Source organism: Bos javanicus, unplaced genomic scaffold (assembly GCF_032452875.1).
Source record: "Bos javanicus breed banteng unplaced genomic scaffold, ARS-OSU_banteng_1.0 tig00002723_1, whole genome shotgun sequence".
In the NCBI taxonomy this organism is placed as follows: domain Eukaryota; kingdom Metazoa; phylum Chordata; class Mammalia; order Artiodactyla; family Bovidae; genus Bos; species Bos javanicus.
In genome coordinates this window covers 2194370-2266458 of record NW_026893594.1, presented here as the reverse complement: position 1 = coordinate 2266458, position 72089 = coordinate 2194370, and the positions used below count along the sequence as shown (strand labels likewise).

The following is a 72089-nucleotide window of genomic DNA, read 5'->3' as shown; positions in this document are numbered from 1 at the left end:
AGAGTACTTTTCACAGTCTGTAATCTACCATAAACTTTGGAGATTTTATTATGCAAATATATTCATTCTAGTTTTTTCTAAAGTATATTGAAGTAACCAAATTGGAAGATTATTTAGTAGTTGTTAATAATTATGAAATATGCATATTTATGTCAGTAATCTCTGGGACACATTTTGATGAAATTATTAAAATAACCAAAAGTTGTATAAGAAGAGTTTATTCAAAAGTTGTTCATTAGGATGAAAATTTGTAAACAACTTTAGTCAAGATATGTGATAGAATTTATATTATGAGATTTTGATACATTAATTTATGGTTGCTAAATTAATAATTACAGTATGGATACTCTTTAAAAAATGTGAAAGGCTTTTAGTAATCAAAAATGAAAATTAGAAAGTATAAAAATATTATAAGATGATTGAAAATTTATATATGTGTATGCTTATAACCGAGAAGGCAATGGCACCTCACTCCAGTACTCTATCCTGGAAAATCCCATGGATGGAGGAGCCTGGTAGGCTGCAGTCCATGGGGTCGCTAAGAGTTGGGCACGACTGAGCGACTTCACTTTCACTTTTCACTTTCATGCATTGGAGAAGGAAATGGCAGCCCACTCCAGTGTTCTTGCCTGGAGAATCCCAGAGACGGCGGAGCCTGGTGGGTTGCCGCCTAGGGGGGTCGCACAGAGTCGGACACGACTGAAGCGACTTAGCAGCAGCAGCATGCTTATAAAAAGAATAAAGTAGAACAATGGGAGATATTTATAGGTTTAAATCCTGAAATACATTTAAAAATTATGTCTTAGATAAAAATTGGAAGAGTACAAACCTCTGGAAAACAGTAGTAGGAGAATCAGATATGGGACAGGGCATTATATGAGTTTTAGAAATATAAGAAATGGCACTTCAGATTGGATCCATAGGGTGTGAAGATTAATTTGATACATTTCTTAATAGCATGGGTAATGGATTATTTCAAACATATAGTAAATTTTTCTCAAAATGTCAGTTTCAATGATTTACTCAAATATCTCATGTGCCCTAATAGTATAATTGCAACTAGCCTAAAAGTTGAAAAAACAGTTTTTTCGTAAAGCTTAATGCAAACATGATTTTGAAGAGATCAGAAATAATGGGTGCAACCTGGTTTCCAAATCAAGAAATGTGTTTCTTCAAGAAAGAACCCCCAAAAGTGTTATTATAAAATTATATAGAATATAAAATTATATACATATATATAATTATTATATATATATTTAATATATAAATTCAGTAGTTGATATGTATATATATTATATGAGCATATATATCATATACACTATATCTATTGGAACTTCTAATTGTCATTTGAAGAAAAGACATCAAGACATTAAAGTGACCTTATCAATATCATACAACAAAGTCATTAACTCTCAGACTTTGGCAAAAAGCACGGTCATTGAGGGTTCTCTTGCACAAATCTTATTCCCTATAGAAAGAACTGGTTAAAGCATGAAAACCAGTGTAAAAAACATTATTTCATAATTTATTTCAATGCATGAAAACTTTGAGAAATAGTGAGTTATATGTTTTGATGGAATTATAACTCTAAAAGTTATAATTTCAAGTCCAAATACATTTCTTTTGCCAAGTCACCATTTCCCCCACTTCCTTTGCGGATGAACCGCTTCTCAGCTATGCCTGTTTTACATTCACCATAACTATGGAGGTGAACAACAGTGTGAACAAGTTCATTCTGCTTGGGTTAGCACAGAATCTACTAAAGGACAAAGTAGTATTTGTGATCTTCTTGCTTCTATACCTTGCAACTCTGTTGGCAAACTTCCTAATTGTGATGACCATACGAAATAGGCAGACACTTGGGAGCCCAATGTGCTTCTTCCTTTTCTACTTATCCTTTGCTGATGCCTATTTTGTGACAACCACTGCCCCTAGGTTGATTGCAGATTCTGTGTCTTAGAAGAAAGTCATCTCCTACAATGAGTACATGACCCAGATCTTTGCATTTCACTTCGTTGGGTGCATGGAGATCTGGGTGCTTGTCCTCATGTCCATTAATCGCTATGTGGCCATTTGCAAGCCCCTGCAGTACACAGCCATCATGAGCCAGTGTGTCTGTGGCACACTGGTAAAACTGGACTGGGTGGAGGCCTTCATTCTTCAGCACAGATTCTCTTGGTTTTGACATTACCCTTCTGTGGCCCCAATGCTATTGATCACTATTTCTGTGATATGAAACCATTGTTGAAACTTGCCTGCATTGATACTTATGTCATCAGTCTACTCATAGTGTTTAACAGTGGGGCTATATGCATGGTGAGTTTCATACTGCTGCCAGTCTCCTATGTTTTCATCTTATGTTCTCTGAGTAATCATAGTGCAGAAGGAAGAAAGAAAGCCCTATCTACTTGCACCTCTCAAATTATTGTTATTGTGTTATTCTTTGTACCATGTATATACACATACACTCAGCCTGTAACTGCATTTCCAGTGGACAAGATGGTGGCTGTGTTTTACACTATTGGGGCACCTTTGCTCAACCTCCTGATTTACACTCTGAGGAATGCAGAAGTCAAACAGGCCATGAGAAGGCTATGGTGCAACAAACTCTGACTCAAGATGGCAAAGTGCAGAAGATGCCAATTGCTAATTCTGCCACAGTATAAATAAAACTGAATTGATAGGAAAGGCAAAATGTTCTCATCCCAGTGTAGACAACATAGTTCTCTTCCAGTGGGACCTGTGCAAGAATAAGCAGAATCTATAGAGCATAGATCTGTATTATTATAACCAATGTCTCATGGAGAGACAACATGAAGTGCAATCACAATTGTGGGAGCATAAGAGCATTCCTCACTTCTGCCATCTGCTTTGATATTCTTTTGAGGCTCGAGAACCAGATTCTGTTTTTTCTGTAGCTTTATTTTCTTATTTTGAACACTATTTTTTGTTTGTTTTTATTTTTCATGTTTCTTCTTCAAATTTTATACTCTGTCCTTGATTTCTGTCATCTATTTTGTTGTTAAACCAGTGCTGGCACTACTTTGTATCATATCTTTTTTGGCTCAAGAGTCAGTCCATCAAGTCATTCCCAGAAACTTATTCTCTCCAAGGAGCATAAATAGCAAGTAGTTAAGTTCCTATTTTATGCTTGTCTCCCTCTTGAAACACCCTTAAAAATGGGCCTTTCCTTTGCTTGCAGTGTACAAGGAAATAACTAACTTTACATTCAAACTAGACTATTCTATTTATAACAAAAATACTTTCTGTATTGATCCATAATTTTTCTATATTTTTATAATTTATATAATTTTAATATTTTTGTTCATCATGTTAACCATTATTTTATATTATTTAATTTTACATACTTATTAATGTTTTTGTAATTTAAATCTTTAGACAGTTCCCAAATATTTGATAAATCAGTGATAATTTTATAAAATTGTAAGAATTATATTTTAAAACCCAGCATGTCATTGATGAGACCATACATACAAAAGAGGAAACAACTGGCATACGAAACAGAGCTAAAAAGAGAAGAGGTCCACAGAAGTGAGACTCCCAACTTGGAAACACAGAATAAAATATGTCAAGAATGAAAACTTTTTCCAACATATTTTTGCTATGAAGGGGAAGAAATTACTGGAATAAGTTTCTGGCAACAAATTGGTGTTCAAAAAGTGGTATTTTAGGATGAAGGAAACAACAGCATATTTCATGATGATGGGAATGATTCTGAAGAGAGCAAAAGGGGGTAAGGGAGCAATTATCAGATCATTGCTCTTATGTAGAAGGAGGAAATTGGATTTGTCTGGTACACGTGGACATGTTGGCTTGGAACAGTGGTTACTGTTGTTTAGCTGCTAAGTCATGTCTGACTTTTTTGTGACACTATGGACTTTAGTCCGTCAGGCTCCTTCTGTCCTTGGGATTTCCAAGGCAAGAATACTGGAGTGGGTTGCCATTTTCTTTTCCAGGGGCTCTTCCCAATCCAGGGATGAAATCCCTGTCTCCTGCATAGGCAGGCAGATTCTTTACCATTAAGCCACCAGGGAAGCCCTGGGATGGTAGAGCTGATAATTTACAGCAGATAGAATTCTATAATGGACAGGGAGGCTGATTAAGTGGGCATGGATGTTGAGGGTGGGAAGAATCGGTGATGTGAGTTTGTAGAAATACTTTTCTAATTGTTTCAGGTATTCTCTTAAGTAGAAAGTCAAGTCATTGGTTGGGACTGAAGAAAGAAAAGAAGGTATTGGGATTTTAAAGATAAAGGGAAAGGTGAAAATATAACTCTAGCTCTTCATCACTACTTGCCCTAAGAGACTTTTATCCACTTTAGAACATTGAGAGGATAGATGGATGCTGGAATTGCAGCATAGAAGGCTCACTTGAGATCCACTTCAGGTTTTTAAACTGAGACTAGCTAGGGACTTCCCTGGCACTCCAGTGGTTAAGACTCCATGCTTCCACTGCAAGGGGCATGTTTCAATGCTTCACAGTATGTGGGGAAAAAAAAAAAAAAGTGAGACCGCTTAGTGTAGTCCTAAACCACACTCATGGGATAAAGCACAACTTAGTTAAAAATCCACACAACAATTAACATTTCCTGAAGACAGGTCAATCTACGAATTCCTTTATATTTATTTTTCCTCAAAAGAGAAATTTTTTTTTTTCTCCTCTTGAATGTGATGGATGTCTTTATTACCTTGATTCACATAATATGTCCCAATTAATCAAATTGTAAATATTAATTAAGTGTAGTTTTTGTGTACCAGTTATATGTAAATAAAGCTGAGTTGCAAATTCCTTTTTGCCTTTTCATACTGTCCGTGGTACAAGCCATGGGGTCGCAAAGAGTCGGACACAACTTAAGGACTGAACAACAACATATTCCTAGGTGAAATTTGAAAGTTGGTTTTAAAATACTATTCAACTTGAGCACCACCCTGTGGGAAGACGGCGTAAGGGCCGAATTAATGGCAGAGAAGAGGAACTAAAAAGCCTCTTGATGAAAGTGAAAGAGGAAAGTGAAAAAGTTGGCTTAAAGCTCAACATTCAGAAAACAAAGATCATGGCATCTGGTCCCATCACTTCATGGGAAATAGATGGGGAAACAGTGTCAGACTTTATTTTTTGGGGCTCCAAAATCACAACAGATGGTGATTGCAGCCATGAAATTAAAAGACACTTACTCCTTGGAAGCAAAGTTATGACCAACCTAGATAGCATATTCAAAAGCAGAGACATTACTTTGCCAACAAAGGTCCATCTAGTCAAGGCTATGGTTTTTCCAGTGGTCATGAATGGATGTGAGAGTTGGACTGTGAAGAAAGCTAAGCGCCAAAGAATTGAGGCTTTTGAACTGTGGTGTTTGAGAAGACTCTTGAGAGTCCCTTGGACTGCAAGGAGATCCAACCAGTTCATTCTAAAAGAGATTAAGCCCTGGGTGTTCTTTGGAAGGAATGATGCTAAAGCTGAAACTGCAGTACTTTGGCCACCTCATGCAAAGAGTTGACTCATTGGAAAAGACTCTGATGCTGGGAGAGATTGGGGGCAGGAGGAGAAGGGGATGACAGAGGATGAGATGGCTGGATGGCATCATGGACTCGATGGACATGAGTCTAAGTGAACTCTGGGAATTGGTGATAGACAGGGAGGCCTGATGTGCTGCAATTCATGGGGTCGCAAAGAGTCGGACACAACTGAGCGACTGAACTGAACTGAATTGACAGCTAAAGAAATAATCGCTAGCCAGGTTGCCCTAATCTGTGCAGGGAAATGCTTATGTAGCTTGTTCCCTTATCTGCTTAAAATGTTGTCCTTGGAATTGGTGGTCTTTAAGCATCTATCATAGCATTGGCTTAGCTTATTTGTTTGCATATGTGACAAATTCCCAGGTTAAAAGAATGTATTGTCAACTCTTTAGTAATAAGCCAATTAAAGATTCTTTACCATCTGAGCCACAAGGGAAGTCCCAGATGAAGGCTCCGGATCTAATCAAAGTCCACTCCAATATGATAGCAAGGTTTTCATTATGGATTTCTATGACCTAAATGGAGGCTGCTGCTGCTGCTAACTTGCTTCAGTCATGTCAGACTCTGTGCAAACCCACAGACGGCAGCCCATCAGGCTCCTCTCTCCCTGAGATTCTCTAGGCAAGAATACTGGAGTGGGTTGCCATTTCCCTCTCCAGTGCATGTTAAGTTGCTTCAGTTCTGTCCAACTCTGTACAACCCCGTGGAAAGCAGCCCACCAGGCTCCTCTGTCCATGGAGTTGTCTAGGCAAGAATACTGGAGTGGGTTGCCATTTACTTCTCCAAGTAAATGGAGGAGGGGACTCTAATCACATGTTCCTAGAAGCCTGAAAGTGAAAGTTGCTCAGTCATGTCTGATTCTTTGGGACCCCATGGACTATAGAATCCATAGAATTCTCCAGGTCAGTTATGGAGTGGGTGACTGTTCCCTTTTCCAGGTGATCTTCCCAACCCAGGGATTGGATCTTCCCAATCAAATCCAGGTGATCTTCCCAACTCAGGTCATTGCAGGCAGATTCTTTACCAGCTGAGCCATTAGGGAAGCCCAAGAATACTGGAGTAGGTAGCCTAGCCCTTCTCCAGAGAATCTTCCCAACCCAGAAATCAAACCAGGGTCTCCTGCATTGCAGGTGGATTCTTAACTAGCTGAGCCACAAGTGAAGCCTAGGTCCCTAAAATGTTTCCACAGAGCTGATTCAGATGATCACCCATGATGAGTTAGCTTTATCAGGCACCACTGATACTACAGTGACCTCCCTACATACTCAGGTGTGTTACTATCCTTCTCTGACACTACTCATCAGGAATAGAAATACTGGCATTTGTTGGTTCTTCAGTCATCTTCCAGTAGCTGGGAACCTTAGGCCAATTTCTGTTGTAGAATGCCCTGGTGTGAAACAATGCAGAGAGATCATTCAGAAAAAAAAAAAACAAAAACAAAAAACAAAAAAACTTGGGTATCAGAGGTAGAACCTAGAACATCCACCATTCTCAATGTGGTTCCATGAAGAGCTTATTTTCCTTCCCTACAAAGACTGTACATTTTTAGCCTGAATCATTGTGCATCTTATTTTTTCTTTCTTCTCTTTCGTCTTCTTGCCCTATTCTGGTAACAATAAAAAAAAGTCTCATTGAAGAAATTCACCAAGACTCCTTCCATTGGCTATCATTTTATAAAAATGTCCAAGTCAAACAAAAAGTAAAAGTATTTCTTAAGGATAAATTTTATATGCTTTAAGGGATTTTATGTGTGTGTGTGTACATATGCCCAGTTAAATATTATGGAACAATGCAAGTCCTATCAGATAATTTTATTAAAGAGTTTTAGGCAAGAAGAGAATAAAATTCCATTCTTTATCACTGAGGTGTTAGGTTGAAAGAAGTGAGGGAAGGAAAATATTGATTGATTTCATTTTGTTTTGTGATCTTATTTGTATTTGTTCTTGAGGTGATTTACTGTCAGTTGTAGCTGTGGCTGTCATGTCTGTTTTCACATTTCAGAAAAGATGTTAATATTATAATTACTGATATTATAAGAATGTCTGTCTCCTTAATGTATCATATCAAAAAGAAAGCCAAAGTGGAAAAAATGAAACCAATAAGGGTGTATTTTTTCCAGTGCCCAGAGCTCAGTGCTCATTTGCTCAGTTGTTTCTGACTCTTTGCAACCCCATGGACTGTAGACTGCCAGGATCCTCTGTCCATGGAATTTTTCAGGCAATAATACTGAAGCAAGTTGCCATTTCCTGCTTCAGGGGATCTTCCCAACCCAGGGATTGAACCCACATCTGTTGTGCCTCCTGCACTGGCTGGCAGATTCTTTACTACTGGGCCACTAGGAAGCCATGTCACACCTAAAATGTTCACCAATATTTGAGAGCAAATATGTATATGTTAAAAGTAAATCTATGTCTTGTGACTGATTTGTTATAGCACCATTATGGAGATTGTATCAATAGATGGCAGTAACCAGTGCAGTCATATTCCTGAAAGACAGAGGATGACAGTGGTGTAGATATTCAACTCGCAAATCCTGAAGTCCAAACTAATAACTGATTTCAGATGAAGACCAAGGCTGAAGCTGAACTTCAGATCATCCTTATTTAAATGTCTTTTGCAAGATACTCAAATTTGGGAAACAATTGGCTGCACGTTAAAAAGGTATTATTAGATGCCATGTATTGATACATAAAAATGAAAACTTGATTTTTTTTTTTGTGGCATCTTTGTCAGGTTTTGGTATTAGGGTGATGGTGGCCTCATAGAATGAGTTTGGAAGTTTACCTTCCTCTGCAATTTTCTGGAAGAGTTTGAGCAGGATAGGTGTTAGCTCTTCTCTAAATTTTTGGTAGAATTCAGCTGTGAAGCCGTCTGGACCAGGGCTTTTCTTTGCTGGAAGATTTTTGATTACAGTTTCAATTTCCATGCTTGTGATGGGTCTGTTAAGATTTTCTATTTCTTCCTGGTCCAGTTTTGGAAAGTTGTACTTTTCTAAGAATTTGTCCATTTCTTCCACGTTGTCCATTTTATTGGCATATAATTGTTGATAGTAGTCTCTTATGATCCTTTGTATTTCTGTGTTGTCTGTTGTGATCTCTCCATTTTCGTTTCTAATTTTGTTGATTTGATTTTTCTCCCTTTGTTTCTTGATGAGTCTGGCTAATGGTTTGTCAATTTTATTTATCCTTTCAAAGAACCAGCTTTTGGTTTTGTTGATTTTTGCTATGGTCTCTTTTGTTTCTTTTGCATTTATTTCTGCTCTAATGTTTAAGATTTCTTTCCTTCTACTAACCCTGGGGTTCTTCATTTCTTCCTTTTCTAGTTGCTTTAGGTGTAGAGTTAGGTTATTTATTTGACTTTTTTCTTGTTTCTTGAGGTGTGCCTGTATTGCTATGAACTTTCCCCTTAGGACTGCTTTTACCGTGTCCCACAGGTTTTGGGTTGTTGTGTTTTCATTTTCATTCGTTTCTATGCAAATTTTGATTTCTTTTTTGATTTCTTCTGTGATTTGTTGGTTATTCAGCAGCGTGTTGTTCAGCCTCCATATGTTGGAATTTTTAATAGTTTTTCTCCTGTAATTGAGATGTAATCTTACTGCATTGTGGTCAGAAAAAATGCTTGGAATGATTTCTATCTTTTTGAATTTACCAAGGCTAGCTTTATGGCCCAGGATGTGATCTATCCTGGAGAAGGTTCCATGTGCGCTTGAGAAAAAGGTGAAATTCATTGTTTTGGGATGAAATGACCTATAGATATCAATTAGGTCTAACTGGTCTATTGTATCGTTTAAAGTTTGTGTTTCCTTGTTAATTTTCTGTTTAGTTGATCTATCCTGCTGGGCATACACACTGAGGAAACCAGAAGGGAAAGAGACACGTGTACCCCAATGTTCATCGCAGCACTGTTTATAATAGCCAAGACATGGAAGCAACCTAGATGTCCATCAGCAGATGAATGGATAAGAAAGCTGTGGTACATATACACAATGGAGTATTACTCAGCCATTAAAAAGAATACATTTGAATCAGTTCTAATGAGGTGGATGAAACTGGAGCCTATTATACAGAGTGAAGTAAGCCAGAAGGAAAAACATAAATACAGTATTCTAACGCATATATATGGAATTTAGAAAGATGGTAACAATAACCCTGTGTACGAGACAGCAAAAGAGACACTGATGTATATAACAGTCTTATGGACTCTGTGGGAGAGGGAGAGGGTGGGAAGATTTGGGAGAATGACATTGTAACATGTAAAATATCATGTAAGAAACGAGTTGCCAGTCCAGCTTCGATGCATGATACTGGATGCTTGGGGCTAGTGCACTGGGACGACCCAGAGGGATGGTATGGGGAGGGAGGAGGGAGGAGGGTTCAGGATGGGGAACACATGTATACCTGTGGTGGATTCATTTTGATGTTTGGCAAAACTAATACAATTATGTAAAGTTTAAAAATAAAATAAAATTTAAAAAAAAAAATGAAAACTTGAAAGGGACACAAAGCCTTGAATGTGAAGATGGTGCTGTGCCCATGCTCTGAGTGACAGGAAGGGGGAGAAGAGTGATCTTAGGAAGACATTCCAGGTAAAAGCAGGGAGTTGGCCTGTGAGGGAAAGGCAAGAGGTCTTAGTTTCTATTAACTGGGCAGGGCCTGGAGACAGACACCATTCACAGTGGCTGACACAGTGTCTTCAGAGAATCTTTTACTATGTTGGGGAAATAGAGGCCTGCTAGTAGGAGCCATTTTCAGTACCTCCATGGTAGGATCCAGCACTGTATGTCCTGCCAAGAAACCACTGGTTGCTCAAAGAAATTTTCACTGGAGAATAAATAAAAGTGCCTGTTAGTGTGGATCTGGCTTTGGCACCAAGTATTCTGAGTAATTAAAACACTGTGTCAGCCATGGAGACCGAGACCAGGTTGGAAGGAGGTAGTGACCAGAGCTCACCATTTACCTCAGGGAATGCACTTTTCCTTCCCTGATTCCTGAGTGAAAGTCAGGGACTAGAGTGCCAAGGCATCTCTAAGTGAGGCTGATCTAAAGAATCAGCCTCAGTATAGTTCATGACCCCAAGAATTATACCCTAGAGAAATACTGGGCATTTGCATGTAGAAGTCTCCACATCAGCTGCTGCTGCCACTGCTAATTCACTTCAGTCATGTCCGATTCTGTGCAACCCCATAGATAGCAGCCCCCCAGGCTCCCCCGTGCCTGGGATTCTCCAGGTGGGGAGTGGGTTGCCAATTCCTTCTCCAGACATGAAAGTGAAAAGTGAAAGTGAAGTCTCATTTTCCATGCAAGAGTACTGGAGTGGGGTGCCATTGCCTTCTCTGCTCTACATCAGCAAATAAATCATATTGGATTATTGGTTATTAAATATTTTATTTTTTAAGATAAGTTCTATGTTCACAGAAGTAGGGTAATAAATACATTTTCCACAAACACCCTGCCAATTCAGGAGTCCTAAAAGACCCAGGTTTGATCCCGGGGTTGGGAAGTTCCCCTGGAGTTGGAAATGGCAACCCACTCCAGTATTCTTGCCTGGAAAATTCCATGGACAGATAAAGTGGGTTATCTTATCTGTCTGTCTTACAGGGCAGGGGCTGCAAAGGGTTTGACACAACTGAGTTGGACACTACTGAGTGACTAAGCAACAAAAACTGTTTATAGTAGTCAAATTTCATTGAATAATGTATAAACACATTTTAAGTACATTGTGACTGTGGGAGTTACAGGCTGCTTCGTGTTGCAGGTGGGGGAACCTTCCTAGGTTAGTGTGAACTAGGACAACAGACCCCCCGGCCCCTTCCACTCACCATATTTCTCCTGCAGTTCCCTCTTAATAGGGTCTCTTATTTTCTTTCAGAAACCAAATGCACAGCTTTGTTCTACTATGGAAATTCTGCAATCTTGGAAATCATTACTAGTATCAACTATTAGTCAATTTTTAAAGCCTCGAAAGTGGAGTGAGGATGGGGGCCAGTGGAAGCCTTGTTTGGTTCTTACTTTACCCAAACTGTGTATAAAGAATAAAGTTAGCAGAATGACAGCACACACACACACACACACACACACACACAAATAAATAAATAAATAAATAAACACATTTTGAAATAGTGATACAATGGAGATGAATCTAGAAACTATAAAACATCAAATACTCAAGAACATTATTCTTATGGATGTTAGAGTCTCATAATTTAACATAGCCATGTGGTACTGTTCAAAGTACAATATCTTTTACTTCAGGTTGTGGAGACAAACCACCTCAGATTTTAAATGCTTAAGCAGAACTTTGAATTGTGTAAACTTGAACTATTGAGTGACAATATCCTATTGTAATTTATATGTAATGTCAGGAAATTTGCATCCTTTAAGAGGCTATTCTGAAATTAAAAAAAAAAAAAAAGAAAAAATAGAAATGGGGATATCTGAAACATTACCAATTATAAAAATACATTCATTTTTCTATGTTAATGTGTGTCAAATAGTAGATACCATGCATGTGTACATGCTCAGTCACTTCAGTCATGTCCAACTCTTTGTGACTCTATGGATGGTAGCCCATCAGACTCTTGAGTCCATGGGATTCTCCAGGCAAGATACTGGTGTGGGTTGCCATGCCCTCCTCCAGGGGAACTTCTCAACCCCGGGACAGAACTTTCATCTCTTAGATCTCCTGCATTGGCAGGAGGGTTCTTTACCTCTAGTGCTGTTGGGAGGCACAGTGCTAAATAGCCTTGAAGGAGAAAGTCCATGGGAAAATGGCGAAGGGCCAGAAGTACCCAGACATTGTACTGATTGCTGAAGAACATTTCCTGCCTTTGCTTATGCGCGGGGCCTAGATTTAACAATTAAACATTAAAGATATTGCTTGAGAAAATGGGTCATGGATAAATACATGGGTTGTTAAGAATGCGCTGTTCCTTGAAGTATCTTTTACTGATTATATCCTAGCCTTGTACATATTCTGCTGGCTGTATGCTCTAAGCTCTTTGTTCCTTGCTCCTATAAAAAGGCTTGACTGCAGAAATAAACTTGTCAGTCCTTGCAGACACTGTCCAAGTGTTGTTCTTTCAGGTTCGCCGTTTCCAAGTCCCGGAGACATATCTCCAACAAGTGGCGCCACAAACAGGGACTTGAAGGAAGACTGAACAAAGCTGAGAGCCCTGCAGAAAGAGGTAAGCAGGATGGGACAACATAGCAGTAAGATTCCTTTTCATAATGCATCACTTTCTGAAACAAAATGGTGTTAATGTTTCAAGAGATCAGTTGAATAACTGCTATCATATTTTACTGGAACAATTCCTGATTCCCAGAAGAGGGGACACTCAATCTAGACATATAAAAAAGGGTTAAAAATAATGTTTTGCAAGCATATCGGCAAGGGTTACATGGTCACTCATATGGGCTATCATAGAACAAATTGAAGGGCATAACATTGATTTGGAAGTAAAAACTATTTGATCTTTACATGAATATGAGCTTAAGGAACAGGATATGCAAGGTGCTTTGAAATATAAGAATGTTATGCTCAATCAGACACAATCCTTAGAAAAACAACTTAGAGACACATATATACAGGATATGTCAAAACTGAAGCCACTTAGAACAGAGGTCATTTCATTCAACAGACAGCCCAAATCTAAGGTTTTTCCTTCTGCTCCTCCTGTAACAGCAATTGCTAACTTTGCTCGTACTAATCATTTCACTCCTCCTCGGGAGATGCCTGCTTGCACTTTCACTTTCCCATTGCAATTTAATCAACCTGCCCAAGACCAAAATACTTGGGCTAATCTAGATTTTAGCATGTTGTCTAGCTTTAGGAAAGCATGAACTCTGTATGGACCTACTTCTCCTTACTGTATAGAATTTCTCGAAGGATGGGCTGGCCATTGGATGCCATATGATTTTTTTCAAGTAGCAAAGATGATTTTAAATCCTCAACAATTACTGCAATGGCAAATGTGGATTAATGATGAGGCCCGACAGCTGATGATAGACCAGCAATCTCATGGTAACTGTAACCCTGCCAATTTAACCTATGATATACTCACCAGAACAAGAGTCATGGCTGATATGATTGCACAATTAGCTAATATTACCCCTCAGATGTTACATTTCATTAAAGAAACTGCCTGCAGGGCATAAGCAAAGGTTGATAGCACTAACTCTGATGGTTCATTTGTTAAGATTATTCAAAGACATGAAAAGGAATATTCTCAATTTATAGGAAAATTAAAGGATGCAATTGAGAAATCTATTAAGGATATGACTTTACAAAATTTTATTTTAAAACAACTTGCTTTTGAAAATGCTAATGAGGAATGTCAATCCATGCTCAGACCAATTCGAGAGACTGGCTCTCTTATGGAATATTTGAAAGCATGTAAGGACATTGGATCTATGTCCCATAGAACAAAATTGGCAACATTAGAAATCTTTAATGTACAAAAAGCTGCTAATACCAAATGTTTTAACTGTGGGAAGCCCGGCCATATGAAAAAACAATGCTGCATGCCAACACAGGCCAGAAAAAATAATACTACTTCTATAAGAAGAAACCCCCAAGAATATGTCCAAGATGTAAAAAGGGGTTCCACTGGCTGAATGAATGTCATTCTAAATTTGATAAGGATGGAAACACCTTGAACCCTGATGCACAACAAAAACAACAGGGAAACTAATAAAGGGGCCATCCTCTAGCCCTGGTACAAAAGGAGGACCTAATGTTATGATGCTACAAGCAGCTACATCTAAGAGTGCTTGCATTGATATATCTAGTCCTTATGATATGGAACTAATAGAATTATACAACCCCCCCAAAAATTCCCACTGGATATTATGACCAAATTCCACCCAGGACAGTGGGACTGATTTTGGGACGTAGTAGCTGCACAATGAGAGGTTTAATGGTATTGACTGGTGTTATGGATGAAAATTATGAAGCAGAAATTATGATAAATGTTGTGAAAATGGGAAATGTATACTTACAAAAAGGGGAACATTTTGCACAATTATTACTTTGGCCATATGTTAAACCAATGAAGGCATCTGATAAAGCTAGGCAGGGAGGCTTTGGCAGTACCAACCTTACTGCTGCACTATCCACCTTATTAAAGGAACATCAGAAACCCATGCTTACTTTACACATACAAGAAAAGAATTTCACAAACATGTTAGATACTGGAACTAACATTTCAATCATTAGAGCTGCAGAATGGCCCCTCGATTGGGGTAAGGTTATGGCTCCTTCTAGACTATTAGGAATAAGTAAAATTGATGCCACACAAACTTTTGTCAATGCATCCTATTTACAAGTGTTTGGCCCTAATCAAATTGTAGCTTATCTTAAACCATATATTACTAATATCCCTATCAATTTATGGGGATGGAATTTTCTTGAACAAACAAAAGCCATAATTTCTTTAAATGAACCTTTTTAATGGGGGCCATTGAGTTAACACTGCTGCCCCTTGATTGGGAATCTGATACCCCAATATGGACACCTCAATGGCCCCTAACTAAAGAAAAATTGGCAACTCTTACACAATTAGTTAATGAACAATTACAAAAAGTTCATATAGAACCTTCATTTTCCCCATGGAATTTTCCCGTTTTTGTAATAAAAAAAGAAATCAGGAAAATGGCGAATGTTGATAGATTTAAGAAATGTTAATAATACTGATTCCTATGGGGCCCTTACAACCTGGATTGCCCTCTCCTTCCACGGTGCCAAAAGGATGGCCTGTAATTATTATTGATTTACAAGACTGCTTTTTTACTATACCTTTGCATCCTAAAGATAGAAAACGTTTTGATTTTTCAGTTCCCTCTATAAATCACATGGCTCCTCTTAAAATATTTCAATGGAAGGTTTTACCTCAGGGGATGATGAACTCTCCTGCCATTTGCCAATATCTCATATATGTTTTATTACAACCCAGTAGAGATAAATATCCTACTGCCTTCATAATTCATTATATGGATGACATACTCCTTTCCATGGAATCTGAACTTTGTTTGCAACAGTTATATGACAAAGTCACCACCACTCTTCAAAATCATGGCCTACTTGTTGTGCCAGATAAAATTCAATTGAAAGCACCCTTTAATTACCTAGGACATGTTATGGAAGACTCTAAGATAAAACCTCAAAAAACTCAAATCTCTGTGCATTCTCTACACACATTAAACGATTTTCAAAAATTGATAAGAGATATTAATTGGCTTCAGTCATCTATTGGCATTCCCACCTATGCATAACAAAATTTATTTAAAATTTTAGAGGGACCTCCTGACCCTAATAGTCCTAGACAACTAACAAAAGAAAAAAAAGAAAGAAGAATTAAAATTTGTTAAAAAACACATTCAACAGATAATGTCTCTCTGGGGCAGGCTCTACTACAATGCCACAGTTATCAAGACAGTATGGTACTGGCACAAAGACAGAAATATAGATCAATGGAACAAAATAGAAAGCCCAGAGATAAATCCACACACATATGGACACCTTATCTTTGACAAAGGAGGCAAGAATATACAATGGATTAAAGACAATCTCTTTAACAAGTGGTGCTGGGAAAACTGGTCAACCACTTGTAAAAGAATGAAACTAGAACACTTTCTAACACCATACACAAAAATAAACTCAAAATGGATTAAAGATCTAAACATAAGACCAGAAACTATAAAACTCCTAGAGGAGAACATAGGCAAAACACTCTCTGACATACATCACAGCAAGATCCTCTATGACCCACCCCCCAGAATATCGGAAATAAAAGCAAAAATAAACAAATGGGACCTAATTAAACTTAAAAGCTTCTGTGGTGGATTCATTTTGATGTTTGGCAAAGCTAATACAATTATGTGGAGTTTGAAAATAAAATAAAATTAATTAAAATTAAAAAAAAAAAGCTTCTGCACAACAAAGGAAACTATAAGCAAGGTGAAAAGACAGCCTTCAGAATGGGAGAAAATAATAGCAAATGAAGCAACTGACAAACAACTAATCTCAAAAATATACAAGCAACTCCTACAGCTCAACTCCAGAAAAATAAATGACCCAATCAAAAAATGGCCAAAGAACTAAATAGACATTTCTCCAAAGAAGACATACAGATGGCTAACAAACACATGAAAAGATGCTCAACATCACTCATTATCAGAGAAATGCAAATCAAAACCACAATGAAGTACCATTTCACGCCAGTCAGAATGGCTGCGATCCAAACGTCTACAAATAATAAATGCTGGAGAGGGTGTGGAGAAAAGGGAACCCTCTTACACTGTTGGTGGGAATGCAAACTAGTACAGCCACTATGGAGAACAGTGTGGAGATTCCTTAAAAAGCTGGAAACAGAACTGCCTTATGATCCAGCAATCCCACTGCTGGGCATACACACTGAGGAAACCAGAAGGGAAAGAGACACGTGTACCCCAATGTTCATCGCAGCACTGTTTATAATAGCCAAGACATGGAAGCAACCTAGATGTCCATCAGCAGGTGAATGGATAAGAAAGCAGTGGTACATATACACAGTGGAGTATTACTCAGCCATTAAAAAGAATTCATTTGAATCAGTTCTAATGAGGTGGATGAAACTGGAGTCTATTATACAGAGTGAAGTAAGCCAGAAGGAAAAACACCAATACAGTATACTAACACATATATATGGAATTTAGAAAGATGATAACAATAACCCTGTGTACGAGACAGCAAAAGAGACACTGATGTATGGAACAGTCTTATGGACTCTGTGGGAGAGGGAGAGGGTGGGAAGATTTGGGAGAATGGCATTGAAACATGTAAAATATCATGTATGAAACGAGATGCCAGTCCAGGTTCAATGCATGATACTGGATGCTTGGGGCTAGTGCACTGGGACGACCCAGAGGGATGGTATGGGGGAGGGAGGAGGGAGGAGGGTTCAGGATGGGCAGCACATGTATACCTGTGATGGATTCATTTTGATATTTGGCAAAACTAATACAATTATGTAAAGTTTAAAAATAAAATAAAATTAAAAAAAAGAACACATAGTAATTATCAAGTAACTATTAAAAAAAAAAAAAAAACACATTCAACAGTCTTTCTCAACTCAGCTGGACCATACCCAACCAATCTATTTATATTTATTCCCCACCAAGCATTCACCTACTGCAATCATAGCTCAAAACAGCCCAATAGAATGGGTATATCCACATACTAAGCAGTAAAAAAAAAAAATCGTATCATACATTGAGAAAATAGGACAGCTAACTGTATCAAGAAGGAGCCATGTACAAAGCTTAACTGGTTTTAATCCATTTGAAATACATGTCCCTTTAACAAAAAAGGAATTACAAATTGCCTTACAATATAACATGACCATGCAAATAGCATTAAATTACTTTCAGAACGTTATCTCATTCCATTTGCTGAAAGGAAAATTATGGGACTTCCTACAATTTACTAAATGTATAGTAACTAATATCATTGCCTCCCAGCCTATTTCAAATGCACCTACCTATTTCATTGATGGCAACAAGAAAGACATAGCTAGTATTGTCAGCCCTGATATCAAAGAGAAATTACCCACTACCTATTCTTCAGTACAAAGAGTTGAATTGTATGCTTAATATGCTCTTTTGTCTCTTCAACCATCATCCTTCAATGTCTATACTGATTCCAAATACCTTGCTTCCCTTTTCCCCGATTTTGTTACCGCATTTTTATACAACCTAGATGAAGAATTATATTTTCTCTTTTCAAAGACTCAAGCCTTAATTTGATCACATACAGAACCTTTCTTCATTGCACATATATGGGCTCATTCAGGTTTACCTGGCCCCCCAGCAACAGGGAATGATGCTGTTGATAAATTCATAGCTCCCAATTTTACATCTACTATAGACGAACACAGTAATCTTCATACCAATGCTAAAAGATTGCACTCTAAACACCATATTCCCCTCACTGAAGCGAGACTTTTCATTAAATCCTGTGATGTCTGCGCTCCTCTGCACTTATGTACCACACTTTCAGGAGTTAATCCTCATGGGCAACAGCCTAACTCCCTTTAGCAATCCGACTTCACTCATTGCTCCTTGGGAAAGTTTTATTTGCTTTTTGTCTCAATGGATACATTTTCAGGTTTTATATGGGCAATGCCTGTCTCTTCAGAATCCAACAAACACGCCATTTCCGCACTTTTACTCACCTTCCCTGTAATGGGAATACCTTCGATCTTAAAAACAGATAATGGGCCTGCATTTACCTCTCACTCATTTCGTTCATTTCTAATGGAATGGAATATTAACACACATCACGGGGATACCCTACAATCCCCAGGGTCAAGCAATTATCAAAAGAACCCATCGTACTCTTAAAACTCATTTGTTAAAACAGAAAGGGGAAATATAGAAGAGGAGATACACTTCTTATCCCATGAACCCTCAATTGTTATTATCTTTAACTCTTTATTCCTTAATTTTTTTTAAATTTTATTTTATTTTTAAACTTTACATAATTGTATTAGTTTTGCCAAATATTGAAATGAATCCACCACAGGTATACCCGCGTTCCCCATCCTGAACCCTCCACCCTCCTCCCTCCCCTCCCCTCCCTCTGGGTCGTCCCAGTGCACCAGCCCCAAGCATCCAGTACCGTGCATCGAACCTGGACTGGCAACTCGTTTCATACATGATATTATACATGTTTCAATGCTATTCTCCCAAATCTCCCCACCCTCTCCCTCTCCCACAGAGTCCATAAGACTGATCTATACATCAGTGTCTCTTTTGCTGTCTCGTACACAGGGTTATTGTTACCATCTTTCTAAATTCCATATATATGCGTTAATATACTGTATTGGTGTTTTTCTTTCTGGCTTACTTCACTCTGTATAATAGGTTCCAGTTTCATCCATCTCATTAGAGCTGATTCAAATGTATTCTTTTTAATGGCTGAGTAATACTCCATTGTGTATATGTACCATAGCTTTCTTATCCATTCATCTGCTGATGGGCATCTAGGTTGCTTCCATGTCCTGGCTATTATAAACAGTGCTGCAATGAACATTGGGGTACACGTGTCTCTTTCCCTTCTGGTTTCCTCAGTGTGTATGCCCAGCAGTGGGATTGCTGGATCATAAGGCAGTTCTATTTCCAGTTTTTATTCCTTAAATTTTTAAAATTTACTAAAAGATAGTTCTGATACTCATGCAGACAGACATTTTGCAGAGGAAAACAGTAAGAAACTGTTAGAAGCCAACACACCAATATGGTATAAGCAGTTTAATCAATGGTTGCCAGGAATCTAATGACTCCTAGGTAGAGGTTACGGTCTTGTCATTGCAGATGGAGGTGAAATCTAAGTTCCACTTCTCCATGTCTGTTACCAGAAGGACCCCATGACCAGACTCCCCCGACAGGTGACACAGCTGGTGCGAAGGGTCTCATCAATGACCATAGAGAAGCCGAAGAGAAAACATCAATGTCTGAACCCCTACCGTAGGACCTGAGGAATGGCATGTGTGGAAGATTCCTGCTGCATTGGAGCACTTTGCCAATGTGTATGGGACTGCAAAAGCCTTAAAAACCTCAAAACTATACCTTTTTATGTGATAGTACAGGTTATATCCAATCTTGTGTGCACCTACTGTACATGTTTATTGTAGGTAACTTCAATATAGATCTTTCTGCTAAGATTGTTTACTGTACAGCATGTGCCTTGTATACGTGTTCAAACCATACTATTTCATATCATTATGTCAACATGGCAATAGTCAAGCAAAGATCTGATTTGTGGCTTCCTGTTAACCTAACAGAACCATGGACTGACTCTGTATTTCTCTCAGTTTTGCTCAAATATGGCTTAAGGAGGTCAAGGCACATAATAGGATGGATTATTGCTGGCATTCTTAGTCTAATATCTATTGTTACAATAGGAACCCTATCTGGTATGGCACTACACAATCCTATACAGATGTCTCTACTCAAGACTCCGTGCCTCCTACGACAGGTCCAACTAACAGCTGCCCTGCTTAAACTAAAAACAAAAGGAGGATATGTTGGGAGGCACAGTGCTAAATAGCCTTGAAGGAGAAAGTCCATGGGAAAATGGCAAAGAGCCAGAGGTACCCAGACATTGTACTGATTGCTGAAGAACATTTCCTGCCTTTGGCTATGCTCGGGGCCTAGATTTAACAATTAAACATTAAAGACGTTGCTTGAGAAAATGGGTCATGGATAAATACATGGGTTGTTAAGAATGCGCTGTTCCTTGAAGTATCTTTTACTGATTATATCCTAGCCTTGTACGTGTTCTGCTGGCTGTATGCTCTAAACTCTTTGTTCCTTGCTCCTATAAAAAGGCTTGACTGCAGAAATAAACTTGTCAGTCCTTGCAGACACTTTGCAAGTGTTGTTCTTTCAGGTTCGCTGTTTCCAAGTCCCAGACACATATCTCCAACAAGTGCCACCTTGGAAGCCAATTAGATATCATAAGGATACTTAAAGGAAATGGTGTTTTATTTAGAGATTATAAATGCATCCTCTTCCTCTTTTCAAACTGTAATATCTGGAAGTGAGTGTGCAGTAAAATGGGACATATTCTATATTTGTAAAAATATACACTTGTAAAAATAAGTATAGCAAATGTATAGTATAAATATATTTATAAAGAAAACATTATTTATAGGGTGTGAGTGGGCTATGATTTTAAATCACCAAAGGCAGTCAAATAAATCCAAAATGGCAACTCATACAACATTCAAGCATAGACCCACAGATTTATTGAAAATATAAAAGTAATGATTTTAATGAAATGGAGCCATATCTCTTAACTGTATATTCATTCAGCAAAATTAATTAGAATCAGCCTAAATCCACAAATAATTGTATTTGAAAAGTGCTTTATTTTTGAGATTAGTTGTTTGTCAGTTGCTTCATTTACTATTATTTTCTCCCATTCTGAAGGCTGTCTTTTCACCTTGCTTATAGTTTCCTTTGTTGTGCAGAAGCTTTTAAGTTTAATTAGGTCCCATTTGTTTATTTTTGCTTTTATTTCCAATATTCTGGGAGGTGGGTCATAAAGGGTCCTGCTGTGATGTATGTCGGAGAGTGTTTTGCCTATGTTCTCCTCTAGGAGTTTTGTAGTTTCTGGTCTTACATTTAGGTCTTCAATCCATTTTGAGTTTATTTTTGTGTATGGTGTTAGAAAGTGGTCTAGTTTCATTCTTTTACAAGTGGTTGACCAGTTTTCCCAGCACCACTTATTAAAGAGATTGTCTTTAATCCATTGTATATTCTTGCCTCCTTTGTCAAAGATAAGGTGTCCATATGTGCGTGGATTAATCTCCGGGCTTTCTACTTTGTTCCATTGATCTATATTTCTGTCTTTGTGCCAGTACCATACTGTCTTGATGACTGTGGCTTTGTAGTAGAGCCTGAAGTCAGGTAGGTTGATTCCTCTAGTTCCATTCTTCTTTCTCAAGATAGCTTTGGCTATCCCACTGCTGGGCATACACACTGAGGAAACCAGAACTGAAAGAGACACGTGTACCCCAATGTTCATTGCAGCACTGCTTATAATAGCCAGGACATGGAAGCAACCTAGATGTCTATCAGCAGATGAATGGATAATAAAGCTGTGGTACATATACACAATGGAGTATTACTCAGCCATTAAAAAGAATACATTTGAATAAGTTCTAATGAGGTGGATGAAACTGGAGCCTATTATACAGAGTGAAGTAAGCCAGAAAGAAAAACACCGATACAGTATACTAATGCATATATATGGAATTTAGAAAGATGGTAACGATAACCCTGTATACGAGACAGCAAAAGAGACACTTATGTATATAACAGTCTTTTGGACTCTGTGGGAGAGGGAGAGGGTGGGATGATTTGGGAGAATGGCATTGAAATATGTATAATATCATATATGAAATGAGTCGCCAGTCCAGATTCAATGCAGGATACTGGATGCTTGGGGATGGTGCACTGGGATGACCCAGAGGGATGGTATGGGGAGGGAGGAGGGAGCAGGGTTCAGGATGGGGAACACATGTATGCCTGTGGCAGATTCATTTTGATATATGGCAGAACCAATACAATATTATAAAGTTTAAAAATAAAATAAATTTTTTTAAAAAATAAATGAAAAGTGCTTTAGAAAAGTCTACTTATAAGCTTATTTGAGACTCTTAATTCTAACTTGAGATATAAAAATTAGTTTCTTATGGAAAATAAGTAATGTGAACACACATATGGGATAGTGGTAAATCAATTTTAGGTAGAAGAGACAGCACCGTGTTCACGCAGTTGTATCAGACCCATGGCCTTAGATATTCCCTGCTCTGTCTCTGCTTGTCTTGCCTGCCTAATATCACTGGTTTTGTTCTACTGTTCTCCCTGCCCTTTGCTTGACATCTGGTGTTCTCTGTCTATAGTTGCATTTCTATGTGTGTATATCCACAGTCTGGCAGGTTTTCCTCCCAAACAGTTTATTTATTAAACACTGTGGTCTCATGTCTGATCATGGACCTTCAACATGATTGTTCTTCCTGACTCAGTGAAAGAGTCAGATTCAAATAATCATAACCTCTTTATGTTTTAAGTAATAATATATGTAATCTAGGAAACCTCTGTTTTTATTGGTTATACTTCAAAGTCTTACCATATGTTTACTTACATTGAGAATATCACACTTTGGTAGCAATCTTTTTTTCTTAGGAAGATTCTGACTATTGGGGTTGACCTAATTTTAATATTCTTTCCATAAAAAATTCTTCTCCTAAAGTGGTGTTGGTTTAGTTGCTAAGTCGTGTCTGACTCTTACAACCCCATGGACTGTAGCCCACCAGGTGCCTCTGTCCATAAGATTCTCCAGGCAAGAATATTGGAGCGGGTTGCCATTTCCTTCTCCATCTCCTAATGTAATCCATTCTTTTTTGAGGGAGAGTATTAAATTTTCCCTTGAACCATACCAATTACAATAATTTGTTTGTAATACTGTGTTATTATGATTGTAGCATAGATGGCCCAAACTGAGGCAGATAAATTTTTGTGAGCTGGAAGGAAAGAGTACATGTAGTTGACAATAGGGAGTTTAAAAATAATAATTAAGTAAATAAAGAATGTTATAAGCCAGAGGAGAGTTTTTAGGATTTGAAAGAGAAATAGTTATACCACAAGTATGAATTATTTTAGTGAGTTTTGATAGAATTCACAAAAAAAGAGTAGCTTAAGAAACACTGAGATATTCGGATGAAAATTATATTTATGCAGTAGAGATGTATATCACCTTTTGTCATCATTTACCAATATTGCAGTCTGATTAAATAGTCATGAAGAGTCTTTCTGATTTTGATTTGCTTTCTTATTTGTATTTTTATCTATGTAAGAAATTCAGTATGATTATTTTTGTTTATTTGGAACTTCTTTTTCTATTTATAAATTACTAAAACATATATAATTACTAAATTTGTAATAGTTTTATTTTACCAAGAACTTTGGAATTGCTTTGGCTCAAGGAAAAAAAATTATCTATTTCTCCATTTGAAAATGGGAATATGTGAATTATACAACTAGAAAATATACATATATATATATATATATATAGTTGTTGTTGTTAGCTTTGGTTAAAGTTAAGGCTAATCATTTTAAGTGATTTACTCTAAGTAAAAATAAATCATAGCTGCTACAGTTGGATTCTGTTCCTATGAGATTTTCACAGTAGTAAATTCTGGGCAGGTGGCAGAGTTTTAATCAAAGTCTTCTACTTCAGGAAAAGGAATATTATTTTTCTTTGAAAAATGCTGCATACTGTATCTAATGTAGGTACTTCCTCAAATACACACTATCTAGGATGTCTTCTGGCATGCTTTGAATATAGAGTTCCTTTTACCATTGTCACCACATCTCTTGCAGACAGAAAATAAGATCTAATTCCTGTCCAGGGTTTTATAATAAACACTGTAGAACCTCATAGAAATCTGAATGTGCAACCTCATGAGGAATGTTTGTTTACCAGTGCTCTGGTAAAGAGTGGGACTCTGAACAGACGCATTTGTATGAAGGTAAGTAAGAACTGTGAGTATACAAATATTCACATAAGTAGTTTCCTCTTTCTTGAAAGAGAGGAAAGAGCAGTCTTCTCTAGCCTACACACTACATTACTGCCTCATTTGAAAAAAAAAAAAAAAAGCCCTGTCATATAAAGATGCTTATTACTCTCATGAACTTCCTCCTTCATCCCTTACTGCTTCCAAACAGCTAACCAGGGTCAAGTCACAGGAAAGTCCAAACAAGAAATGTAGACTCACATCATTGAAAATGCTTCATAGAGTAACTATGTGTTTTGCTTTACTTACAGAACCAACTATTAGATCTGTGGCAAAGAACTATAAGACATAGCTGCTAATGTAGGAAAGATTGAATAGTCCACTTTTTCTTTGATTGTAGGTAGTGACAATGTCTTAACACACTCTGCTATTCTGGGTGTGGTAGCTTAGGAGTGAAAAGGATTTGAACTTAATTAACATTTAGAGGACTTAGATCTCAAAGTTTCTGGGAGGGGGATTTGGGAAGTATGATACTAGTATGTCCATGTTCAGTGCATATGAAAGAGTCCAATTAAAAAAAAAAAAAAACTGTGTACTGACTGATATGACAATTGAGATTTTTCTCTCTTTTTTTTTTATGTTTTAAAAAATATCTTTATTACCAGTGCTTTTAAACCCTGCTCCACCTGCCTTGGAGAATAAATGTAACTTCCAACACAACGTGCAAGTTTCTTTTCTTTTTATTTATGGCAATCATATTGTTTTAATTAATTAGTTTATTTTAATTGGAGGCTGAAAACTTTAAAATATTGTAGTGTTTTTTTCCATACATTGGCATGAATCAGCACATGTGTCCCCCATCCTGAATACCCCTCCCACCTCCCTCCCCGTCCCATCCTTCAGGATTGTCCCAGTGCACCGGCTTTAAGTGCCCTGTTTCATGCATCAAACTTGGACTTGCCATCTATTTCACATATGGTAATATACAGATTTCAATGTTCTTCTCTCAAATCATCCCACACTTACCTTTTCCCACAGAGTCCAAAAGTCTGTTCTTTATATCCGTGTCTCTTTTGCTGTCTTGCATATAGGGTCATCATGACCATCTTTCTAAATTCCACATATATGTGTCAATATATTGTATTTTTTTTCTTTCTAACTTATTTCACTCTATATATTAGGCTCCAGTTTCATCTACCTCATTAGAACTGAGTCAAATGAATTCTTTTTAGTAGCTGAGTAATATTCCATTGTGTATATGTACCACAGCTTTCTTAACCATTTTCCTGCTGATGAACATCTAGGTTTCTTCCATGTCCTAGCTATTGTAAACAGTGTTGCAATGGGGTACACGTGTCTCTTTCATTCTGGTTTCCTCAGTGTGTATTCCCAGTAGTAGGATTGCTGGGTCATATGGCAGTTTTATTTCCAGTTTTTTAAGGAATCTTCACACTGTTCTCCATAGTGGCTGTACTAGTTTGCATTCCCACCAACAGTGTAAGAGGGTTCCATTTTCTCCACACCCTTTCCAGCATTTATTTTTTGCAGACTTTTTGATGGCAACCATTCTCATCAGCGTGAGATGCTACCCTACTGTGGTTTTGATTTGCATTTCTCTGATAATGAGTGATGTTGAGCATCTTTTCATGTGTTTGCTAGCCATCTGTATATCTTCTTTGGAGAAACGTCTGTTTAGTTCTTTGGCCCATTTTTTGATTTGGTCATTTATTTTGCTGGAATTGAGCTGCATGAGCTGCTTATATATTTTTGAGATTAGTTATTTGTCAGTTGCTTCATTTGCTATTATTTTCTCCCATTCTGAAGGCTATCTTTTAACCTTGCTTAGAGTTTCCTTCGTTGTGAAAAAACTTTTAAGATTAATTAGGTCCCTTTTGTTTATTTTTGCTTTTATTTCCATTACTCTGGGAAATGGGTCAGAGAGGATCCTGCTGTGATTTATGTCAGACAGTGTTTTGCCTTTGTTTTCCTCTATGAGTTTTATAGTTTCTGGTCTTACATTTAGATCTTTAATCCATTTTGAGTTTATTTTTTATATGGTGTTAGAAAATGTTCTACAATCATTCTTTTACAGGTGGTTGACCAGTTTTCTCAGCACCACTTGTTAAAGAGATTGTCTTTTCTCCATTGTATATTCTTGTGATGACAATCATAATATACTCTATGAAGTTAAGTGTTAGTCAGTCAGTCATATCTGACTTTTTGTGACCCCATGGACTGTAGCCTCCCAGGCTCCTCTGTCTGTGGAATTCCACATGCAAGATTTACTGTAGTGGCTTGCCATTTCCTTTTCCAGATCTTCCTGAACCAGGGATTGAACTCGGGTTTTCCACATTGTTGGAAACTGTTGAGCCACTAGGGAAGCCCTACTATAGTCTATAAATGTATCCAATTAACAGGTTGTACAACTTAAACTTACACAGTGTTACATGTCTAATATAGTTCAATAAAAAAAGAAAAAAAGCCTAGGATCTTTTTTAAAGTGCTATTTTACTTTAGGGGAACTAAAATAACCTTGATGTGCAGTGGAAGAAATCACAACATGTGAAATTCCTTAAATAAAATTTTATTGACTTCAAATATGTTTGCCTTATGTTTCATGGAACTGAAAAAAGAAAACTATGTTTAAAAACCTGTCTGTAGACAAAGAGTTTTTGGACATGAGGCACTCACCCTGGTTTGAAATTTGATGTAGTTTCGTTTTGTATTGTTTCTCCCAAGAAAAAAATGTGGTGTGGTTCTAATTCCCAGTGCCTCAGAATGTGAATTTATCTAGCAATAGTCTTGTGGTGTAAGTGCCTGACAATCAATTTTTTGGAGTGTAATGTAAATAGCTAACATTAGGCTTTTGGTTGTCCAGCTAAGCGTTTCAAAGACATCCATCTTTAGCATCAATAGCTATACAACCAGATAAGGAGCCAGACCTCTCCATCCATGTAGTTCACCTTTTACAAAGCCCTGGGTGATCTATATCTGACCATTCACAAGACCGCAGATTTTCCCTCCTGTGATTTAGCTGCACTCTTATGTTTTAAATTCACCAATAAAAAGTGAACCCTAGGATACATAGGCACCCCATCACTGAGGCCAGTGAAGGAAGAATCTCAGAGTCTTTTTTTCTCTCCTCAACATCTCTCTCTTTCTCATCTCTATCTGTGTCTCTGTCTGTGTCTCAACATTTCCCTGTGTGGTCCCAGGCATGCTGCATAACCTTCATGACCCCTGAGTAATACACCTTCTTTTTTCAGACTTCTCTGCTGGTTGCTGCTGAGGTGCATCTTGCATTCGTAATATGAACCACAAGGGTCCACTTAGTCACAGCGTTGGTTCTGACTGGAAAAATGTCTACTGGGGCTCCCCAGGAGCACCAAGTGCAGGGGGTAGCCAGGATTCCTATTTAACAGCATTACTCTCCATTGGCTGAGACTGACATATTTACAGAGGTAGTGAAGTTATATATTTTCCCTATAGGGGTAAAAAGATTATATCGTTTTAAGAACTGATTTAAAATTTTGGGGAGGTTATTTGCTACATTAAAGCAGTTCCTAAAAAAGAAAAAGAAAATAAAAGCACAAGATGTCTTGCAAAATCTCAAGTCAACTGGTCTGGCCATACAGACATACCAAAATGAGAAAGGCTAAATAACTGGATGGTATTTTTCTATTTGACATTGATATAAAAAAAAAGGTTACATTAGATAAAGTTCCCTGGGAAAAGTTTAGTTGCTATATTCCTATGTAAACATAAAGATCACATGTCTTTTTGATAAATTATCCTAACCTGGTAAACTGTGTTTTTTGTGTGCACTTTAGAGTTTATTTTAAAACTCTATAATGCAAATAAAAACAGTCACCTGAATAATGAGAAGACTTCAAGGATAAAATGGACAGACAACTGAATAAAATAAATGATTTTCTCAAGCAATAATGCAGATTTCACTGTCTGATCTCATACTGGATGAAATCAGAATTCCAGGTCTTTGTGAATAACTTAAAATTTCTTCCTTCAGATTCTAAACAAGCCTCCACAAGTTAAGACTAATAGTAAACAATGGGAACCAGGTTTCACAATTGTGTGACATTCTTTATTATGTAAGACAGTAAATCATATTGAAATAACTCAAAATTACATTCTAGTTCTAGTTTTACCACTAAAACTAAAAATGTGTGATCTTGGGGAAATGAATGAAATGTTCTCAGCCTTAGTATCTTCAAATATAATATGAGGATTCCTGTTCTTGTTACCATAAATATTAGATGTGATCAATTAAACTGTGGTTATGTGATTGGAATCTACTGTGGGAGTTTTGAGCAATGAATGAATATAATCAGAACAAGATGAAAGAGAATCATATGGGTTAATAACAAGTTGTTATAGGCCAGAATAGAAGTAGGCATACCTGGCAGGAGGCTGCTGCAGTGGCCAGGGAGGAAATGGGGTAGGGATGATTAAATTTGCTGAGCAGATACAAACATTGATCTGGAATTGTTTGATCATTTACCCTGTGTTCAACTTGGTTAACACAAGTAGAGACAGCAGAATTTCTTAAAGGTATGAATAAGTCATAGAAGACTAGTAGAGGAGTGAAGAAGACTGTAAGCTTTATTGTCTGACCAATGGCATTGAAGGTGGTATGTTGAATGAGATGGGGAACAACTTTTATATTGTGAAAAACTCTTAATTTTGTTTTATAAATACTAAATTGTTATCCAAATTCAAATGTCCAAAACTGGAGGTATTGCATATACAAACGTTAAAATTAGAGTAGGAATAGAGGCTCAAGACAAAATTGGAACTGCTTCAGTATTCATTTGACAGGAAAATGTGGAATATCCAAATAAGACCTTCAGAAAGAAGCCTCAGTGTGTTCTGAGACAGCCCAGGGGAACTTATATTCATAGCTCCATTACTCTTACTGAATGTGGACATTAGTTTAAGTTTGTCTCAAGTATTACACCTTTGTAAGTTTATATATGGTTTACATATTCATGGAATTCCCTTCTCATTTTCCCTTAGGATTCTGTCAATATGCTTATAATGTCACTTTTTACATTTGTCTGGGCTTCCCAGGTGACAGTGGTAAGGAATCCCCCTACCAATTCAGGAGATGCAAGAGACATGAGTTAGATTCCTGGGGCAGGAAGTTCCCCTGGAGTAGGAAATGACACCCCACTCCAATATTCTTGCATGGAAAAATACCATGAACAAGGGAGCCTGGCAGGCTGCAGTCCATGGGGATGCAAACAGTCAGACATGACTGAGCAGATACAAACATTGATCTGGAATTGTTTGATCATTTACCCTGTGTTCAACTTGGTTAACACAATGTCTATGATACACTGGGATCATATAGATACTCCATACTACCAATTTTAAATAAATGGATACATAAAAGATGAAATTTACACTGAATTTAAAAGTTTTCCCCTTTGTGTTTTAGGTAAACTGATTCTAATACATGAACTGAGCTCTTATACAGACTTGATGAAACCAAGGAACACTGTAACAGAATGTGTCCTCTTGGGGCTGAATGAATGTGTCCAGGGTCAGAAAATACTATTTGTAGTCTTCTTGCTCATCTACATTGTGACTATTGTGGACAACCTACTCATTGTCCTGACTGTGGTGTTCAGTTCAATTCTAAATTCCCCTATGTGCTTCTTTCATGGCTACTTATCATTTATGCTGGTGCTAGAGCTGCTAAGTAGCTTCAGTAGTGTCCGACTCTGTGTGACCCCATAGACGGCAGCCCACCAGGCCTCCCCATCCCTGGGATTCTCCAGGCAAGAACACTGGAATGGGTTGCCATTTCCTTCTCCAATGCATGAAAGTGAAGAGTGAAAATGAAGTCGCTCAGTTGTGTCTGACTCTTAGCAACCCCATGGACTGCAGCCTACCAGGCTCCTCCATCCATGGGATTTTCCAGGCAAAAGTACTGGAGTGGGGTGCCATTGCCTTCTCCGACTTATCATTTATAGATGATGTTTACTCTACTATTGTCACCCCAAAAATGATTATAAACTTACTTTATGAGAAGAAAACCATTTCCTTCCAAACTTGCATGACCCAGCTTTTTATAGAGTACTTACTTGGTGATATGGAGGTTTTACTCCTGGTGGTCATGGCCTATGACCGCTTTGTGGCCATCTGCAAACCCGTGCATTATTTGACCATCATGAATCAGCAAATGTGTGTTATGCTTCTTCTCCTGGCCTGAGTTGGTGGGTTTTTACATGCTGTAGTTCAACTTCTCTTTGTTTACAGCCTTCCCTTCTGTGGCCCCAATGTCATTGACCACTTCATCTGTGACATGTACCCCTTGTTGAAACTTGCCTTCACTGACCCCTACATTATTGACCTCACAGTATTTGCCAATGATAGGGTGATCTGTGTGGTTATCTTCATGCTCTTACTCATCTCCTATGGGGTCATTCTGCACTTCCTGAAGAATCTTAGTCAGGAAGGGAGGTGCAAAGCCTTGTCCACTGGTGCTTCCCATATCACTGTGGGGGTCCTCTTTTTTGTGCCCTGCATTTTTCTGTATGTTAGACCTCCTTCCACTTTACCCATTGATAAATTATTGACTGTATTCTGTACCATTATCACTTCTATGCTGAATCCTCTAATCTATAATCTGAGAAATGGAGAGATAAAAAGTGCCATGAAAAAGCAGTGGATCAGAAAAAGACAATGAGGCAGTGCAATATGTATCACCTATTTTCAGTGAAAAATTGCTGTTTCCACATAACATATGTATGCTTATTTAACTATAGTAAATTTCCCTCAGATTTAATGAAGTGGGCAGATTAAAAACATTTATTATATGAATACTTTCAATGATAAAAATATACTTTAAGTTTTTCATATTTTATAAGTATATATATTTAGAAAACTTTTGCAATTTCTTAGGAAAATACACAGAGCTTTTATACCAGGGTCCAGCCCTGGTTGGATCCAGGGATTCCCTCAGGTTGATGGCGTTGGCAATTAGAATAGCAAAGCAAAGAGATTTTAGAGGCTCATTATAACTGGTTTACATGGAAAATCAATATAACCCGTGACACCAGATTTGCTCTGACCACGGATGCCGCAGGTGCTCTCTTGAATCGCTGAAGTTGCCCCACCTTGGGCACCTTCTCGAGTGGGTCTTATAAGCCCAGGCAAGTAAGTGGTCTCAGAGGACCTCCGCACTCCAATTATTTTGGCCTGAAGGAAGATCAGAAGAGAAAAGGAGGAAAAGGAAACAAGAAAGAATGATACGAGGAGACCAAGCTTTGAGAAAGGCCCCTAGTTTTATTTTCAAAGGGAGCTTATATACCTTAAGTTGTGCATAGAGGATAATAGGGGGTGGGAAATCATGCAAAGTCAGCAGTCTTTGATCCTTATCAAGACCAGGCTTTCTTTTCTGCAAACTTATCGTATACAAATGGTTTAGGTGATTTACATCATCTTCTGGCCAGAAGGCCTGTTAACATTTTATGACTCTGATAAAGGTTTGTCAACCATAAGACTTATTTTCTATAAGAGTAATTATTTAAAAGTTTGGTGCCATCCTCCAAAGGTGTTAGATAAAGTTGCATTCCTATAGGGCATAGGTGCAGTGGGCTTTCAACAAAGGAAAGAATTTATTAGCTTAAGGGTCTAAAGTTGTTAGCACCAAGGCCACCACTTATTTTTTCTATGTACCAACTATATTAATTAATACACTTTCAAGGATACAATACAGGGGATGTGGAAACTTTGCAGCAAGCATTGGCTCAACAATGAAATCTTCTACTAGTTCTATTCTAACAATTTCTAACTCCCGAGAAGCTCTATACTATTTGAATATCTTAAGCTTCCCCTGCCTCTCAGGGTTGGGAGACTGTAAACAATCCTATGGGTAGCTGTAGGAGTCCGGGTAAACCTGTCAGGCAAGTTAGAGAGCCATCTGAGGGGTTTGGATTGAAACACTCCTATTATGCCCAAGAGGCTAATTAGCTAGAGCTCTAAGTTGATTTCCTTCAGAGAAAGGTGGTTGGGGATAGCCCCCCGTTAATGTCAGAGGAGTTGGTGAAAGTCATAAAATAGTAAAATAGACAGATTCTGGTTTTGGGGTAGATGCTCAGGCAGGTCCAGGGGGTGCCTCTTGAGTTCTGACTCGCCTTTGCATATCAGGCCTCTCCGCATGACCTTTGTCATGGGTGGGAACTCCCATGCTGCCTCCAGGCACTTTTAAATGTGAAATTATCTCTGTTAGACTATATATGTATGGTCTATGTAATGACTTATCCTATGATAGTGCAGGGTTTTTCATGTTTCTATCTTAAATAATTCATTTTTTCAGAGTTAATATGACTCATTATAGATTTCAGACAAAGGAAATATGAAATAAGAAGTAGAAAATTGATTCACTCCTCTTTAAACAGGGACAGCCAATATTAATGTTTGAAGTTTAGCTTATTTTTGTATCTATCAGATATTTTATCACATTATTTTGTTCATATTGCTTAGCATATTAATGTAGAAGAATAGTGGTTTTTCAGAGTTACAGTATTAATCATAAAGATACTATGTGAAAATAAATTGTGTGAACAAGGTAGACATGCATAAAATAACTAAATTGTACTTATTTTCCCAAATGGGAAGTCATATTATCTCAAGTTTTCCAGCTTTGTTAGTGTTATATTTTCATAAAGATAATCACTTCCTCTTCCAGGTAGTTTAGAACATCAGATTGGACATCTGCTATTTTTCAGTATCCCCTTACTCTTGTTCATTTACAGTGTTTCATAGCCTTCTATAGAGACCAGTCTCTGTCTTTCATGAGTAAATTTAGTGTAATCCATAATCCATGCATTTCACATATGTACTACAGAACTTGAGCATTATCCTTGTTAAAAAAAAAAAAAAAGATACTGCATGTATGCCATTCTGATCTCTCTTATTGGTGAAATACAGATTATTAAGTAATAAAGAGGCCAGAATATATTGTTTTATTGGGCAAAGATATCATTCATAAAATCCTCTCTCTGTCTCTGTGTCTGAATTAGGCTTGAAACTAAGTATTATCTGCCCTTAATGTGTTTGGAAACATGTGATTGAAGAAACATTATCTTGCTTCCCTTATTTAGTCAAATTCATGAGAGGCATAAGTGTACGTGACAAAGGATGTTTTTTACTAGTAAATCACTGCATGAGGAAATTTCATCTCTATTTAATACTTCAAGATTTCTTGTTGTTCAGGTGCAAAATTGTGTCTGACTCTTTGCAACCCCATGGGCTGCAGAACTCTGAACTTCTCTGTCCTTCACTATCTCCCAGAGTTTGCTCAACCTCATGTCTGTTGAATCAGTGATGCCAACCAAATATCTCATCTTCTGGCACCCCCTTCTTCTCCTGGCCTCAGTCTTTCCCAACATCAGGGTCTTTTCCAAAGAGTTGGCTCTTTGCATCAGGTGGCCAAAGTATTGGTGCTTCAGTTTCAGCATCAATACTTCCAATAAATATTCAGGATTACTTTCCTTTAGGATGGACTATTTGGATCTCCTTGCGGTCCAAGGGACTCTAAAGAGTCTTCTCTAACACCACAGTTCAAAAGCATCAGTTCTTCAGTGCTTAGCTCTCTTTATAGTCAAACTCTCACATCCATACATGACTACTGGAAAAACCATAGCTTTGACTAGATGGAACTTTGTTGACAAAGTAATATCTCTGCTTTTTAATATGCTGTCTAGGTTGGTCGTAACTTTTCTTCCGAGGAATAAGCGTCTTTTAATTTCATGGTTGCAGTCACCATCTTCAGACCCCATCAAAAAAAGTCTGATTGTTTCCATTGTTTCCTCAACTGTTTGCCATGAATTGATGGGACCAGAAGCCATGATGTTAGGTTTCTGAATGTTAAGTTTTAAGCCAACTTTTTCACTCACATCTTTCACTTTCATTGAGCAATTTCACTTTCACTTTTCACTTTCATGCATTGGAGAAGGAAATGGAAACCCCTCCAGTGTTCTTGCCTGGAGAATCCCAGGGACAGGGGAGCCTGGTGGGCTGCCGTCTATGGGGTTGTAGAGAATCGGACGCGACTGAAGTGACTTAGTGGCAGCAGCAGCAGCAGCAAGAGGCTCTTTAGTTCCTCTTTGCTTTCTGTCATAAGGGTAGTGTCATCTGAATATCTGAGGTTATTGATATTTCTCCAGGCAATCTTGATTCCACTCTCAAAAGTCTTCTCCAGCACCACAATTTGAAAGCATAAATTCTTCAGTTTTCAGCCTTCTTTATGGTCTAACTGTCACATCCATATGTAAGTACTGGAAAAAACATAGCTTTCACTGTAATGAGTTTGTCAGCAAAGTGATGCTTCTGCTTTTTAATATGCTGTCTATGTATGTCATAGCTTTCCTTCCAAGGAGCAAGCATCTTTTAATTTTAGGGCTGCAGTCACAGACCACAGTGATTTTGGAGCCCAAGTAAATAAAGTATCCCTGTTTCTATTGTTACCTCATCTATTTGCCTTGAAGTGATGGGACTGGATGCCCTGATCTTAGTATTTTGAATGTTGAGTTTTAAGCCCATTTTCTCATTCTCCTCTTTCACCTTTATCAAGAGGTGGTTTAGTTCCTCTTCATTTTCTGCCATCATCTTTAAGTCTTCTCAAGCACAATGAAAGTGAAAGTGAAAGTGAAGTTGCTCAGTCCTGTCCGACTCTTTGCGACTCCATGGACTGTAGCCCACCACGCTCCTCCGTCCATGGGATTCTCCAGGCAAGAATACTTGAGTGCGTTGCCATTTCCTTCTCAAAGGGATCTTCCCAACCCAGGGATCGAATCCAGGTCTCCCGCTTGTGGGCAGACGCTTTAACCTCTGAGCCACCAGGGAAGTCAAGCACAATACTACTCACCAAATAACATCAAACATTTGCATTTATCAAAATTTATTAACTTTTCAACTTTTGGTTGTTTTTATAAAATGAAAGTTTGAATCTCCTTCCAAATTTCCAAGTTAACCCTTTATAATGTGTTGTTATTTGGAAGGTAGAGCCCTCAAGGATGGGATTAATGACCTTATGAATGAAATGCTATAGTCAGTTGATGCTTCTGCCATGTGAAGACCATCAACTATAAAACAGACCCTCATCATAAATGGAATCTGTGGACTACTCTGTCTTGAATTTCTGAATATAACTGAAAAACAAATCCTTAATTTTTAAGCCACCTAACTATCCTTAGAATTCTTTAATAGCAGCCCAAACACAGCAAGCAGAAATTTAGTTAATTATAAAATTTTTATAGTATTTTTCAAGTCATGATTTAAGAAACTTTGTTAATTGTCTATGTTCATTGTTCTATGCTCCATGAAATCAGGGGAATTAATTGTATTTGCATTCTCTGTTCCTAGAAACAATGAAAGTACTTTTAGAATGTCTTTTAAGTATTTACTTTGAAGAAGATGGCATGCTTTAATATTTTGTTTTCCAATCTAGGAAAAGATGTGCATTGTGAAGAATTGATTGATGACTCAATAAAAATTTGTCATTGTCTCTGTAGAGTGTACATAAACCTCACTTTTTGTCTTCAAAGAAGATTCTCTTATTTTCATTTGATTCACATTCTGTATGAGCTTCTCAGAGGGTGTTCAGTGTTTTTTGCTGGCATGTTTTACAGCTTAGTCCTCAAAGCCACAAGTATATATCTGTATCCAAATGTGCACAGGTCTGTATCCAACACTATACAAGTTTGTGTTCCACCACAGACTCAGATCTATAGCTAACCTCATTTGAATCTGTGTGACCACATGGGGGGACTCCCTAGTGGCTCAGACAGTAAAGAATTCACTTGCAATGCAGGAGACCTGGTTTCAGTCCCTGGGTCAAGAGGATCCCCTGGAGAAGTGAATGGCAACCCACTCCAGTATTCTTGCCTGGAGAATCCCATGGACAGAGGAGCCTGGCAGGCTACAGTTCAGGGGGTCACCACTTGCACAATTTAGTGGAAAGTCTTAGTGAATTTAATTAAGCAAAAGTCAACCTTGGACACACTCCATTTCTAAGACTCAGTGATAAATAGGGTTTGAAATCATAAAAGTCCTCTTTGCCTCTGTTGAAAAAAATAGATTATTTCTTTTAAGAGCTGATATAAGTTTCAGGAGATCCTTTGTCAGGCTGAAAGCATTGCATTAAAAAAATGGCAAGGAAAAAACAGAATTTTTCTCAAAATCCAAAGTCAACTAGTCTGGCTGTACTGATATGACAAAGTGAGAAGGGCTAAACAATTCAATAGTATTTTTCTATTTTGAAGTTAAAAAGAAATTACCAGAGACAAATTTTCCTGGAAAATATCTTGTTCTCTTTATATAAATATAAGATTCATGTTAATTACTGCTAAATGTACACTGTGGGATTTCTTTTAAACAATCTATAGTGCAGATCACATTGTTCTAAATAAACAGAAGAATCCATGGAAGAAATGAAGAGACAGCTAAATTAAATCAAACATACCTTCAGATAATATTGCAACCTTTAGGCCTCCATCATCATATTGGATTAAAGCAAAACAAAATCAGGTATTTATAAGTGATTTTAAAACTTTCGTTCTGATTGTGAACATGTTTCCCCCAATGTAAGACTAATATTAAATGGTGGGAATTATGATTCACAATTGCGGACTTTACTTAGCAATAAATTAAATCATTTTGAAACACATCAAATTTAGGTTCCAATTATATTACTATTACTTAAAAATTTGGGCCCTTAGAAAATTACAAGCTATTCTTTGCTATAGCATCTTCAACTGGAAAAAGGTGAAGGTGATTACAGTACTTGTTACTATAAATATTAATTGTTATGTATTAAATTATGATAGCATGGTTGGAATAAGTGTTTTGAGCTGTTCAGTGGTAATCAGAACAAGATTTAAAGAGTATAATTTGAGCTGTTTCTGGAGAATAAATTTCTGGTGTCCAAAAGAAAGTTGAGAGACTTGGCAGGAAGCTACTTCCCTGGGCCAGGAAGAAAATGATCAAAAATATGTTATAAATTTGGAAGTAGAGACAACAGTATTCCATACACTTGTATGCATACTCAATCATTTCAGTCATGTTTGACTCTTTGCAACCCTATGGACTATAGCCTGCCAGGCTCTTCTGTTTGTAAGATTCTCCAGGCAAGAATACTAAAGTGGGTTGACATACTCTCCTTCAGGGGATCTTCCTGGCTCAGGGATTGAAGGTGCATCTCCTGTGTTCTGCATTGAAGATAGATTTTTTACTGTTGAGCCAATTGGGGAAGCCCAGTATTCCATAGATATCAGGAAATAATATAATAGAAAAAAAGAAATGAATAACAAGATGTATTTTATTTATTTATTTATTTATTTATTTTGGTGAGCAATTACATTGAAGATGGTGCAATTTAACGATATGGGGAACACCTTTTATATTGTGGAAATTTTTATTTTATTTTTTGTTATATGTACTGAATTGATATCCAACTATAGATGTCTAAAAGTGGAGGTGTTGTTTATGTTAAAGTGAGGGTAGAGATAAAATAGACAAAATTGAACTGACTCGCTATTCATTGATCAGGAGAAGGAGGAATCTTTCCCTTGACACTCTAAGAAAGAAATTCCAGGCCGTTCTGAGACAATACAGGGCAGTGACCTTCTATTCATAGTTTGATTTACTAACAGGGAGTATGTTAGTCTAAGTGGATCTAAAGTGCTACACTTTTATGACATTATAAATGATATGCATTTTCCTGGAATTTCCATCCTATTTTTTCCTGTACTTTCCTTTTTTCTTTAAAATTCAGCTAAATCATTGCTTCTTCTGGGAAGCCTTCTCTGATTTTAGTCTGATTAATATATTCCTACTCTGTGATATTTAGCATTATGTGAATATCCTTCTCATGGCACCTATTTGTTGGTCTGGAATTTTCTGATCCTTCATTTTGTGTGATATCACTGAGGGAAGGGAACTGTGACTTTTGCAACTTGGGTATATTTCTATGAACTACTGGACAAAAATCAATTCTGTCTGCACATTTTTTAATTGAATGGACAAATAGAAAACTTATGGTGAATTTAAATGTGTCCCCCTAGTTTTCTAGGTAAGCTGCTTCTAATATGTGAGGTCAGCTATTGTCCAGACTAGATGGAACCAAAGAACAATGTAACTTATTTTACCTCCCAGGCCTCACAAGGAACCCAAAGGAGCAGAAAGTCCGTTTCTGTTATATTCTTGCTGTTCTACATTTTGACTGTGGTGGGCAACCTGTTCATTGTTTTGATATGATGGTCAGTAGGACACTGAATTCTCTGATGTACTTTTTCCTTACTTTCTTATCAATTATGGATGTAGATTATTCCTCTCCTATTGTGCCCAGATTAATTTCAGACTTGTTATTTGCGGAAAATACCTTATCTTTTGAATCATGCATGATCCAGCTGTTCATAGAGCACTTTTTTGGTTGGTCAGAGGTCTTCCTTCTGTTAACAATGGCCTATGACTGCTATGTGGCCCTCTGTAAGCCCTTGCATTTCTTGGTGATCATGAGGCAAAGGGTGTGTGTTGCGCTTCTGGTGGTGTCCTGTGTTGGAGACTTTTTGCACTCAATTATTCAAATTAGCACTATTTCTGGGCTCCCATTCTGTTGCCCCAATATCATTGATCACTTTACGTGTGATAGGTACCCCTTATTGAAACTGCTCTGTACTGACACCTGTGTCATTGGCATCTTAGTTGTGGCTAATGGAGGACTGATCTGCAGTACTGTATTCTTACTCTTACTCATCTCCTATGGAGTCATCCTGCACTCTCTGAAGAACACGAGTCAGGAAGAGAGGCAGAAAGCCCTCCAGACCTGTGGTTCCCACATTACTGTGGCTGCCTGTTTCTTTGTCCCCTGTATTTTCATATATGTAAGACCTGCCACAACCTTCCATATTGACAAATCATTGACTGTGTTTTATACAATCAAAACCCCCATGTTAAAACCATTAATCCTAAGGAATTCTGAGATGACTAATGCTATGAATCAGCTCTGGAGAAAAACAAAATCAGATTAAGTATTAAATAAGTGCATTATTCATCAGGAAAGTAGTAATTTAGTATTAGGACCAATCTTCCACAATATAAAAATCTTCATAAATCTGATTCAAATTTTCTTTTAATTGCAAGCAATTAAGATAAATATAATTAAAGAATGAACTGCATGTTCATTCTACCAATGACAGTCTTCCCATTAGAATGTAAGCTGTATGATGGGTGGTTCATCACTGCATCGAGAATGGTGGAATTTATTGACAGTATGGAATCAATAAATAATATGGAATGAATAAATAATATGTTTTATAAAGCTGCTTTTTAAATAGTTTCTGTGTTTACCTGTATTTTCTTATCATTGTTTTAAGTCAGAGTCTTGTCTTTAATCTTTGTTCTTCTTATTGCTCAATTTAAAATGTTGAAGGCCACAATTATATTATACATACTGTGTATATCATAATATACATATTAAACTATCTATTTATCAATTTTGTTTGCCTTAGTTATGAAATTTTAATGTAATATTTTAATTTTAAAATAAAAATTTGAAGTATGATATATAATAAGTAATATTAAAGTTGAACCCATGCAAAATGGAATAGTGCAGAATAAGGCCCTTATATATGTCATACCACAGCCTTCCAGTCCTTTCAGATGTTGTCACTGTATTCTTTTCTTAAATATCTTTGAGAAATAATATTTAAAATGCAAGCATGTTTTCATATGTGTGTGTGTGTGTCTTTGTGTAGAACTTTCAATTTTACTTAGCCTCCTGAAGATCTTTATATACTAACCTATAAAGATCTAACTCATTCTAGATTCATCATATTGCATAACTTTTATAAAGACTGAAATTTAGGTATCCAGGCCTCTTAAAGTTTTTCCCATATTTTTTATGATGTATAATGCTACAATGAAGTCTTTTTGAAAATTTTTAGGTCAGTCTAAGAAATGGAATTTTTTATTCATTTGGTACATGTATTTAAATGTTGATGTTCATAGTTATTGCCAAAATGCTATCCATGAGCTTGTACCAAATCCACACTCCCCTAGTTCTGAAAAATACATTTGAATACATTCTGAACAATCAGAGTTTGTTTGTGGTATCTGATATCTGAGTAAAGAAATTATATTTGTGGTATCTGATATCTGAGTAAAGAAATTATATTTCACTTATCTACTTTATTTATAAATATTCAAGTTAATTGAATTTGGGTATCTATTTAGGTGTTTAAATTGATCTATATTCCTTTTACATGAATTGCTTATTAGTGAATTTTTCATATTTTGATTGCTGATATTTTCCATATTGATTTTTATGACTTAATTACATATTATAGAAATTATCCCATTTATCATGTATGTAGAATTATTGAATTTCCAGATTGTGATTTGTTTTTGATGTACTTGTTCAGTGCAGAATATTTGGTCATGTAGAAATACTTTTACATTTACATAGATAAATCTATCAGTATTTCCTTTGGATTTTACACCTTGCTTAGAATTTTCCTATTTTGATGATGCTAAAATATTGTTCCTTATTTTTCAACATTTAATTCTTTGTCTTTTTGTTATTTCATATCTTTTAAAATCATCTATTTTGTTGTAAGAAGTAAAGTAGGCATTGAATGTGTGCTCAGTGGTTCACTGAGCACTTTTCATTTCAGACTTTTTGCAATCTCATGGACTGTACCTAGCCAGGATCCTCTGTCCATGGAATTTTCCAGACAAGAATACTAGAGTGGATTGCCATTTCCTACTCCAGGGGATCTTCCCAGACCAGAGGTCAAACTTGAACCTGAATCTTCTGTGTCTCCTGCATTGGCAGGTGGACTTTTTAACATTGAACCACCTGGGAAGCCCCCTGGTGGATACTACTTTTTTTTTTTTTTTTAGGTTCTTTTGAATCTTTTATTTTGTATTGGGGTACAACAAATTAACAATGTTATGATAGTTTCAGCTGAATAGCCAAGATACTCAGCCAAACATATACACGTATTATATTTTAACTATTTTTTGATGACCATTTTTGTACATGCATAATTATTTTTCTCCATGGCTTTGATATTCCAGTTTTATATTCCAAAAGATAGCATGTAGTTGAATCCAATTTAGGCCTCTATCATCATCCATTGATCTCTTTATTCTTGTGCCATGTATCATATGATGTAATTGCATTTAATTTAAAATACACTTTGATACCTGATAGGCCTAGGACTCCTTCATTATTATTCCGTATCAAAGTGACATCTACTCTTGCATATTTATATTTAAAATTAAAATTCAATAAGCGAATCTAAGAAAAACTAAATTTAGTTAGTATTGTCCATGAGATGTGCTTTAAAATTTTTATATCTTTTCTTGGAGAACTGAGAATTCTTATCCACAAACTGGATATGTCTTTCTACTTGTTTTCTATAATGTTCATACAGATCTAGTATGTTTCCTTATAAATTTATGTTTCTTGCTGATATTATAAATAGCATCTTTAATGATATTTTTGGAGTGTCTGTTATTTCAATACAGGAACTTTTTTGTTTTCCATTTTTACAGAGTATTATATAATTTCACAATGCATTGTTTGTCCTTTGAATCTACTTTCTGCAATTTTTTACCAAATGCATTCAGTTCTGTAGTGACTGTCACAATCAACATAGTCACAATCTGGGCATATATACTTTTAAAGTTTTCTGTGCAACAGACTGAAGGTCATAGGCCTTAATCACATACTGCACACTGAGACTGTAACTGTTCTGTGGAAAGATGGCCCCCATACAGTTTATGTTTTCTAAAAGTCCTAATTTATGTCTAACTTTGTTATTAGTCTTCACAGTCCTGTGGGCCGTCACTTCTATTTTACAAATTTTAAACAAAAACAGACTCAGGTAACTTGTCCAAGATGCTCCTAGTGTAACCAGGATTTAAATGTTCAGCCCATTTGATTTTAACCACTCTGTATACTGCCTCAAATCAGACATGAATCAGCCCTAGCACAATTTGGAATTTTCTCTAAAACCAAAATGTTGATTTAATTTTCATTTGTTATCAGGACAAATCCTGTGAACAATGAGTATTTTGGTTTTCTGTTCACAATCAAGATTCAGAGTTCCTTATGTAATACAATATTCATATTCATTTTCAAATTTGCAACAATTTGAAAGGTAATATTTTTCTGAATGACTGAGTTGAATTGGATTTCCTACAAGCATGGAACAAGTTTGCCTAATGGAAACAATCAATGTCCAGTGATGCTGCATTTATCATACTTTCTTTGTTCTTCGTGATGGAATCAATGGCTGAAGGACAAGAGAGAAAGCATCAGAGAACAGAACATGAATCAAATGAAGATCTCATGCAGGTAACCCAGGAAGTGTATTTAATCACTAGTTTCTGAATTAGGCTTTACACTTTGCAAGAGTTCACTGGCGATGTGAGAATTCGGTCATTTAAAATGTTGTTTATGTGGTTGTCTTAATCAGCTATTTTAGGGATCCTTTGCAACTACTAAAATATGTGGAGATTTATTTAATACTGTAAAACTCATTTAGATATTTTCATATCATAAAGATTCAGAATAAATTTACCTTCTCGAAAATCAAATATTCTTATAAATTCATTTTTAGTTTATCTATCTGTGGATATTTCAATGGGCAGTTATTTCTAAGTTTCATGATAGGTTTAACTGTTATGTCCTCTAAGCAGTATTTATTACTCTCTTAAAAATTAGAGGATGATGTAGCATCTTTAGAACTTGAGTGGTCTTCACAACTTCAAGATAATATTGTAGTAAGCACAGTGCTACTTCAATTCCTACATTTTCTGTTCACAAGTGAGTTTCAGCATCCTATCATATATTTGTTGGCCATTTAAATGTATTCTCCAATTGTTTATATTTTTCTTTAATATTCAATTTATATAATTTGTTTGTTTTTTTCTCTTTATTTTATTTTATATTTTTTACTTTACAATATTGTATTGGTTTTGCCATACATCAACATGCATCCGCCACAGGTGTACACATGTTCCCCGTCCTGAACCCCCCTCCCACATCCCTCCTCGTACCATCTCTCTGGGTCATCCCAGTGCACCAGCCCCAAGCTTCCTGTATCCTGCATCGAACCTGGACTGGCGATTCATTTCCTATATGATATTATACATGTTTTAATGCTATTCTCCCAAATCATCCCCCTCTCCCTCTCCCACAGAGTCCATAAGACTGTTCTATACATCAGTGTCTCTTTCGCTGTCTTGCATACAGGGTTGTTGTTACCATCTTTCTAAATTCCATATATATGTGTTAGTATACTGTATTGGTATTTTTCTTTCTGGCTTACTTCACTCTGTATAATAGGCTCCAGTTTCATCCACCTCATTAGAACTGATTCAAATTTATTCTTTTTTAATGGCTGAGTAATACTCCATTGTGTATATGTACCACAGCTCTCTTATACATTCATCTGCTGATGCACATCTAGGTTGCTTCCATGTCCTGGCTATTATAGACAGTGCTGTAATGAACATTGGGGTACATGTGTCTCTTTCCCTTGTGGTTTCCTCAGTGTGTATGCCCAGCAGTGGGATTGCTGGGTCATATGGCAGTTCTATTTCTAGTTTTTTAAGGAATCTCCACACTGTTCTCCATAGTGGCTGTACTAGTTTGCATTCCCACCAACAGTGTAAGAGGGTTCCCTTTTCTCCACATCCTCTCCAGCATTTATTGCTTGTAGACGTATGGATCTCAGCCATTCTGACTGGCGTGAAATGGTACTTCATTGTGGTTTTGATTTGCATTTCTCTGATAATTAGTGATGTTGAGCATCTTTTCATGTGTTTGTTAGCCATCTGTATGTCTTCTTTGGAGAAATGTCTATTTAGTTCTTTGGCCCATTTTTTGATTGGGTCATTTATTTTTCTGGAATTGAGCTGCAGGAATTGCTTGTATATTTTTGAGATTAGTTGTTTGTCAGTTGCTTCATTTGCTATTATTTTCTCCCATTCTGAAGGCTGTCTTTTCACCTTGCTTATAGTTTCTTTTGTTGTGCAGAAGCTTTTAAGTTTAATTAGGTCCCATTTATTTATTTTTGCTTTTATTTCTGATATTCTGGGAGGTGGGTCATAGAGGATCCTGTTGTGATGTATGTTGGAGAGTGTTTTGCATATGTTCTCCTCTAGGAGTTTTATAGTTTCTGGTCTTATGTTTAGATCTTTAATCCATTTTGAATTTATTTTTGTGTGTGGTGTTAGATAGTGTTCTAGTTTCATTCTTTTACAAGTGGTTGACCAGTTTTCCCAGCACCACCTGTTAAAGAGATTGTCTTTAATCCATTGTATATTCTTGCCTCCTTTGTCAAAGATAAGGTGTCCATATGTGCGTGGATTTATCTCTGGGCTTTCTATTTTGTTCCATTGATCTATATTTCTGTCTTTGTGTCAGTACCATACTGTCTTGATGACTGTGGCTTTGTAGTACAGCCTGAAGTCAGGCAGATTGATTCCTCCAGTTCCATTCTTCTTTCTCAAGATCGCTTTGGCTATTTGAGTTTTTTTGTATTTCCATACAAATTGTGAAATTATTTGTTCTAGCTCTGTGAAGAATACTGTTGGTAGCTTGATAGGGATTGCATTGAATCTATAAATTGCTTTGGGTAGTATACTCATTTTCACTACATTGATTCTTCCAATCCATGAACATGGTATATTTCTCCATCTATTAGTGTCCTCTTTGATTTCTTTCACCAGTGTTTTACAGTTTTCTAAAATGTAGTGGTTATTTAGAAATAGGCCCTGTGGGAAATGAGTAGATCATGAAGGTGAAGCTATCATGCATGAGATTAAAGTTGTTGAAAAGAGACCAACCCCAGTGAGCTCATGAGACCTTTCTGCCACGTGAGGGCAAGCAAAAAGATGGCTGTCTATGAACCAGGAAGGGGACTTCACCAGGTATGAAGTCTGCTGCAGCTTAATCTTGGATCTGGGCCTCTGAAACTGTGAAAAATAAATATTTGTTGTTTAAACTACCCATTTCATGTTATTCTGTAAAAGCAGCAGTTAATTTTCAAATTTGTGTATTTATTTCAAATGATAAGATTAGAGTCTTTGTTAATTATCCATGTTCACTGATCAATAAGCTCTGTGAACTGAGGAAACATTACTTGTGTTTGTGTTTTCTGTTTTTTGAAATATGTATGGGATGTAGTGTCCACACCTAAACTTTACCAGTTATAAGTACCCTTGAATTTATGACCTACCAGGGTGAGAATTTTTATTGATAAAATTTAATTGATATATATTTATATATATTTGCTACAAATATTAACTCTTCTTTGACATGGGCTACAAAGATTCATTTTGTTATTACAATTTCTTGTTCTTCAAATAAATATGTCATAATTTAATATTCTTTTACCCTTTGATTACTTGTATATTTTTATTTCCTTTCACTGACTTTCTAAATTTTAACCTATTTTCTAGAAAAATATGTTGTCAAAATACTTTATTTTTTAATCCATCTAGAATTTATTGTTGCTTGTAATGAGGAAATATCTAAGCCTATTTTCCTTAAACAGATAAAATCATCCACCAACATTATTGGAGAAAGAAATGGCAACCCACTTCAGTATTCTTGCCCGGAGAATACCATGAACAAAGGAGCCTAGCAGGCTACAGCTTATAGGGTTGCAAAGTGTTAGACATGACCGAAGCAAATGAGCACACATGCACACACCATTATTATTTAATTCAATAGTAATTTGAAAAATATGTATTTAGTATGTCAGGTCTCACACCAGCCAAAAGGTTCAATTTTGGTGTCGTTTCTCTTTATCTTTCTCCTTTTTTCCTCCTCCTCTCTCTCCTCCTTTTGTGTTGTATTCCCCTAGCACTGACATATTTCAGTGGTCAAAGACTTTTAAGGTATATTTATTCCTGGCAAGGTTAGTGTCTCCTAATTATTTATCTTCTTCAGAAACTTTTGCAGTTCCTAGATATTTCCATTTAATTATAAATTTTAGCATCCTTTGTCAAATTTTAATGCTTCTCATAAAAATATATTTAGAGTGTTGTGATTCCACATATTTATCTTGATGAAAATGACGTTTCAAGATCTTGTTTTTCTATTCTGAATAAGACATATATTGCATATTTTCCCATGAATATGCTTGGCATAACATATATGATAAGTAAAGTTTACTGAGCACATAATATATGCTAAACATAAAAAAAGAAAAAGAAAAACAAACAAACAAACAAAAAAAAAACGACAACCTTCCAAACTTTCCCAGTAGAGTCTCCCAGGTGCACTGGAACTTAGTCTTCAGTAGGCAACACCACTATTCTATTCAGCTAATGCTTTTAGGTGATGGATAACATGATCACATCAGTGAATTCTATGGGGGTGAGTGATTTGCTTTATTTATTTACCATAAAAATCTGTATCCTGGTTGCTTCTGCCAAGTCGCTTTAGTCGTGTCCGATCTGTGCGACCCCATAGACGGCAGCCCACCAGGCTCTCCCGCCCCTGGGATTCTCCAGGCAAGAACAATGGAGTGGGTTGCCATTTCCTTCTCCAATGCGTGGAAGTGAAAAGTGAAAGTGAAGTCGCTCAGTCGTGTTCGACTCTTAGCGACCCCATGGACTGCAGCCTACCAGGCTCCTCTATCCATGGAATTTTCCAGGCAAGAATACTGGAGTGGGGTGCCATTGCCTTAGAGATGATGATTAGTCAAGTACCATGATAAAGGACCACAGATCCTATTCCATGAATAACAAAGTCAACTGATGCATTACAGGTAGAAAAGATGTATATTTACTGCAAGTATATGATGACAAGATGCTTCTTTTCAAGTTGAGGAGTTTCAAAGGAGTAAGCTTCTACAGGATTTTGACTGATTTCTCTAGAGAACTGTGCCCTATGAAGGGGTCAGTGATGGACTTTACTAATGGAATTTTGGACATTCAGCACAGATATAGTGCCAGATCTAGATTGGTGAAAGGTAAATCTTATTACACACTGGGCCTATGTAGAACATTCATCTCTCCTACAAGGACCACAGAAGTGGATAAAAGGACCAACACATATATAAGACAGGTCATCTTGTCAACCAGATTTTTGAAGGTTTTCTCTTGGGTGGATTAACTCTGATAGAAACTGTGTATGATAAACAGACACCTTTGCTTTTGGTCCATTCTGTGTGACCCATCCACATACCACTTCTCTAGATTGCTCTTTCATCTGTTCTTCCACTTTCCCCTTTCCTTCAATAGTTTATCAAACCTGTTTTCACTGTCCATGAGTCAGTGTAAACCCATAACTTAGGCCATTTCTCTCCCCATGTGAAATGGAAGAGCATAAGTACAGCTCAAAATTAGGTTTACAGGTAGGATTTTTATAGTGGATGATAATATTCAGCTGTCTTTGCAAGGAAATATTTATGTTGCATTTAAGTCTTCAAGTTCTAGCCATCCATGTCAGATACTTACACATTTATATAAAAGACTGAGGTGATGGATAGTCTGTGAGGAAATACAGAAAGTTTGGCCACTTGAAACTATTTCTAGATTTACAGCTGAGCCATGTTTTATTATGTATTCTGTGGTCACACATAGACTCTTGAAGTATCCACAGTTGTTATTGTTGTTCTCTCACAAAGTTATGTCCTACTCTTTGTGAACCCATGGACTGCAGCCCACCATGCTTCCCTATCCTTCATTATATCCCAGAGGAGTTTGCTCAACTTCATGCCCATTGAGTCAGTGATGATATCTAAAGATTTCATCCTCTGCTGCCCTGATCTTTTGCCTTCATCTTTCCCAGCTTCAGGGTGTTTTCCAATGAGTTGGGTCTTTGCATAAGGTAGCCAAAGTACTGGAGCTTCAGTTTCAGCATTAGTCTTTCCAATGAATATTTGGGATTGATTTCCATTAAGATTGACTGATTTGATCTCTTTCTGTCCAGGTGACTCTCATGAGTCTTCTTTAGCACCACAATTCGAAAGCATCAATTCTTTGGTGCTCAGTTTTCTTTATGGACCAGCTCTCACATCTGTACAGTTTTGTCATAGCTTTCCTTCCAAGGAACAAGCGTCTTTAATTTCATGGCTTCTGTCATTGTCCACAGTGATTTTGAGCCTAAGAAAATGAAGTATGTTACTGTTTCCACTGTGAAGGTAATCCTCATTTACCCTCAGTGAAAGAACCAATGCCTTTTAAAGACAAAGGAAAAACCCCAACAGGTAAGTTCTTGAGACATTTGACAAGCGATACTCATTTAAAATTCATGTGGTATATTTAAACATAGTTAAGGTCTAAAATAGCATACATTTTCATTGAAGGAAGTCTGAATTGATAAAATTAAATTAACAGAACACAAAAATTACTAAAATATACAAAATGTATTTGGCTTATGATTAAAACTTGAAAGATGTTCATTGCCCAGTTTGCCAAATAAAAAGGAAAAACATGTAATATATCACAAATAAACTAGTGGACTGATAATCTTGGTTAATGGGCTATTATATTTTAATGGATATGTTAATTTTTACAATCACTTATGGATCTTTAAATTAGATAATTTAAATTTATGCATCATACCAAGTTGTTTAAAGTAGAAAGAAACATACCTATTCTGTTCTGATAACTTGATATGAATCTTTATCTGTGGCTCTTTTAAAATTATGACAACAACCTTGTTTGTACCTATGTGTTAAGACACCCATGTTCAAGAATGTACCTTGCTTACCATAAAAGTATAATTGCAACCCTGGTGGTTCAGATGGTAAAGAGTCTACCTGCAATGCAGGAGATCTGGGTTCAATCCCTGGGTTAGGAAGATCCCTTGGAGAAAGAAATGGCAACCCCTTCCAGTATTCTTGTCTGGAACATCTCATTTTCTTAAGTGGGGCTTCCCTGGTGGCTCACACAAGTAAATAGTCCACCTGAAATGCAGGAGATGGATTCAATCCCTGAGTTGGGAAGATGCACTGGAGGAGGGCATGGCAACCCACTCTGGTATTCTTTCCTGGGGAATCCATGAACAGAGGAGCCTGGAGGGCCACAGTTTCATAGGGTCGCACATAGTCAGATATGACTGAAGGGACTGAGCACATGCACAGTAAGTAATACTTAAATTATATATATATATATTTATAATAGGGAAATGTTAGCTGACTGGATTAAGTTGAAAATCTAGCTGTACGATCTTTCAACTTTTATAGTATCAAAATTGTGATGCCTTAAAAGATAGAGACTAGATTACATACCTATGGCAAAACCAATACAATATTGTAAAGTAATTAGCCTCCAATTAAAATAAATAAATTTAAATTAAAAATATAAAATATTCAACTAGTAGGTAATTTATTCTGGTATAATCTGACATTGATAATTATTGAGTGGATCTTGCAGAAAATAAGATGTGAATAAAATAGTTGGATTTTGCTGTTGTTCAGTTGCCAAACAATGTCCAACTCTCTGCAACCACATCGACTCCAGCACACCAGGACTCCCTGCTCACCATCTCCTGGAGTTTACTCAAGTTCATGTCCATTGAATTGGTGATACCATCGAACTATCTCAAACTCTGTCATCCTCCTCTCCTTCTGAGATGTTTACTCTTGCCATCTCCAGTAGCTGGATACAGACTACCTAGTGCCCTCATGGTCTTTGACAGATGGGCCTTATCAATCTATAGCTTCAACAGTGATTGGATCTTTAATCAAACAGTAGCAATAATGTGAATACAGTATACAGAATGTTCATTACATCTGACTTCTAAACAAGTGCAAATTTTCTGGTACCTGTCTTTCCAACCCCCATCTCTCACCAAAATTATGTGGATGGAATCATCTTGGCTACATGTGAGGTTTAATGATTCTTTCATTCCACAGCAATGAATGGTTAGAAAGTTTGGGTCTATATCTATCACAATATGATTATTTTCTTTTGTTTATCATCATTCTTACCATCAGACAAAGGATCTCTGAGGAAACAATTGCTATTTTTTTTTCTTTCTGAATTCTGTTTTCTTTGCTTTATTAGAATGTACTCTGTTTTCCTTCTTTTCTTTCATTTTGTACTTTTTAAATCTTTCATTCTGCTTGCTATAGGTCAAAATACATTCTATCACAGATAAATATTATACTCATGTATAATAAAATAATTCCTAAGGCAGACAATCTTATCCTATGCCCAAATAGGGATCCATGAGTTATAGGCATAATATTCTTTTCTATCCTTGACTAGATGTATAACAATTATCAAAATGACAAAATTTGTTGCAGTGTTCATGTGAAGCATCCCAAAACGTTAATTATCAACATTATTTATTGACCTTTAAGAGATGCCAATGAGAATTTTAGGTAATGTACTTGCAATACTGAAAAAAACTCCAAGAAGCAAGCACTATCCATTTCCCCCATTTTAATAATGAAGAAACTGAGAAAATTTATTTAGTTGCCCAAGGTCCCCTAGAAAGCAAGTGGTGATGTTGGGATTCCAACACAGACAGTACAGCTCTGGAGCAACCATTATTTGACACTGTGCTCTGCTCTCTCTGAGGAAGTTTTGGATTTTAAATAGGAACACACTGAATGAGAAACTTGTAGATATTATTTAATCTATGTAGCTCATCTTGTTCCTTTATTCTTTGTTTACTTTCTTCCATTATGATTTGATAGCTGTCTTTTTAAAAAAGAAATTATTGATTTATTTGTGTTGGGTCTTAGTTGTGGCACATGGGATCTCCTTCACCTCATGCAATATCTTTTATTGTGAGGTGCATAGCTCTCTTAGTTGTGGCTCACTTGCTCCATGGCATGTGGGATTTAGTTTCCAGACCAGGGGTCAAAACCATGTCTCCTACATTATAAGGCAGATTCTTAACCACTGGACCACCAGGGAAGTCCCTGATGACAATCTTTTTGGGTGACTTTGTCTTTCCTTTTATGAGTGTATATACCTATTGAGATTTTTTTGGTGTGGTTACCATGAAGTTTATATGTGGTACCATATATACACCTGATTACTTTAAATTGCTGATCTCTTAAGTTGAAACACATTTTAATAAGCCTAAATTTTTCATCCTCTTTCTCCATGTTTACTTTTCCTTTTGACTTCATATTTGTATCTTTTATTTTTCATTTCCTTCAACTAAGGAGCCTTTTGATAAGGGTAAGAGAAGAGAGTGAAAAGCCTTGCTTTAAATTCAACATAAAAAACAAACAAACAAACAAAAAACTAAGATCATGGCATCTAGTCCCATCACTTCATGGCAAACAGGGAAAACGGGAAAGCATGACAGATAATTTCATTTCATTCATTCCTGGACTCCAAAATCACTGCAGATGGTGACTGCAGCCATGAAACTAGAAGAAGCTTGCTCCTTGGAAGGAAAGCTGTGACAAACCTAGAAAGTGTATGAAAAAGCAGAGCCATCACTTTTCTAACAAAGGTTCTTTTTTTATTATTTATTTTATTTCTTAACTTTAGAATATTGTATTGGTTTTCCATATATCAACATGAATCCGCCACAGGTATACACGTGTTCCCCATCCAGTCCAGGTTCGATGCATGATACTAACAAAGGTTCTTAAGAATCAAAGCTATGTTTGTTTGTTTTTTTCCCAAAAGTCACGTATGGATGTGAGAGTTGGACCTTAAAGACGGATGAGTGCCGAAAAATTGATGCTTTTGAACTGTGGTGGTGGAGAAGACTCTTGAGAGTCCCTTGGACAGCAGTGAGACCAAAACAGTCCCTCCTAAAGGAAGTCAACCCTGAATACTCATTGGAAATACTGATGCTGAAACTGAAGCTCCAATACTTTGGCCACCTGATGTGAAGAGCTGACTCATTGGAAAAGACCCTGATGCTGGGAAAGATTGAGGGCAGGAGGAGAAGGGGATGACAGAGGATGAGATGGTTGGATGGCATCATTGACTCAATGGAAATGAGTCTGAGCTCAATTCTGGGATAAAGTGAAGGACAGAGAAGCCTGGCGTGCTGCAGTTCATGGGGTAACAAAGTTGGACCTGACTTAGCAACTGAAAAACAACACCCCTTAACTACTTCAGTTTAGTTCAGTTCAGTCACTCAGTCGTGTCCAACTCTTTGTGACCCCATGGAATGCAGCACAACAGGCCTCCCTGTCCATTACCAGCTCCTGGAGTTTATCCAAACTCATGTCCATTGAGTCGGTGATGGGATCCAATCATCTCATCCTCTGTTGTTCCCTTCTCCTCCTACCTTCAATCTTTCCCAGAATCAGTTTTTTGTTTTTTGTTTTTTTTTCAAATGAGTCAGTTCTTCATATCAGGTGACCAAAGTATTGGAGTTTCAGCTTCAACATCAGTCCTTCCAGTGAATATTCAGGACTCATTTCCTTTAGAATGGGCTGGTTGGATCTCTTTGTAGCCCAAGAGACTTTCAAAAGTCTTCTCCAACACCACAGTTCAAAAGCATCAATTCTTCAGCACTCAGCTTTCTTTATAGTCTAACTCTCACATCCATACATGACTACTGGAAAAACCATAGCCTTGACTAGATGGACCTTTGTTGGCAAAATAATGTCTCTGCTTTTTAATATGCTGTTGGTCATAACTTTCCTCCCAAGGAGTAAGCAATCGTTTAATTTCATGGCTGCAGTCACCATCTGCAGTGACTTTGGAGCCCAAAAATATAAAGTCAGCCACTGTTTCCGATTTTTCCCCATCTATTTGCCATGAAGTGATGGGACCAGATGCCATGATCTTATTTTTTCCTGAATGCTGAGCTTTAAGCCAACTTTTTCACTCTCCTCTTTCACTTTCATCAATAAGTGCCGGGGACCAGCCCCGGCTGATCCAGGGTATTCGAAGGAGAGACGGCGTAGGCGAAGATCAGGAGACAATTGCTTAATTAAATGTTAATTAAGGATATAAAGAGTAATAGAATGAGGATAGCTCAGTAAAATTCAGTGAAGAGGCTGAAATAAGGATAGCTCAGTGAGGAAATTTAGTGCAGAAAAGAGGCTAAATAATTTAGCCAGAAGGTAAGAGAAAGAATGACATGGTGAGACCAAGTTTCAGTGAACAAGGCCCGCACTTTATTTTCCAAAGTAGTTTTTATACCTTAAGTTATGCATAGAGGATAATGGGGGAAGGGGTAGAGTCATGCAGCAAGCCAGGCTTTCTTCCTGCAAACTTATCATATGCAAAAGTTTAGGTGATTTGCATCATCTTCTGGCCCGGAGGCCTTTTCCTCTAAAGGTGATTATTCTAAAGTCAGGCGCCAGCCTCCAAAAAGCATTAGATAAAGTTGCATTCCTACAGAGCAAAGGTGTGGTGGGCTATAACAAGAAAAAGAATTAATTCAAGGGTCCCAGGTTACAAACATTAAAGCTACTATTTACACCAATTATATTAATCAATACACTGCCAGGGACACAGCAGGTAAGGGATATGGAGACTTAGCAGCAAACATTGGCCCAACAAGTGAGAATGCCTTCACCAATACAATTTCTAATCAATCTTTTAACTGCTCAAAGGAATCTGTATTTAGACAGTTTAGAACATCTCATGCCTCTCACAGTTTGGAGGCTCTGAGCAATCACATGTGGCCGGAAAAACCTATTCAGGCAGGCTAGAGGACTTCCAAGGGAGTTTGTAGGTTGAAACACTGTCACACCCAGGAATTATTAACTGGAGCTGTAAGCTAACTCTTTTTCAGAGAGGTAGTGGGGGACAGCCCCCGGTAAAGTCAGAGGTGTAGGTGAAAGCACAAAGCAGAAAGTAGGCAGACTCTGGTTTTGGGGGTAGATTGCTCGAGAATTTCCAGGGAGACTCCTGAGGCTTGATCCCGCCTTTGCGTATGTCAAGCCTCCTTCCTCACGACCTTTGCCACGGGCGGAGCTCACTCCCCACATCTTCCCCTTTTTTATTTCTTAAAACAGCCAGAGGCAGCTCAGTCGCGAGCTTTTGAATGTTCTGCCGAAGAATCCTGACAATACAAGGAAGAATGATTATGAGAAGCAAAATTAGAACTAAAGATATTAGACAGAATGTTTTTTTCCAGAAGTAAAGTTAGAGAAGGTGGGAAATAAGTCATTAGCTGCTCCAGCGGTGGTAAAATCCAGTCGACAGTATTCCAGGGTCTGTATTTGATTATGAAATTTCCCTAAGTCCAGGCCAATGTCAGAGCTGTTGCAAACACCTGAGATATGTTTTTTGATTTTTTCCCATTCATAATCTGTCTCGTTTACCTTTAAAGATGTCACGCATATCCACCGGTAATCAGCGTGGCAAGACAGAACCATTTTCACTTTTAAAGGCTGTAACTCAGTCCCAATATGCATTATTGCCTCTTTTAAGGCGTCTACTCTCATCTCTAATTTCCTATCTATAGCTTCCTGTGTTGCTAGAGTTAAAGAAACATTTTTAGACATGGTATCAACATATTGGGCAGTATGCACTTGTTGAGTCAATGATATTGCTGCAGCAGTAACAGAAGTAATTGCTGCTATTAAAGCTGATATTCCTAAAATAAATAAAGCCCACAAATCGTCACGATCACATTAAATCTTGTAGTTGTTGTAACACAGCAAGACTATAGTTATATCAATAAGTGGTTACATCATAAGATAAGGTGGACCTTGTAACACTACAAAGGAGCAAACATTATACTGAGGGTTTAAACAAGATGAGAGCATGCATTGTTCACAAGTCACTACATTGGGTCCACCAGTGAAAGTCACATGTACATTAAGTTTTCCAGAATCATTGGTAAAGAGAAAAACGTAAGGAGAGGGTAGACAAGCCAAAGCAGAATAAGTAGAATTATTTTCTGGTTGGAGTTCGCACTGCAGCAGCCCCATCGGTCGTGCCAGGATCTCAATGTTTATCTTGCCTCCCCTTCTGGCGGGCTTCTCTTTTGTGATCGAAGCAATGGGGAAACTGGATGTCTGGGGGTCTGCAACATGGCGAATTAGTCTGTCCCGGATGTAAATTGAACAATCTGCATCCTGTAGAAAAATACAAGCACATCCTTGACAGCTAATTAATAATGCTGTCAGGACCCTTCCATTGTCCTGAGAGGAGGTCCTCCCATTTGACTAATGGTTTTGCATTTAATTGCTCCAGGCATCAATGACGAAGCATTGCAGTAGTTCCAGCCAGATCTGTATTTAGAATATTTATTACGAAAAGAGCAAGTTGCAAGATTTGATGGGGAGAACTATACCTAAACTCCCCTTCTTTTAGTTTTTGAATTTGGATTTTTAATGTTTGATGCGCTCTTTCAACAATGGCCTGTCCCTGGGGATTATAAGAGATGCCTGTATTATGTTTAATTTGAAACTTTATACAAAATTCCTGAAAAGACTTAGACGCAGGAGCATTGTCAGTTTTCAAAGCTTTTGGTAGGCCCAAATATGAAAAACAAGTAAAGAGATGTTGTATTACATCTTTAACTGCTTCCCCTGTACGAGCAGTTGCAATAATAACATGAGAAAAGGTGTCTACAGTTAAAGAACAAAGGACAGTTTTCCAAATGAAGAGACATGAGTTAGATCCATTTGCCAGAGTACGTTAGGTTTGAGACCGCGAGTATTAACTCCCATAGGTAGACTATTATAAACAGTGGGGCAATATAAGCAAGAACGCACAATTTCTCGAGCAGTCTCTCTGGGAATTTGGAATTGATATCTTAAAGCAGTAGCGTATTGATGAAGTGAGTGAGAGGCTCTGGCCTCCTCAATCACAGAAGCCACTGTATTTCTGGTTAATAAGTTAGCCAAATCATTAAAGGCATTTTAAAGGCCGGGCAATCCGGAATGAGCCCGAATGTTTCCAATGAAAAATATTTTATTTGTCTTCCAAATTTGTTGCTGTAATTTACTTAACAAATGAAATATGGTAGTTTTACTTTCAGGCAAAACCGCAGTTTCAATGTGTGGAACCAACCTGACAATATACTGAGAATCAGAATAAAGGTTAAATTCCTCATCTGCAAACATAGCAAAAGCCTTTATGACTGTTGTTATTTCAGCGCTTTAAGCTGAAGTTTTCTGTGTTTCTAAAACTTTTTGGTGATTTTTAGTAACTATGGAGGCTTTACCATTTGCTGACCCGTCAGTAAAGGCTATCTGAGCATTTGGACTAGGAGATTGTTTACATCTGACAGGAAAAATAACTGGATGTCTGGATATAAAATTCAGCAAAACATGTGAGGGTAAATGATGCAAAATTTTGACCAAAATAGTTTCCTATAGCAATCTGCCAATTTTTATCAAACATTAGAAGAGCAACAAGTTGTTCCTTATTATATGGAATTACAATTTCTGATGGCTCTTTACCAAATAATTCAATGTTCCGCTTTTTTCCTTTAATATCAAAGTAGCTATCAATCCCGGATAAGAAGCCACTACATTTTTAGTTTGAGCGGGAAGATGGACCCACTCTAGGGGGCCGTTTTGTTATAAAACCAATTTTTTGTCTGGTTATCCCAGTTACACCTATGGGGGGGTTTTATGGCAAAGGAATTGTCAAGCAGTTGTCAATTTAATTTTTTAAAATTTTTTAAAATTTACATTTTAACAACATAAATTTAGAGATATGTTAATTTAGGTCTAATGTTTAGTTTAGGTCTCTATAAATTTAAATAATAAATGTATAACCTCCTTATCTCATTTTAGTATACAGATATACCTAAATGTAAAATGTATTTATATATGGCAACAAGTATAAACTTATTGACATACAATATATATAAATCAATATACTTGAATTAATCTTATAATTAACATATTAATTCATATATATTACAGCAATACAACACGCACACAGCCAATACCAACCAACACAAACCAATGTACTGTAATAATACATGTCACACATATATAATATAATTATACAGCATACAGAACATATATCACAGCACATCAATCCATACCAATTAATATCAGCCACACACATTATATTACTGCAATATACATTTAATTATACAGTATATATATAATACATATATTGATTTATATACAAATTAAGTAAGTATAGATCTATAAATAGAATTAGGCATACCTTTATTATGTTTTATTTATACCCATACCTAATTAGGCAAACTGTAGTTAGGCAAATATATTTATATTACGTATTTATAACAATATATAAAGTATTGTTAATTGTACCACCTGTTGATAACTAAGAAATTGAGAAAACCCTTCTCTGAGTATCTCCTATTTGAGACAGCACGTCCCTCCCCCATAGGGTAAAGGGGAGCGTAGGAACTACATACAGTTGGAAAGTTCCACAGGTATCCTCAAACTGCCAATCTAACATTTTTGAACTTTTAACTACTGTGGGGGCTTGAGGGCAAATGAAACAAAATTTGACCCCTGAAATCTATCAGGGCAACTTGACAATCATCACTATTTTGTAAAAGACTTGCAGTTGATCCTTATTGAGTGAAATTATTATATTTGCTACTTCTTTTCTAAAAAGTTCCACACTTCTTTTTTCCTCCTTTTATAATTAATTGTGCCACCAAGCTGGGATAAGATAAAACTATTTTTCTTGGGATCACTGGTAGATGGAACCAATGGGCCTTTTTGTCACAAGCACCCTGTAGGTGTATGTTTTGTTGGAAGAATAATTTAATCTCATCTTTTGGTAATATTAATCCTAATTAACTGATCATTTAAAGTCTCATACACTTCAACAAGAGCTAACTCTGTCTCATTAGTCAACTTTCTCTTAGAACTGGAATTAGGATCAATTTTTAAGCAATCAAATAAAGGCTTTAAATCTGCAGTAGTCAGTTTTAAATGAGGGCGTATCCAATTAATGTCCCCTAATAATTTTTGGAAATCATTTAAAGTTAGTAAACAATCTCTCCGCAGCTTCAAAGGGGCATTATCAGTTTTTAAAACTTTTGGCAGACCTAAATATGAGAAGCAAGTAAAGAGGTGTTGCACAACATGTTTATAAGCTTCTCCAGTTATCGTTTTGTAACCTAAATCTGGTCTATAGCTTTTTAGATGACAAGCAACCATCTAATATTTGCTTGAATACTTCCAGCAATGGGGAACTCACTACTCTTCAAGGTTTTAAACTCTCCCTCACCTTTTTCTCTACAGCATTCCCAACCCGCATATCACTTTCTCTAATCTCAACTCATTTTCAGTAGTATGTGTTGGCCAGGACCTGGGTCAGTCTTTCCCAGCAATGTTAAGAGACGTCTGTTTCTGTGTCTAATAGCCCTGACAGTTTATTTTCTTGAATTAAAAGATCTTTTAAAGGCCATGGAGCTGTAATTCCCTGCACCCAAAAAGCTAGATCACTAAATCTAAATGCTCTGTGGCTCTTAGCTTGAGAAGTCAAGGTTTTTCTTGTCTGATAGTAAGGTAAAAGCAAAAACTGTGTTATTCTTTGACCTTTATTAATTTGCACAGTTTTGGTAGGCAGCGAGATCAAAACTTTTAATTTCTCCAATATAATCAGAATCTACTACACCATACACCACCCAAATTCCTTGAAAAGAAAGCGAGCTATACCCTAGCACAAGTCCTAAAATGCCCTCAGGCAGGGGGCCAGCCACTCCCATTGGAATCGGAGCAACCGCAAGTCAGGGGTTAAAATTGTTGCTAAATCCCCTTACCGGTCCGCTTTTTTCTTAGCCTGGGTGAGACCCCCCCCGAGGGGGTTTTCTCCAAAGAGCGCGCTCTGCATATTGTGCACGCAGTCTGTTTTAAAATCTCCACCGTTCAAAAAACTTTTTATCTTCCTCAGGCTTAGGCAACACTTTGAGAGGCTTTGGGGGCAAAGTGGGGCTCTCTTGGGCCCTGGAAGGCGCAAACGGAGGCGGCAGCAATGGCCTTAAATCAGAAAGTGGTGGATAAGTTTTTTTTTTTTTTTTTAAGATTTGCGCAGGGGGGGTGGGGGGGAAGGGGGAGCTCGCCAGGGCACCTGGTCACAGCGTCTCTTACAGTCTCTCTCTTCCTCTCTTCCTGCTTTTCTCACTTTTTTTCTCCCCCTTCATTTTTCGCTACCCTTCTCTTTCCTTCGTTTCTTTCCCTTTACCCTCTTTCTCTCTTTTTCTTCCCTCCTCCCTTCTTTTTCTCTCTGTATCTCTTTTTCTAACTTCCTTTCTTCCTTTCTCAATCTTGCTGCGTTCCCTGATTCCTTCCTTCTCTGTTCCTCTCTCCTTTTCACTCTTTAGCTTTTTCTCTATCTTTAGATCTTTCTCTATTTTCTTTTCTTTTTTTTTTTTTTTTACTTTTTTTTTCTTTTTATTTTTTTCTCTTTTTATTTATTTATTTATTTTTGCTTGGGTGAGGCCCCCCTGAGGGGGTTTTCTTCAAGGAGCGGGCTCTGTATATTGTGTATTTTTTAAAAGCTCCTGTGTTTAAAAGAAATCTTTTTTATCTTTTTCAGCTTTAGGCAATGCTCTGGGAGACTTTGGATGTAAACTGGGGAATTTTTAGGCCCTGGGAGATGCAAGCAGAGGTGGAGTAGTCGCCTTAAATCAGAAATTGTTGGATAAATTTTTAAAGGTTTGTGTAGAGGGGGAGGGGGCTCGCCAGGGCGCCCGGCCGCAGCGTCCTGTAAGCCCTCTCCTTCCTCCGGAGGTAGAGCACAGTCTCCCTCCTTTTTTTCGTCAATGGCAGAAAATATGATCTGCGCAGAAGGTGGAGACCCACTACCATCCACCGCTATAGCCTCTCCCATAGACTATCCCACAGCCTCATGACGAGGGTCCAGAACATTTTTAATCATATTTATAGGATACGTTTTTAGTTGTTTTTTTACCTTCACCCAAGTATCTAAATTAACAGTAGTCTCTTTAACAGTTTCAAGATTACTTGTATAAAGAGTTGCCATTCTTAGTTTCGTGTTACCCACATCAGAAAATTAAGTATAATAGAAGATAAAGCTTTTAGCTTTTAAAAGATCAGGCTCTTCTTTGGCCTTTTAACTTCAGAAACCGTTTTCTCTCTCTAAGTCTAACTGTTTTAACACTTTCAACACTTCCCACTCCTCTCGCCCTGTCTATCCTACAGGGGGGTCCGCGGCACCCTTGAGTGGGGTCCTAGCCATCCTGAACACTGGAAGAACAATAGGGCTGGTGACCCAGATTGTTCCGGGGGAGGAACAGTAGGCTGATGGCCCAAACTGTTCCAAAGGAGGAGCAGTAGGGCTGGTCACCCAAACTGCTCCGTGGGGGAACAAGAGGGCTGGTGACCCAGTTGTTCCGAGAACGGGGAGCAATAGGGCTGATGGCTCTGATTGCTTTGGGGAGCTTACCTTCGAAAATCCCTGTCTTGGGCGCCACCTGCCGGGGACCAGCCCGAATACCCTGGATCAGCCGGGGCTAGTCCCCGGCAAATAAGCTGTTTATTTCCTCTTCACTTTCTGCCATAAGGGTGGTGTCATCTGCATATCGGAGGTTATTGATATTTCTCCTGGCAATCTTGATTCCAGCTTGTGCTTCATCCTGCCCAGAGTTTCTCATGATGTACTCTGTATATAAGTTAAATAAGCAAGGTGACAATATACAGCCTTGATGCACTCCTTCCTCTATTTAGAACCAGTCTGTCCCATGTCTGGTTCTAACTGTTATTTCCTGACCTGCATACAGATTTCTCAAGAGGCAGGTCAGGTGGTCTGATTACTTACTGTGTATATATTGCTAGATGGTTTTACTACTTTCTTCTGCTAACTTTCCTACTAGCTTTATAAGTTTCTTTTTTTTTTTTCTTTTTTACTACTACCTGTAATCTATTTTTGCCTTTTCCAATGATATCTTTCTGTTCTTGATTTTTATATTTATAGTTATGACCCTTCCTTTTTGTTTATAGAAGTTCCTTTAATATTTGTGTGTGTGTGTAAAGCCAGTTATGTGGTGCTGAACATCTTGAGCTTTTCTTTGTCTATAAAACTTTTGCTCTCACTTGTTGCTTTTCCCATGCTTTGTTAAATATTCTTTCTTTATTAAATGAAGAAAGAATACTTTCTTCACTATAATTACAAAACTTCTTAACATCATCTTTGGTTTAATCCTGGTTGGGGCTCTCTATGCTGTCTAGATATTCTTGTCTGTCTCTTTTTCCAGGTTAGGGAAAAGGTTAGCTACATGTCTTCAGCTATGTTCTTTGCCCTTTCCTCTCTCTGTCTTCCTTGTGGGACCTCTATAATGTGAATGTTATAATGCTTGATGCTGCCCAGAGGTCTCTTAAACTGTCCTCATTTTTAAAATTATTTTTTCTATTCAGCATTATTGATTCAAATTACTCTGTATTTCAGCTCACTGGTCCACACTTCTGTATCATATGATCTACTGTTGATTCTTTGTAGTGTGTGTGTGTGTGTGTGTGTGTGTGTTTCAATTATTTTATTCCTCATCTCTGTTTGGTTAAGCTTTATATCAGCCAATTCTGTGAAAACTTGCAACTTCTTCCTCTGTTCACTTAATCTTCCAAATTCTTTGGAAATTTTTATGATCATTACCTTAAATACTATCAGGTAAAGTTCTTATCTCCACTTTCTTTAGCTCTTCTTTGGGGGTTTTTGTTGTGTTTGCTCATTTGGAACATGTCATTCAGTCACCTAATTTTGCCTAATTTTAATTTTATTTCTGCATAATCAGTGCTTTCGTTTTTTTTTTAGTCTTGAAGAAGTGGCCTTATGTGGAAAATGTTCCATAAGCACACTCCCCTGTGGTCACCAGAAGTATATGCTCCCCCAATGTCCATTATGTGGCTTCACAATCCACTATTGTTGTGGGCTCAGTACTGTGGGAACACTGCATGGGTGGTACCAGTTCCCACTGTTTGAATAGACATGCCTTGTCCAGTGTTTTTCCACTGCTGGTGGATAAACCAGGCACTGGCACTGTTGGTTGCTTAACCAAGAAATCCCAGTCCTAGTGCAGACCCATGGTGGGTAGTGTAGATGGGAAGGAAACTGGCCATGGAGCCTCAGTTTTGTTCTTACCAACTTCTGGGCAGAGTCCAGTTCCACTTAGGCTGGCTCAGGGCCTCAGTGTGTACTGGACTGGACCCTGTATCATACTGGTAGCAAAGCTGAGCCAAGTTGTACTGGTGTGGTGCTGGTATGCTGGAGGGTAGACTGGCTCTGACCAGGCTGGATGCAGAATCATGGTGCTCCTGAAGCAAGTGTATGCTGTTGTTGAATAGGGCTGTGGCCCAGAGAATGGAACCCAAGGCCTACTCAGGCCTGGTCCCGAGGTGGCTACCAGCCCACTGCTGAGCTGAACCACGTCCTGAAGTCTCTAGCTTTAGAAAAGGGATTGCAGAGCTGGTGTTAGCTCCCAGATAGCGCCCAGGGGATCCTGGGGCTGCTGCTATCTCACTGGTGAGTGGGCTGCATTGGGACATAACTAGCTGATGAGCCATTCTGGCCCTAGGACTGGTGTCCATGTGGCAATGTTCAGGGCTATGAACCAATGGGTCCTGGGGCTAGTGCCAACCCATTAGTGGATGGAGCTGGGTCCTGTTACTAGTTTTGGTGCAAAAGTGGGTGGAGACTAGGTCCAAGTTGCCTTGGGACTGGTATCACTACTCCTCTTGGTGTGGGAGTCTGGTCCTGGGGTTGGTGCTGACCAACCGATGGAGAGGCCTGAGTCATAGGTCAGGTGGATGCTAAAGGGATCTACAGTAGCCAGCCTGATTGCGAATGGGGCTGTGCTTTTCCCAGTTAGCTGTTTGACCTGGGGATTCCCAAGATTTGTGCTACCTTGTCTTGGGTAGTGCTGAATGCCACTACTGAAAAGCTAGAAGGAGGATTCCAATATGGTCCTTGCCAGCATCAGTGCCCTTGTCATGGGATAGCTGTCCGAAATGGCTGATGTCCCTGAGGTGAGTTGTAATTTCTTCCTCACTCTCTGGCATGCTCTCCAAGATCAACAGGTGTGTCTGACTCAGTCTTCTTTCAAATGACTCTTCTGTCTTGGGTCTTATACTGTGTGTGACCTTTAGACCTAGAGCCTCAACTTCTCAAGGCCTCTGGCTCACCCCAAGAGATATCCCACTGACATCAAAAGCCAAACATTTGGGGGGCTCATATTCTTAGTACAGAATCCCTGGTCTCAGTAGCTTGATGTGAAGCTCACATCCCATTGCTCCTTTGGGAGAACCTCTGTAACTGGATGATCTTCTTGTGTGATTGTTGCCTACCCATAGTATGGGACTAGACTATACCCTGTATCCACTATTCCTCCCTGTTTGTCGTGGTTTCTTCCTTATATTTTTAGTAATAGAGGATCTTTTCTATTGGTCTTCAGGTCATTCTCATCAATACCCTTTCTGTAAATAGTTGTAATTTTGGTGTTCCCATGTGCAGACATGAGCTCATTGTCCTTCTACAGTACTATTTTGGCCATGACACCCTGTATCTCCTTATGGTTGTCTACAGGCCAATGTGTATGTGTGTGAGCACAGTTGCTTAATTGTGTCTGACTCTGCAATCCCATGGACTGTAGCCAGCCCATGCCTTTATACTCCAGTAGCAAATTCTTTTGATTATCATAGCTTTAAATTGTATTTTATAAAGAGGAAGTATGAGTTTTACATTTTTGGAATCACTTGAAATTCAATATAAAATTTTAGTTGGAATTTTATACTCTTGCAAAAAATGTTTTTTTTTTTCTTCATATTTTGAGACAGATTGTGCTGAATATGTAGATTATTTTAGGTAATGTGCATATGTGCTAAGTCATTTCAGATGTGTCTGACTCTCTGCAACCCCATTGACTCTAGCCCACCAGGCTCCTCTCTCCATGGGATTCTCTAAGCAAGAATACTGGAGTGGGTTGCCATGCCCTCCTCCAGTGAATCTTACAGATCCAGGGATCAAATCATGTCCTTTATGCCTCCTATATTGGCAGGTGGGTTCTTTACCACTAGAAAAAGCTGGGGAAACATATTTTAGGCATTATTGACATATTAATAATATTAAATATTCCAGCTCATGAATGTCTTGCCATATATGTACTTCTTCTCAAATATCTTTCAGCAGTGTTTTGTACTTTTCAGTGTATGAGACTTTTTGCTTCCTTGCTTAAGTTTATTTAAATATGTTATTCTTTTTCATGCTATTGCAAGGATAATTTTATTCTTAATTTCCTTTTTGTGCTTCTTATTGCACAAAAAAATCAACATCTTTTCATAGTAAAAAGAAACTCTCAAAGATGGTAGGAATGTACCTGAATGTAATAAAAGTGATGTATGACATATCCACTGGACATCAGTGGAGAAATAACTCCAGAAAGAATGAAGGGATGGAGCCAAACAAAAACAACATGCGGTTGTGGATGTGACTGGTGATAGAAGCAAGGTCTGATGTTGTAAATAGCAATATTGCATAGGAATCTGGAATGTCAGGTACATGAATCAAGGCAAATTGGAAGCAGTCAAACAGGAGATGGCAAGAGTGAACGTCGAAATTCTAGGAATCAGCGAATGAAAATGGACTGGAATGGGTGAATTTAACTCAGATGACCATTATATCTACTACTGTGGGCAGGAATCCCTTAGAAGAAACGGAGTAGCCATCATGGTCAACAAGAGTCCGAAAAGCAGTACTTGGATGCAATCTCAAAAACTACAAAATGATCTCTGTTCGTTTCCAAGGCAAACCATTCAATATCATGATAATTCAAGTCTATGCCCCAACCAGTAATGCTGAAGAAGCTGAAGCTGAATGATTTTATGAAGACCTACAAGACCTTTTAGAACAAACACCCAAAAAAGATGTCCTTTTTTAAAAAAATTTTATTTTATTTTTAAATTTTACATAATTGTATTAGTTTTGCCAAATATGAAAATGAATCTGCCACAGGTATACATGTGTTCCCCATCCTGAACCCTCCTCCCTCCTCTCTCCCCATACTATCCTTCTGGGTCGTCCCTGTGCACTAGCCCCAAGCATCCAGTATCGTGCATCAAACCTGGACTGGCATCTCGTTTCATACATGATATTTTACATGTTTCAGTGCCATTCTCCCAAATCTTCCCACCCTCTCCCTCTCCCACAGAGTCCATAAGACTGTTCTATACATCAGTGTCTCTTTTGCTGTCTCGTATACAGGGTTATTGTTACCATCTTTCTAAATTCCATATATAAGCGTTAGTACACTGTATTGGTGTTTTTCCTTCTGGCTTACTTCACTCTGTATAATAGGCTCCAGTTTCATCCACCTCATTAGAACTGATTCAAATGTATTCTTTTTAATGGCTGAGTAAAACTCCATTGTGTATATGTACCACCGCTTTCTTTTCCATTCATCTGCTGATGGACATCTAGGTTGCTTCCACATCTTGGCTATTATAAACAGTGCTGCGATGAACATTGGGGTACACGTGTCTCTTTCCCTTCTGGTTTCCTCAGTGTGTATGCCCAGCAGTGGGATTGCTGGATCATAAGGCAGTTCTATTTCCAGTTTTTTAAGGAATCTCCACACTGTTCTCCATAGTGGCTCTACTAGTTTGCATTCCCACCAACAGTGTAAGAGGGTTCCCTTTTCTCCACAACCTCTCCAGCATTTATTATTTGTAGACTTTTGGATCACAGCCTCTGACTGGTGTGAAATGGTACTTCATAGTGGTTTTGATTTGCATTTCTCTGATAATGAGTGATGTTGGGCATCTTTTCATGTGTTTGTGAGCCATCTGTATGTCTTCTTTGGAGAAATGTCTATTTAGTTCTTTGGCCCATTTTTTGATTGGGTCATTTATTTTTCTGAAGTTGTAGGAGTTGCTTGTATATTTTTGAGATTAGTTATTTGTCAGTTGCTTCATTTGCTATTATTTTCTCCCATTCTGAAGGCTGTCTTTTCACCTTGCTAATAGTTTCCTTTGATGTGCAGAAGCTTTTAAGGTTAATTAGGTCCCATTTGTTTATTTTTGATTTTATTTCCGATCTTCTGGGAGGTGGGTCATAGAGGATCCTGCTGTGATGTATGTCGGAGGGTGTTTTGCCTATGTTCTCCTCTAGGAGTTTTATAGTTTCTGGTCTTATGTTTAGATCTTTAATCCATTTTGAGTTTATTTTTGTGTATGGTGTTAGAAAGTGTTCTAGTTTCATTCTTTTACAAGTCGTTGACCAGTTTTCCCAGCACCACTTGTTAAAGAGATTGTCTTTAATCCATTGTATATTCTTGCTTCCTTTTTCAAAGATAAGGTGTCCATATGTGCGTGGATTTATCTCTGGGCTTTCTATTTTGTTCCATTGATCTATATTTCTGTCTTTGTGCCAGTACCATACTGTCTTGATGACTGTGGCTTTGTAGTAGAGCCTGAAGTCAGGTAGGTTGATTCCTCCAGTTCCATTCTTCTTTGTCAAGATAGCTTTGGCTATTCAAGGGGTTTTTTGTATTTCTATACGAATTGTGAAAGTATTTGTTCTAGCTCTGTGAAGAATACTGTTGGTAGCTTGATAGGGATTGCATTGAATCTATAAATTGCTTTGGGTAGTATACTCATTTTCACTATATTGATTCTTCCCATCCATGAACATGGTATATTTCTCCATATATTAGTGTCCTCTTTGATTTCTTTCACCAGTGTTTTATAGTTTTCTATATATAGGTCTTTAGTTTCTTTAGGTAGATATATTTCTAAGTATTTTAATCTTTCCGTTGCAATGGTGAAGGAATTGTTTCCTTAATTTCTCTTTCTGTTTTCTCGTTATTAGTGTATAGGAATGCAAGGGATTTCTGTGTGTTGATTTTATATCCTGCAACTTTACTATAGTCATTGATTATTTCTAGTAATTTTCTGGTGGACTCTTTAGGGTTTTCTATGTAGAGGATCATGTCATCTGCAAACAGTGAGAGTTTTACTTCTTCTTTTCCAACTTGGATTCCTTTTATTTCTTTTTCTGCTCTGATTGCTGTGGCCAAAACTTCCAAAACTATGTTGAATAGTAATGGTGAAAGTGGGCACCCTTGTCTTGTTCCTGACTTTAGAGGAAATGCTTTCAATTTTTCACCATTGAGGATAATGTTTGCTGTGGGTTTGTCATATATAGCTTTTATTATGTTGAGGTATGTTCCTTCTATTTCTGCTTTCTGGAGAGTTTTTATCATAAATGGGCGTTGAATTTTGTCAAAGGCTTTCTCTGCATCTATTGAGATAATCATATGGGTTTTATTTTTCAATTTTCAGTGATTTATTTGCAGATATTGAAGAATTCTCGCATCCCTGGGATAAAGCCCATTGGTCATGGTGTATGATCTTTTTAATGTGTTGTTGGATTCTGATTGCTAGAATTTTGTTTAGGATTTTTGCATCTATGTTCATCAGTGATATTGGCCTGTACTTTTCTTTTTTTGTGGGATCTTTGTCAGGTTTTGGTATTAGGGTGATGGTGGCCTCATAGAAAGAGTTTGGAAGTTTACCTTCCTCTGCAATTTTCTGGAAGAGTTTGAGCAGGATAGGTGTTAGCTCTTCTCTAAATTTTTGGTAGAATTCAGCTGTGAAGCCGTCTGGACCGGGGCTTTTGTTTGCTGGAAGATTTTTGATTACAGTTTCAATTTCCATGCTTGTGATGGGTCTGTTAAGATTTTCTATTTATTCCTGGTCGAGTTTTGGAAAGTTGTACTTTTCTAAGAATTTGTCCATTTCTTCCATGTGGTCCATTTTATTGGCATATAATTGTTGATAGTAGTGTCTTATGATCCTTTGTATTTCTGTGTTGTCTGTTGTGATCTCTCCATTTTCATTTCTAATTTTATTGATTTGATTTTTCTCCCTTTGTTTCTTGATGAGTCTGGCTAATGGTTTGTCAATTTTACTTATCCTTTCAAAGAACCAGCTTTTGACTTTGTTGATTTTTGCTATGGTCTCTTTTGTTTCTTTTGCATTTACTTCTGCTCTAATGTTTAAGATTTCTTTCCTTCTACTAACCCTGGGGTTCTTCATTTCTTCCTCAACACAGAGATGTCCTTTTCATTATAGGGGACTGGAATGCAAAAATAGGAAGTCAAGAAACACCTGGAGTAACAGGCAAATTTGGCCTTGGAGTATGGAATGAAGCAGGGGAAAGGCTAATAGAGATTTGCTAAGAGAATGCACTGTCATAGCAAACACCCTCTTCCAACAAGACAAGAGGAGACTCTACACATGGACATCACCAGATGGTCAATGCTGAAATCAGATTGATTATATTCTTTGCAGCCAAAGATAGAGAAGCTCTATACAGTCAGAAAAAAAAAAAAAAAGACCAGGAGCTGACTGTGGCTCAGATCATGAACTCCTTATTGCCAAATGCAGGCTGAAATTGAAGAAAGTAGGGCAAACCACTAGACCATACAGGTATGACCTAAATCAAATCCCTTATGATTATACAGTGGAAGTGAGAAATAGATTTAAGGGACTAGATCTGATAGATAGAGTGCCTGATGAACTATGGACTGAGGTTCGTGACATTGTACAGGAGACAGGGATCAAGACCATCCACATGGAAAAGAAATGCAACGAGGAAAATGGCTGTCTGGAGAGGCCTTACCAATAGCTGTGAAAAGAAGAGAAGCGAAAAGCAAAGGAGAAAAGGAAAGATATAAGCATCTGAATTCAGAGTTCCAAAGAATAGCAAGAAGAGATAAGAAAGCCTTCCTCAGCCATCAATGCAAAGAAATAGAGGAAAACAACAGAATGGGAAAGACTAGAGATCTCTTCAAGAAAATTAAATATACCAAGGGAACATTTATGCAAAATGGGCTCGATAAAGGACAGAGATGGTATGGACCTAACAGAAGCAGAAGATATTAAGAAGAGGTGGCAAGAATACACAGAAGAACTGTACAAAAAAGAGCTTCATGACCAAGATAGTCACAATGCTGTGATCACTCATCAGGAGCCAGACATCCTGGAATGTGAAGTCAAGAGGGCCTTAGAAAGCATCACTATGAACAAAGCTAGTGGAGGTGATGGAATTTCATTTGAGCTATTTCAAATCCTGAAAGATGATGCTGTGAAAGTGTTGCACTCAATATGCCAGCAAATTTGGAAAACTCAGCAGTGGCCACAGGACTGGAAAAGGTCAGTTTTCATTCCAGTTCCGAACAAAGGCAATGTCAAAGAATACTCAAACTACCACACAATTTCACTCATCTCACACGCTAGTAAAGTAATGCTCAAAATTTTCCAAACCACACATCAGCAATACATGAACTGTGAACTTCCAGATGCTCACGCTGGTTTTAGAAAAGGTAGAGGAACCAGAGATCAAATTGCCAACATCTGCTGTATCATTGAAAAAGCAAGAGAGTTCCGGAAAAACATCTCTTTCTGCTTTATTGACTATGCCAAAGCCTTTGACTGTGTGGATCACAATAAACTGTGGAAAATTATGAAAGAGATGGGAACACCAGACCACCTGACCTGCCTCTTGAGAAACCTATATGCAGGTCAGGAAGCAACAGTTAGAACTGGACATGGAACAACAGACTGGTTCCAAATAGGAAAAGGAGTATGTGAAGGCTGTATATTGTCACCCTGCTTATTTAACTTATATGCAGAGTCCATCATGAGAAACGCTGGACTGGAAGAAGCACAAGCTGGAATCAAGATCGCCAGGAAAAATATCAATAACCTCAGATATACAGATGACATCACTCTTATTGCAGAAAGTGAAGAGGAACTAAAAAGCCTCTTTATGAAAGTGAAAGAGGAGAATGAAAAAGTTGGCTTAAAGCTCAACATTCAGAAAACTAAGATAATGGCATCTGGTCCCATCAATTCATGGAAAATACATGGGGATACAGTGGAAAGAGTGTGAGACTATTTTTGGGGGCTCCAGAATCACTGCAGATGGTGATTGTAGCCATGAAATTAAAAGCCACATACTCCTTGGAAGGAAAGTTATGACCAACCTAGATAGCATATTGAAAAGCAGAGATATTATTTTGCCAACAAAGGTCTGTCTAGTTAAGACTATGGTTTTTCCAGTCATCATGTATGGATGTGAGAGTTAGACTGTGAAGAAAGCTGAGCACCAAAGAATTGATGCTTTTGAAATGTGGTGTTGGAGAAGACTCTTGAGAGTCCCTTGGACTGCAAGGACATCCAACCAGTTCATCCTAAAAGAGATCAGTCCTGGGTATTCATTTGAAGGACTGATGCTGAAGCTGAAAGTCCAATACTTTGGCCACCTCATGTGAAGTGTTGACTCATTGGAAAATACCCTGATGCTGGGAGGGATTGAGGGCAGGATGAGCAGGGGACAACAGAGGGTGAGATGGCTGGATGGCATCACTGACTCGATGGGCATGAGTTTGAGTGTACCCCAAGAGTTGGTGATGGACAGGGAGGCCTGGCATGCTGTAATTCATGGGGTCACAAGGAGTCGACATGACTGACTGAAGTGAACTGAACTGATGACATACCCACAGCTCAGATCACAATTAACATTAAATGATTAAAAACTTTGTCTTTAAAATCTGGATCAAGACGTGAGTGCAACATTCTCATCACTACTTTGTAACATGTGCTTAGTTGCTCAGTCCTATCCAATTCTTTTTGACCCTTTGGATGGTAGCCCACCAGGTTCCTCTATCCAGGGGATTTTTCAGGCAAGAAATATTGGAGAGGGTTTCATTTCCTTCTCCAGGGGATATTCCTGACCCAGGGAATGAACCCATGTCTCCTGTGTCTCTTGTGTTGCAGACAGAATCTTTTCCCATTGAACCACAGGGAAAACCCCTTCTTTTGTAACATGGCACTGAAATAAAAATTCTCGTTAAATTTTTACATTTTTCTACTTACAGACCAGGTCATCTCTGAAGTTTGATAATTTTAGTTAATTTTGCTGTCTTTAACAATGCTTCTGATGGCAGCCAATCCCTATCTTTTCAATCTCAGCTTCAACATGACCTTTTAGGAAAGGTCTTTGCTGATTACATTACCCACAGTAGAATCCTCCCTCTTGTTTCTGTTGCAGTACTCTATTTCTTGTCTTATACGCACTAAATAAGACTAGAACTTCTTTATTAAAGTGTCTCCTATATTGTCCTACTACATCTTGGGGCTGGTACACTGGGAAGGCCCAGAGGGATGGTATGGGGAGGGAGGAGGGAGGAGAGTTCAGGATGGGGAACATGTGTATACCTGTGGCGGATTCATGTTGATATACAGAAAAACCAATACAATATTGTAAAGCTAAAAAAATAAATAAATAAGGAAAGGACAAAAAAATAATAATTTAAACTAAAAAAAAAAAAAAAAGAATTTAAGATCCATGCAGGAAGGAAATTTTACATGCTATTTTCCCCTGTTTTATTAATTGCTGTGTCTTTACCCATAGCATAGTTTGTTTAAAATGTAGGTGTTCTACATTATTGGAGAAGGCAATGGCACCCCACTCCAGTACTCTTGCCTGGAAAATCCCATGGATGGAGGAGCCTGGTAAGCTGCAGTCCATGAGGTCGCTAAGAGTCAGACACGACTGAGCGACTTCACTTTCACTTTTCACTTTCA

The 72089-nt window shown here is 37.6% G+C and overlaps 1 protein-coding gene, 1 long non-coding RNA gene and 2 pseudogenes across 2 annotated transcripts; all 4 read left to right on the top strand.

Moving 5' to 3' along the window:
* Window positions 1–1702: 1702 nt before the first annotated feature.
* Window positions 1703–2734, top strand: LOC133243924 (olfactory receptor 4C11-like; annotated as a pseudogene).
* A 9144-nt stretch (window positions 2735–11878) lies between these two features.
* LOC133243915 (uncharacterized) lies at window positions 11879–20933 on the top strand. The gene is made up of 2 exons (XR_009735223.1): window positions 11879–12720; window positions 19927–20933. It is a non-coding gene; the product is annotated as an uncharacterized LOC133243915 (long non-coding RNA).
* A 9080-nt stretch (window positions 20934–30013) lies between these two features.
* On the top strand, window positions 30014–31413 carry LOC133243910 (olfactory receptor 4A15-like; annotated as a pseudogene).
* Window positions 31414–38565: 7152 nt separating this feature from the next.
* Window positions 38566–39905, top strand: LOC133243909 (olfactory receptor 4A47-like). Its single transcript, XM_061410627.1, has one exon. It carries the CDS (start codon window positions 38877–38879, stop codon window positions 39651–39653), a length of 777 nt encoding a protein of 258 aa, XP_061266611.1. The 5' UTR covers window positions 38566–38876; the 3' UTR covers window positions 39654–39905.
* Window positions 39906–72089: the final 32184 nt, after the last annotated feature.

Bases quoted from the DNA above. Each gene is read 5' to 3' on its own strand.
- LOC133243909 (XM_061410627.1), top strand. From the start codon at position 38,877: ATGATGGTCAGTAGGACACTGAATTCTCTGATGTACTTTTTCCTTACT.